Source organism: Musca vetustissima, unplaced genomic scaffold, assembly GCF_032173495.1.
Source record: "Musca vetustissima isolate MV318-11 ecotype Yass unplaced genomic scaffold, APGP_CSIRO_Mvet_v1 utg7861, whole genome shotgun sequence".
Lineage (NCBI taxonomy): Eukaryota > Metazoa > Arthropoda > Insecta > Diptera > Muscidae > Musca > Musca vetustissima.
In genome coordinates this window covers 127782-199870 of record NW_026878864.1, presented here as the reverse complement: position 1 = coordinate 199870, position 72089 = coordinate 127782, and the positions used below count along the sequence as shown (strand labels likewise).

At 34.2% G+C, this 72089-nt stretch overlaps 3 protein-coding genes across 12 annotated transcripts; all 3 read left to right on the top strand.

The window, feature by feature from the left end:
• The first annotated feature begins 24837 nt into the window (after window positions 1–24837).
• Window positions 24838–25167, top strand: LOC133323635 (signal recognition particle 9 kDa protein). The gene is made up of 2 exons (XM_061532549.1): window positions 24838–24993; window positions 25066–25167. The coding sequence occupies exons 1-2, from the start codon at window positions 24853–24855 to the stop codon at window positions 25156–25158; spliced, it is 234 nt and encodes a 77-aa protein (XP_061388533.1). The 5' UTR covers window positions 24838–24852; the 3' UTR covers window positions 25159–25167.
• A 3822-nt stretch (window positions 25168–28989) lies between these two features.
• Window positions 28990–62604, top strand: LOC133323636 (JNK-interacting protein 3). 10 transcript variants are annotated; one of them, XM_061532553.1, is made up of 17 exons: window positions 28990–29116; window positions 41020–41040; window positions 48475–48711; window positions 48769–48924; window positions 48993–49150; window positions 49214–49455; window positions 51057–51161; window positions 51532–51567; window positions 52169–52186; window positions 55283–55340; window positions 55415–55593; window positions 55674–55899; window positions 55961–57622; window positions 57718–57926; window positions 58137–58331; window positions 58493–58559; window positions 62498–62604. In XM_061532553.1, the coding sequence occupies exons 1-17, from the start codon at window positions 29018–29020 to the stop codon at window positions 62499–62501; spliced, it is 3672 nt and encodes a 1223-aa protein (XP_061388537.1). In that variant the 5' UTR covers window positions 28990–29017; the 3' UTR covers window positions 62502–62604. The 10 variants fall into 10 exon arrangements, with proteins under 10 accessions (XP_061388537.1, XP_061388534.1, XP_061388536.1 ...); XM_061532550.1 differs by lacking the exon at window positions 58493–58559 and having other exon boundaries at window positions 62498–62601; XM_061532552.1 differs by lacking the exons at window positions 41020–41040; window positions 58493–58559 and having other exon boundaries at window positions 62498–62601.
• Window positions 62605–67120: 4516 nt separating this feature from the next.
• Window positions 67121–68423, top strand: LOC133323634 (saccharopine dehydrogenase-like oxidoreductase). The gene has a single exon (XM_061532548.1). It carries the CDS (start codon window positions 67121–67123, stop codon window positions 68399–68401), a length of 1281 nt encoding a protein of 426 aa, XP_061388532.1. The 3' UTR covers window positions 68402–68423.
• Window positions 68424–72089: the final 3666 nt, after the last annotated feature.

The following is a 72089-nucleotide window of genomic DNA, read 5'->3' as shown; positions in this document are numbered from 1 at the left end:
AATTTCGTGCAAATCGACAGATATATAGGGTCTTTGGTTCACCAGTAACCTTAAATCGGACGAAACTATATATGGTAGCTATATCTAAATCTGGACCAATTTTCTCGAAACTTGACAGACATCACTCTAGGCTCAATTCAGTACGTTATGCCCAATTTCGTACAAATCGTGCAAACAGATATATAGGGTCTTTGGTGCACCATTTACCTTAAATCGGACGAAAATATATATGGAGCTATATCTAAATCTGAACCGATTTTTCCCAATTTCAATAGGGTTCGTCCTTGGACCAAACAAATGAGCTGTGTCAAAGTTCATCCAAATCGGATTATAAATGCCACCTGTACTTTGTTTACAATTTAAAACCAACAGACGGACAGATGAGCGGACGGACATGCATAAATCGACTCAGAAAGTGATTCCATGCATATTCTCAAAAGGAACTATGGGTCTATCTCGTTTCCTTTTGCCTGTTACAAACATATGCACAAAGACATAATACCCTGTACTACAGTGTGGTGAAGGGTATAAAATGGCATTAAGTTCGGTGGTACTTGTAATATCCTCTACATTTAGGTGCACACTGAAAATACTTTATGAACAATAGTTTGTAACTTTTATGTGGATGGATATGTCAAAGAATGTTCAGCGAACCAAGAACCACGGAACTACCTAATATAGTAGTTCTGGGAAGAAATTGTTTATGGAATGCTAAACAACAGTAATTTCAGTAAGAACATATAACTAGCACCTTGGACGGTACCTGTATATAGACGTTATGTAAAAAAGCAGTACAAATTTTCTTCAAAAATGGTTGGAAAATAAGTAAAATACCAGTGAGCGGAGCAGTATAGTCGGAAGGGGCCGATCATCATATAACATACACAACTACCACGGAACTCTAATTTTCTGCGTATGTTTATTCCGAGCAATATTTCGTGATATTTGCACCCTCTTACCTGATTAGAAGTCGACAGCACCTTTTCCTTAAACTGACATATTTTCCAAATATTACTAATATTCAGTACACCGATCTAATTACTTGTCCATATTCCCTTCGCCGTGGGTTGTTATCGACTCGAAAAAAAACACAAAAGATTTAGTTTTCGGTCCACTTCATGCCAAAATTAATTTCTGATCATCACCGAAAATTATATGCGTTGTCCCTGGCCATAACTGGAACCTCATGGAACATTTCAAAGCGAACAGCGCTATATTTCCGCCCTCTAGTGTGGTAATGGGTTACTAAATAATCTGAATACGAGTACATACGACATTAAAATTGGTATCAATTTAAAGGTCAACCACTCCTCTTAGATATTCTGTCAACTTATCTTTGTTCAAATTTTGCCTATTTTCACATAAAAGTCAGGGTCCACTTGAAAGATCTTTATAAAACACAGACATGCTTATTATTTGACCAGATCCCCTTCTCCATGTAAAATCTCGTGATGTTCGGGCCATAATTGCGGCCTCTGGATCGATCAGAAAAACTGGCAAAAATTGAGTATTTGGTCCATTTCATCCCCTAAATATTAATCGATCTTTACCAAAAACAATAGAGGTCTTTATTGGGCAGCCCATCCTACATGCAAAATTTCGTGAAGATTTGTCCATAACTGTGGCCTGAATCGTGTTTACAAATAATAATGGACAGACGGAGGGACACACATGTCAATATCGATTCAGCTAGTCGAGGTCTGTAAACTTAAAGGTGGGTCTAGGACATTAAACACGTTTTCTCTTTGTCTCTCTTTGCGTCAGTCATTTTTGTTGATTATTTCTCAGTTACGCTCTCAGGCACTTACTCCTTATTTAGTTATGTTCAACACTGGCCTAGGACCAATATTTCGCGGCGTTACAAACTCTATGGGCTGCACAAAGCTATAATACCCTGACAAAATAGTTGTGTTGGGTATAATAAATAGAATTAGAGGAGAAAACAATCTAGGAAGAAGTTTTTTTACTCACCAGAAAAGCGGAAGTAGATTCGGTTGGAAAGAGCATTATAGGCTGTTAAAAGTACCTGAAATTGTACAAGGCCTTAAATATATTAAAATGTTTCTATACATTCTATAAATTGCAAAACCGAAGATGGGGCGGGGCCTTTACATCGATACTATATCAAAATATGAGCCTATATTGAAATATGAGAACATGACCCGTAGTGCCAAATTACAGCCACTTTGCTTAGAAAATACGACTATGAAAATTCAAGTACCCAAAGTGGGGCGGGGTCTTTAAATGATGTCTATACCAGAACGTGATGAATATTGTATGTGGAGAAGTTTTTTAGCCTTCCAGAACTTGGAATGCCATATTATAGTCACTTCTATTAGAAAATGCGCCAAAGTCTATCGAAATACTGAAAAAATGGCGGTGCCGTTATATGGAGGCTATATTGAGGCATGAAACCACATTGAAAATTTTCTGAAGTTTTCCACTCTCTCTCTCTCTCTCTTTGTCTTCCTTTCTCTCTGACAATAAACTGTATGCAACACTTTCTCCGCCCTCTCTCTCTCTCTCTTTCTCTCACTCTCTCTATCTCTAACAAGAAACCAGTAATAATAGTTTTATGAATTTCGTTCGTAAAATGCAGAAACTGAACGATGGCAACACCTCTTTAACACTATTTTGATGATTTATTTTTATGCGAAGAAAATTTGAGTCGAATATATAATTATATAATTATCATATATACTTATTTCACTTCAAATTTTCCTACACAGCCTTTTAAATTGATTGTTTAATTTCACCACTTCGTATCGCATTCGAAATTAGTAGACGAGGTGGTAATTATTAATTATTTGATTTATTGCGGTTACTTGTTATAGTCGTTGTTGTGGTGGTGGGCAAAAAAAACAGCGAAAACAAAACAAATCAGTAGCAAATTAAAGCCTCATAAATTAGTATTGCATTGCACCCAACCAGCACAACGCTAATGGCTCAGATTAAAAGAAAATTATACAATTGACGTCGGAAGGCGACTCCAAACACACACGCACTTGCACACCAACACAAACACCACAACTTTTTAGTCGCCCACAACAATAAATGAAAATATAAGTAAAAAAAAACGAAAAACAAACAATAGTTAATGATTTGTTATTATTTATTGTTAATTGTCATATGACTGTTGTTAAACAAATACAATTTTCCAGCAATTTAGCAATTATTTAAGTTAAGTATACTTAATCAACTATGGCGACTAACAATGATCGATGTGCAAATGCAGCAGTAATGGTGGCAGTGGAAACAATAGCTACCACTGTTGCCAGGTGGGACTAATGGCATGATTCTTGAACGAGAAAAATTAATTTAAAACGCTTTTTGAAAACAAATATTCTATGGAATCATTCTCAAAAATCAAAAAAATAACAATAATAATAATAATAAAATAACATCGTGGGAATATGCAAAAACCATACTTTAAATCTAAAAACGTTAAAAATCCAAGAATTTAAAAAAAATAAATTATTAATTTCGCATTGAAATAAGTAGTTTTTTAAAATATCAAATATTTTTGAAAAAACCTTCGTCAATAAAATCAACGTTTTTTGTAAACATATTAAAAACAAGTTTCCTTGAAAAACAATGGGTCTCATGCATAAAACGTGAGCTTGAGTTCGGACTCGATTTTTTGAGCAAAAGGTGCTTGTCGTATGCATAATAAAATTTAATGTATTTACTTTTACTCACTTCTCACGTTTGATCTCCTCTTGCTCAGTTTGAACTTAGAAATTGATGTTGGATGAGATTGTTCTCATTTTCATATGCATAAAAACAAGCTTTTGCTTACTTTTGTGAGCTCTTGCTTAACTTTTGTTGAGCATGCCTCTTAGTTGACTCGCGTACACTAAAAGGAATAGTTATCAGTGATTGTGAACATAATTTATCACAGAAAATGATTTTGGAAAAATATTTCATGAATATTTTGTGGTGAAGCTTGACAATAACCCCCCAAATATTAACTAAAACATGTCAAAGATTGGTTGCGGGAGTCAAAAATCCGGGTTTTATGATGGCCAACACAATCATCAGATCTTCACCCTATAGAAAAATCTTTGGAGCATCATCGATAGCAAAATCAAAAGGGATTCACTAACAAACACACAACCTCTTCCCAAAGGTTCAGGATGCGAGGAAAGGATCAAATTTTGGATCGTATATGTTCAATGTCTCATAGGTGTGCTGCCGTAATCAAAAAATAACGGTTTTGCTGTCGGTTACTAGCAAAATTTGATTTTTTATAAAAAAGAAAAAAATCAAAATTGGGTCAATTTAGTTTTCCATAGAATCATTTTTATTTAAAAAAACTTTCACTATATTTCAAAAAAAACTTACGGTTCATTAATTCAATTTGCAATTTCAGTTGCTTTAGTTTAGCCACCAATGTATATCATTTATGGAGTCTCAGGTGAATATTTCGAGATGTTGTAAACGGAATGAAAAATTGAAGAATATAAGCCAAGTATTTGCAAATGTTTGTGTTTTAACAGACGGGTATGGATATAATTGATCTTTATCAGGAATATATGTATATATACATATCCTCTAGAGTGTCTTCGACAAATATTTCGATGTGTGGCGTATATACACCCCGTCTTATGGTACATATTATAATAATATAAACCATAATAATATAACCCGTTATTTCTATTCCTAATGCTTGCTTCATTTCATTGACACATGTTTCTATTGTTTATTTTTTCATATTTTTAATGCTTGGTAACTGCCTTTTTTCAAGTAAATATTTATTTTCTTTAATTTTTGTTATACTAAACATGTAGATATATCGTTAGTTTCTATTTTATTATTAGTATTTACTACTACTTCTAATTCACTTCCACTTGACGACATGTTTGCACTTCAATTGCAATTAGAAGTTTGATCTCAATTTGCTCAAGTATTTGCAATTGGTTTGAACTCATTTTTATGCATACGAAATTGAGCAAAAGCAGTTGCTGTTCGATCTAACTCAACTTACGAGCAATTGCTTACTTGACTCAACTCATCGCTTTTGCTCGTTTTTATGCATGAGACCCAATATATTAACAGGCTGTTTTTGTAAAATTCTAAACGAACGAATTCGAGTGACTTACGACCAAACCTTTGTTTATGTAAACAAATATTTTTTGATTCAAAACAAAAATAAATGACATATTTTTCAAAACCAAGGAGTTTGGTCGTAAGTCACTCGAATTCGTTCGTTTAGAATTTTACAAAAACACCATTAAGCGAAACACAAGTAACATTTTTTAAAAAAGAAAAAAATCACACCATTAGAGAGGGTAGTAGAAAAATAATTAGAAAATAGTTCTTCCATTTCTTGACTATTCCAGAAAACTATTTTTTAAAAAATTCGCTCCATGTCTTGGACCCTAGAGAATATTTTTAGAAAATCCAGTAATTGTAAAGGACCTCATAAAAATATTCTTTAAACGAATAATCACGTTCTGAAAAAGGCACTACAAAAGTAAATTAAAATCTACGCTTTGTGAACAAATTTATAAAAAATCCACGCCTTTTGTGAGAGTCTAGAAAAATATTAAACAAGTGAAAAAGCGTTAAGTTCGGCCGGGCCGAACTTTGGATACCCTCCACCATAGATATACTGACAGGTACTTGAATTGAAAATATAGGGAACATATAAAAAAAATGGACCTATACCGACATTTCTACAATCCGATTATGTAAACAATAATTTTTAATAGAAAATTATACCCTCAGCCTTATGGCTAATTAGTTTGTATACACTTTCACACGGTGAAAATATGCCTCAACGAAATCTTGGTTCTAGACCCCATGTTTCTTGGGACCAAATCCGTTTCAGAAAAATTTGATTTCATCCCATCTTATTATGTCTTCCAAACTTAGTTCAAGTCCAAATTTGGGGAATATCGGTCAATGCCTTCTGGTACCTCCCACACAGGGGCTACGGATAAGCCTAAATGCGGGCTATAGTTTACATATAGTTCATTATCGAACCGTACGTTCTAGTTTTTTATCTCGATATCCTTCGCAGGTGAAATCATTACAACAGAGTGTTAGAACCAAACCCAAAACGCGGAAAAATCAGATAATTATATTAATATAAAAAATGGGTTTAAATGGGGACTACGCCTAAAAGGGTAGGGAGATTTGTTTCCATATACGGTTACAATATTCCAAATTTCAGTGATTTCGGTTAAAAACGCGCTCAAGAACCTCCAAATGCCGAAATTTGGGGGTACCTTTATATGGGGGCTACCAGAAAAAAATGGACATATATTTATAATTTTTAGTGGAGATATTTGGTACCCAATAAAAACCCAATATACCAAATTTCAGCGAATTCGGTTAAAAAACACGCTCAAGAACCTCAAAATACCGAAATTTGGGGGTACCCTTATATGGGAGCTACCAGAAAAAATGGACTTATATTTATAATTTTTGTGGAGATATTTGGTACCCAATAAGAACCCAATGTACAAAATTTCAGCGAATTCGGTTGAAAAACGCGGTCAAGAACCCCAAAATACCGAAAATTGGGGGTACCCTTATATGGGGGCTACCAGAAAAAATGGACCTATATTCATAATTTTTTGTGGAGTGATTTGGAACCTATTTAGAACTCAAAGTACTAAATTACTAAACCCCCAAAATACTGAAAATTAGGAGGTACCGTTATATGGGGGCTACCAGAAAAAGTGGGCCTATATTTATACATTTTTGTGACGACATTTAGTACCCAATAAGAACCCAATGTACCAAATTTCAGCGAATTCGGTTGAAAAACGCGCTCAAGAACCCCAAAATACCGAAAGTACCCTTATATGGGAGCTATGACTAACCGTGGACCGATATATCCCATCTTCGAACTTGACCTGCCTGCAGACAAAAGACAACCCTATGCAAAATTTCAGCACCCTATCTAAATTCGTTCGGAAGATAGCGTGATTACAACAGACGGACAGACGGACGGACATGGCTAGATCGTCTTAGAATTTTACCCTGATCAAGAATATATATACTTTATATATACGGAAATGAATATTTCGGTGAGTTACAAACGGAATGACAAAATTAATATACCCTCCATACTATGGTATAAAAAACCACGACTTTTGTGAGAGTCTAAAAAAATATTTTTAAACCAGTGAGCGGAGCAGTATAGTCGGACGGGGCCGACCATACGATACCCTACACAACTACCACGGAACTCTAACCTCTTCCTTACACTGACATATTTTCCGCATATTCCCAATATTGAGTACAGCTCTTCTAATTACTTGTCCAGATTCCCTTCAACTTGGGTTGTGTTGTGATGTTCGCATTATAATTGTGGCCTATAGATCGACTCGAAAAAACATAAAAAATTAAGTTTTCTGTCCACTTCATTGCAAAATTTTTATTTGATCATCACCGAAAATTTCAGCCGATGTTCTTGACCATACCAGGATCCTCACTGAACATTTCAAAGCGGTCAGCGCTATATTTCCGCCCTCTAAATAATGTCTGAAAACATAAGCACCTGTAAATATTTATGTGTAACTCTCACATTCGAGTACATACGACAATATAATTGGTATCAATTTAAAGGTCAACCTCTCCCCTTGGATATACTATCAACTTCTCGGTTCTATGCCTTTCAGGGGTAAATATATACGCTATAGAATAAACATTTTGTAATTTTTCACACAAAAGTCAGGGTCCATTTGACCCGCTAAATATTGACCGATCTTTCTCAGCTAGTGGAGATATGACGATCGGCATATTTCAGGAAAAATTCCAACGGTGTTAGAAAGAGTACCTGTCTGGCTCTCGTATGACCTAGGATTATTGACTTCGCACAACAATTAACAAAATGGCGGAACTTTGGAAACATTTTTTATGGAAAATCGTCTATTTTTGACCACAAACTTAGTTAAAAATAATGAAGATCTTCACCGATTGGCTTTATCCTAGTTTATACGATAGCTAGGCACTCACAGAGAAACGTCCCAAAATTTGAAATCGATTGGGTTATTAGTTTTTGAGTTATCGTGCCCGCCATTCGCAAAAACACTGTTTGGAGAAAAACCCGTTTGAAGTTTGAGAAGCCATCTTGCTGTCACTTGATGCTAACACAATAAATCGACTATATCTTCAAAAATTGTTGAGATTTTCACTTGAAATTTATAGGAACATTCTTGAATTAGTGTAGGTTCGAATTAAATCGAAATACAAAATTAAATTTTTTGAAACCGAGTATGGGGGTATCCTTAAAGGTGGGTCTATGACCAATATTTCGCGGCGTTACAAACTCTTGGGTCTGCACAAAGCTATAATACCCTGACAACATAGTTGTGTAGAGTATAAAAATTCACACCTTTTGTGGAACCCTAAAAAATACATTAAAAAAAACCACGTCTTGTAAAAAACCCTATAAAAATATTTTTCTGAAATCCAGTTCATTTAATGATTATATGAAGATTGGTCCATCACTGTGGCCTGTATCGGTATCGGTATACTTAAAGGTGAGTCTAGGACCAATATTTCGCGGCATTACAAACTCTTGGGGCTGCACAAAATTCACACCTTTTGTGGAACCCTAAAAAATACATTTAAAAAAATCCACGCCTTGTAAAAGACCCTATAAAAATATTTTTCTGAAATCCAGGCCGTTTAATGAATTTCTTTTAAACTAGGTGACGTATGGGCATTGACACTACTCATACTCTCTATGGTCTATGTCCCATCCCTTTGTACAATTTCGAGATGTTAAAGCATCCATCCTTTTATTCGATGTTAAAAAATATTCCCAAATTATTATCAATATTTTTTATTTATGTAATTTAAAAAACCAACAACTATTGTCATACCCCCACTATTTTACATTAGCGCTTGACGACTATTTATCTTGTTAATGTCCAGTTATGGAATAAATTGTCTAGAAACATGGCTGTTTTCGCTTCGCAAATATTATTATTATTAGTGTTATTGGACATTAGCATTTAAATGAAATTTGACATTTTTTCGGGGGGAATTTATTAGCTTTCAATAATGCCGAACATTAGAGATATATGACAGATGGCTGTGTGAAATAAACAACAACAATAAAAACACTAATAATGCTAACATTGGCAATTGAACAATTATGAAGCATTCAATTGCTGTTTTTTCTTTAACTTTCCCACACTTCTCAAGAAGCGGGCATTAGTTGTCATAAAGATAATGGAATGAGCTAAAATAAATATTTAAATTAATCAAAAGTGTAAATAAATTTTAAATAAAAACAAGCAAAACAATAAAAATTTGACAAAACATATTTTAAAATCAATTTAGGTTACAACCATTATATATTAACGCAAGGTGTTTAGAATGTATTTGTATATCCCTGAGGCTTTATTCATATTTTTAATTTCAATAAAATTTAAATATATTTTTTTGCAACCTCATTGTGAGATGAAATTAATTTTGGAAATCAATAAAGCTGATATGACATGTGAATACAGAAAGAGGGAGAATTATTTTAATTTGTTAGCAGTGGTCGGCATATGTATTTTAGCAAACGCTGTTTGCCAAAATGTTGGTGATATATATTCATAACAAGAAATAACAAGTACACAAAATTCTCTAAATTTGTCTGGGAGAAGATACTTAAATAAATAAATTGATGGAGGCCATGTAATTGTTATCATTTGCATTTGAGGAATGAAGTACCAAATTATGGAAAATTTGGTTGGGACCTTTAAAAAAAGTCGAATATTAGTCGCACCTTTGAAATGGACGCAATATTTAACAGACCTATAAAAATAATTATCCTAAGAAGTTTTATTTACCCACCAATGGCACAGCAATGGCATATTGCGGCAGGTTCTGTTCTGGAAAACCAGTCTGCGAACCTTCGATTCGGGACCCTTTATATACCAAAACATAGGCGAAGAAGAAGTTTTTTTACCAACAAACAACATGGAATGTTGCGAATATTGCCACTTCAGTTGGAAAATGCACCTAGGACCAACATATTGAATACCTTTATATGGAGGGCATGCCATTGTAAATTTTGTACTAGTAGGCGTTTTATCAGGTTGGAAAATGCGGCTGGAAAATGGGTGGACCCACATCTTCAAATTTCTGTGAAGAAGTTGTTTTACCCACCAAGAACACAAAAATGCCAAATTACAACCACTTTGTTTGGAAAATGCTCCTAGGACCATACAAATTCCCAAAAATGGGACGGGACCTTTCCATGAACTTATATTGAACATTTATTTATAAAAATAGAATATTAAAAATTGATGGAGACCTTTATTTGGAGGCCATGCCATTGTAAATTGTCCACCAGGAGACTTTTTATCAGCCTGGAAATTCGGCTAAGACTTACAACATTTAATAAATGTGGCGGGATCTTTATGTGCTTTATGGGCTATGTGTTTTAATCTGCATGAATTCAAAATAACGATAAAAATACCTAAAACACCGACATGTATTGTACAGTTTCTACAAACATAGTATTATCATCCAATAACCCACAATACAAAGTTACAGCCAGTTTGGTAGGGTGGGGCCGTCAAAATATCAAAAATTGGTCGGGAGCCTTATATGGAAGCTAAAGTTGTTTGTCACTCATCAACAAACTGGTATGACGAATTAAAGCGCATGCTCAAGACCTTTATATGGTCTTTATCAAAGTAACTTTATAAACCAAAAGGTGAAAATGTATTTAAAATTTTCTGAGAATACGTTTTTTACTCAACAAAAAGCCGGATTCTCCGTCATTTAGGTTGGATAATGCACCTAGGACCATCAAAATTTCAAAACATGAACCTATATTGTAAATTTCCACCAAAAATGTTTTTTGTGCAGCCCCAAGAGTTTGTAACGCCGGAAAATATTGGTCCTAGACCCACCTTTAAGTATTCCGATAGTCATATCTCGACTAGCTGAGTCGATCTAGACATGTGTGTCCGTCCGTCTGTCCATTATAATTTGTAAACACGATACAGGCCACAGTTATGGACCAATCTTCACGAATTTTAGCATGTACGGTGGGTTTTGCCCAATGAACCCCTATTGCTTTTGGTAAAGATCGGTTAATATTTAGGGGATTAAATGGACCAAATACTAAATTTTTGTGGGTTTTTCTGGTCGCTTCAAATGCCGCAATTATGCCCCCAATATCGCAATTTGTATACCCTTCACCACACTGTGGTATTATGTCTTTGTGCATATGTTTGTAACAGGCAAAAGGAATCGAGATAGACCCATGGTTCCTTTTGAGAATATGCATAGAATCACTTTCTGAGTCGATTTATGCATGTCCGTCCATGTTAAATTGTAAAAAAAGTACAGGTCGCATTTATAATCCGAATTGGATGAAATTTGGCACAGCTCATTTGTTTGGCCCAAGGACGAACCCTATTGAAATTGGAAAAATCGGATCAGATTTAGATATAGCTCCCATATATATTTTCGTCCGATTTAAGGTATATGGTGTACCAAAGCCCCTATATATCTTTCGATTTGCACGAAATTTGGTATAGCCTACTGAATTAGGTCTAGAATGATGTGTGCTAAGTTTCCCGAAAATCCGTTCAGATTTAGATATAGCTACCATATATAGTTTCGGCCGATTTTAGGTAAATGGTGCATCAAAGTCCCTGAAAATGATTTGATTTGCTCGAATTTTGGCATAGCGTATTGAATTAAGTCTAGAATATATTGTGCCAAGTTTCGAGAAAATCGGTTCAGATCTAGATATAGCTCCCATATATAGTATCGCCCGATTTTGGGTAAATGGTGTACCAAAGTCCCTATATATCATTCGATTTGCACGAAATTTGGCGTGGCATACTGAATTGAACCTGGAGTGATGTCTGCCAAGTTTCGTGAAAATCGGTTCAGATTTAGATATAGCTCCCATATATAGTTTCGTCCGATTTTATGTAAATGGTGCACCAAAGTCCCTATTTATCATTCGATTTGCACGAAATGTTGCGTAGGGTACTGAATTATGTCTAGAAATATGTGTGTTAAATTTCGTGAAAATCGTTTCAGATTTAGATATAGCTCCCATATATTTGGATTTGTAAGTAAATGAAGAATTCAAGATGTGACCGAATGCAAAAAACATACTGAAATAAGTGTAACCTACCATGTGACAAGTTTCGATGAAATCGGTTTATATTTCGATATTTTGCTTTAAATTTATTTACAGATTTTTGTCCCTATGTATGAAGCAACTCTATATCTAACCAAAATTTAGTATTGGTTGCAGAATGACATGTTTAATTTCATGGTTTTTCAAAAATGCGTCGTCTGTTAGGATTCTATCTGTTGAATATACCCAAAATGGTGAAAGGTATCTTATAGTCGGCCTCGTCCGACTTTACTACTTTCCTTACTGGTTTATTCTCAAAAAATGGCGAATGCTATATAACAGGCCCTTCGGTTAGAAAATGCGGTTATAAACTTCAACATGCCGACAACAGAGTGGGACCATATCAAAAGGAGGGCTTATATAAAAATTTTCTACTTCGGTAGGAAAATGCGTGTATGACCATCATGGGCCTACATTGACCATTTTTTGTGCGAGGTAGGTTCATACCTCTCAAAACCCCAAAATGTTTACTGTGACTAAAATCTTCAAAACAAAGAAAATGAGTCCATAATTTAAGAAAGGGGCTATACCTTTGTACTCCATACCAAGCATCCTTGGAATAGCAGCAAAATATTTTATATTCAAAATATTGATTTCACTTGTTGTACAAATGCAAATCATCGCCCCCTCCTACAAAAGTATTATCAGACATATGATGTTATGCCAAGATGAGGTAATCACCATGACGAATGCTGAATTGCATACATATCAACTACATACATACACACATACCACCTAAAGGTGACAGATGCGTTCTCATCTTGACGCTTTCAAATTTATAACCAAAGAAGTTTGTCGGCTAAGGAGGAAAGAACATATTTAACACTTAATAAGTCAACAGTAAATATTTACCGAATAAAGAGAAGGCTACTACGACTACTAACTTCGCATAGAGGATGAGGTAGTCGATGATGATGACATTGGGGATAACAACGTTACCCATTACCAATTATATGAACATTGCATGACAGACAGAGTCACACACACACATTCACACCGAAGTAGAAACGGAAATACGGATTCTAGCCAATACGTCATATGTTTGCATACGTACAGTGTAGGAGCAACAGCTTGGGTGTAGGATGCGAAGCAGGAGGAGGATACGTGTTTGATGTTTAAATATGCATTTAAGACTAAATACTGAATGACCACAAAATGCGGTTTGCTATTTACCTTCTAGTAACTTCAGCCGAAAGCTGCTTAGATGAGGTGTGGATGCTGATGACTACTGAATGCTAAGAGGACAAGTGAAATGGTCGTTATGTTCGGTCGGATCGAAAGTACCAAAAATACAGCAAAGAACACAATGCATACCAAAACGAGTGCTGGTCCTAGGAGGTACGGATACCATTATTTAAAAATTTCTGAGTAGAAATTGTTTACCCACCAAGAATATGAAATGAAAAATTACAACCACCTAGGATAGAAAAAGCGCATAGGAGGCTAGGTTCAACATTTTTTTTGCCCACCAAGAAAAATGCCAAATGATAGCCATGAAAAATGATATTTCAAAGGATCTTTGCCAAAACCTGGTGTGTAAAACTACAAAAGGCACTAAATATGGTACCAGTGGTTGAAAGATTCGGAAAGATTGTATGTGACAAAAACACAAAACATCTTTGTGGCATATGTACGTTTAGGGTACTAAAATGGGTACCGTTATTGACATTCAAAATTCGGAAATTGGGGCTATGTGAAGATATTATCTTCTGAAAAAAAACAAAGTACCAGAGAACAAAAGTACAGATTGGAAAATCAGGCAAGAATCTCCAGCATACAAAAGGGTGACATATGGGATATGGGTGTTATGTTAAAACGTTGACCATTTTTGAAAAGTTTCTGAGAGGAATTGGTTTAGCCACCAAATCCGCCTAAGACCATCATAATGCTTAAAGAAAATGTTCAATATATGTCAGATTAACGCGGCATTGCTTCATTTTCGGTATTTTCAAGTCTATATTTAGCTGAAGTGGTTGTAATATGACATTCGGGGTTCTTGGAGGGTGAAGAATATATTTCCAGAAACGTTTTAACATAAGACCATTAGGTATTTTGAAGGTCTTGGACGCTATAATTTGGCATTCTGATCTACGAGGTCAGTTCGGATATTTCTTAGCCTAGCACGAGAAGCGCGGTATAAACAGAAAAAAGTTAAGTGTTTTGGAATTTCTGTTATGAACACATGTTAAAATTTGTTTCGATCTGGCAACTCCTTCATATAGAAATAGGTGTTTAAAAAAGACGCATCCGCAATTTTTTACATTGAAAGCACGCATTTCTAAATTTTCCATTGTAAAAAATTGCGGATTCATCTTTTTTGAACACCTGTTTCTATATGAAGGTGTTACCAGATCTAAACAAATTTTAACATGTGTTCATAACAGAGACGGAAGTTTCCAAAACACTTAACTTATTTCTGTTTATTCCGCGCTTTTTGTGCTATGCTAAAAACTTTCTGAACTGCCCTCGTATTAGTGGACAAAAAATTTTTCACAGCGCATTTTCGAGATTGGTTCCATGTAACGATACCATAAGTGTTACTTTCGCTATTTTTAAGGCTTTAGCGACACTTTTTCGAAGCGAAGTGGTTGTACTATATCATTCATGATTCTTGGAGTGTGAAAGATATATTTCCTAAACAAACTTCAATATAAAGCCATGTTTTTAAAGAATATATAAAGAATATGCATATAAGTTCCGCCTAATTTTTAGTACTAAGAAGTTGCTATAATATAACTTTCTGTATTGTTGGTAGATAGAAAACTCCCTCGCAGAAAATGTTCAATTTAGGTCCATGTTTTGGTATAGCACTTTTTTATTCCAATTTTTGGTATTTTAACAAAATTTTTCAACCGCAGTGCAGTTTCGTGTTTTTAGAGGTTTAACAATTTCAATATAAGTCCAGAAGCATTATATACAGGTTCCGTCCAAATATTGGCATTTTAAAGATCCTAGTCGCATTTTCAAAATTCTGGGACCAGAAGCATCTTCGCGGGAAATTTTCAATATAGTCGCATATAATGGTACACGTAATTTTCGATATTTTTAAGGTTCTACACATTATCCAGCCGAAGGGACTGAAATTTACCATTCTAGGCTGTTAGCGGACAAGAAGCTATTTTGGGGGGAAATAGGTCCCAGTACCACGTGCCACGCTATTTTTGGTATTTTAAATTTGCCGTTCTAAGCTTTTGACATTAAAAACTCAATATTTACAGAAAATGATAGGGCCACGTTTTGACACAACGGTCATAAAAAGGTCCCATCCACTTTTCGCTATGTTCAAGGGTCTAGCCGAATTTTTCTGTCTATAATGTCTTACTTGGTTTTCTCAGAGTACAAAACCCTGCTGTGTGTCCATGTTTCGAAATCTGTCATGACCGATTTTAAGTATTTTAAATGCCCATCTCATTTTGAAGGGTATAACAAAAGAATATCGTCCGAACTTAACGGCGTTTTCATTTGTCCTATTCACTAATAAATCTTCGTTAATTTCTAATAAGTCTTTTTTACCCATAATATCTTCATAACTTCCAATCACAGTCAATAATCATAATCAATTCAAAAGTATAATAACTCAAAAGTAAATAATTGACTGAGAAAAATATTAATTAAATAAATGATCGATTATATAAATATGCGGCTAAGTTCAGACACCAAAATACTAATCTCATCATCAGCTAGGCAGTGTTATCTCCACAGTCATACCTTTGGTCATTTGGGCGTCCAAAAAAAGGCCACCGACAAAGTGATGACCACCATTCCGGAAAACGAAAAGGTAACAATAATGGCGGCAATGTCTTTGTTTCTCCGCCACCACTGTAAAGCGGTTCACACTCAAAGTGATTAAAGTCATGGATGAATTATAATTGGAGTTGGTAATACTGCAACAACAACAATGACAACAACAACAATGATGCCAACAACTACTACTGCAAACAAATAAACAAACAATCAACGATATTCAATTCCATGGAAATTACCTTTCAGCCGAGTTAAAGGGGAAGGGGTTTGTGGACACATCGGATTAAATGTTAATAGAGGCGTAAGTAAAGAAACCAACAAAGTCTGTGTAATGATCAAAGTCACCGATTGACAGGTTGTGACCACAACAACAGTGGCCGATGGTAGGCAAGACTTCTTCGTCTTCTTTCGGGTGACAATGGTAAACATTTTAATGCATTATTTGCATTTTTAAATCTCATCATCGGTGTCGTCAGCAACGTCAAACATCGGTAGTCAGTCAAATAAGTAACAGAATCCGCGGTAGCTTGTACCGGTAGCTGTGGTGTGCCTCCTGTACCATTAACTCTGCACTTTATTCAATTTGTGTTCAATTTCAAACACACATACGCACACAACTAAACATATTCCGCTGCATCAAACAATTCTGAATTCAAGTATTTGTTGTTTTAAATTATTGATTGCTGTTATGGCAAAGATTGGTTGGGTTAGAGAAGTAGAAGTTAACATGGAAATTAATATACATAGGTATACAGGAGTATGTGTTCAAGTGAGGGAGAAGTAAGAACAGCTTACGAAAATACTATATAAGATAGAGTATATTTCAAAACAAATGTTTTTGCCACTTCGGTTGGAAAAATAAGTAAGGGCCATAGAAATATATAACATGAGGCGGGACACCTTTATATGGGGTCTTAGTCAAAACACGATCATATTCTGATAATTTTCCGCGAAGACGATACGTGCCCACTAAGAATATGGAATGTCAAATTTACAGTTAATTATTGTTCTTTCCCTTACTGTAAGAATTTCCCACTTTTTACTACGATAACGAATTCTCCTTTATGATATTGCAATAAAAAGTAAAATCTAGTAGATTCTTGCAGTACGGAAACAGACGATATGTTGGTAAATGAGCCTAGGATCATCAAAATACCTTAATTGGGAAGGTAACTTTACATACAAAGAACCCGAATTCCAAATGCCATATTCAATAGTTTAAGCTAAAAATCCGGAACGTGGCTGGCAGAACGTTTGTTCCACAAGTCGAGCTTAAAAAATATTTCCAAGCACGTCGGTCTTGTGCGCATCTCATCAAATTTGAAATATCATATTCCGAGATGTTGTCTTCAACTTGATCTTTCCAGCCGATTCGTTCCGATTCGGCGTGAACCCCGATTCTGCGTGAACCATCGCTGGCTCGCTTTTTGAGTGGGGAAATCCTCATCCATTCTTCCAACATGACCTAGCCAACGTAGTCGCTGCAGTTCGATCCATCTGACTATGTCGACGCCCGACAATATATGGTATAGCTTATGCTTCATTCGACGACGATATTCTCCGTCGATGCAGATCGGTCCATAGATATTCCGGAGAATTTTTATCTCTAACACTTCAAGAGCTGCCACATATGTTTGCACAAGTACCCGTGCTTCAGATCCATACAACAACACGGGTCCTATCAGCATATTGTAAAGTGTGAGTTTGGCCTGGAGAGAGGAGGTCTTGCTTTTAAGTTGCTTACTCAGATCATAGTAGTATCTGTTGGCCAACCCTATTCTCCTCCGGATTTCAACGCTGATGTTATTAGTTTTGTTTATGGCAGTATCGAGGTATATAAAATCGTTCACTACCTCGAAGCTATAGTTCCGCAGTTGGTCCGAGTCTATTGGACGTCTTGCGCGTTAATACCATCAGTTTGGTCTTTTCGCCATTTACTGCCAGTCCCACTATGATAGACTCCTCGTCAATTCGTTCAAAGGTAGATGTTATCGCTCGCAATGTTCGACCCATTAAGTCGATATCATTGGCGTAGGCAAGTAACATATGCATTTCTGCCATGTTAAACAGGTCACACGACAAAGTGTCACCTTGTCGGAATCCTCGTTCGGTATTGAAGGGCTCCGAGAGGACCTTTCAGACTTTAACTGCTAACCTTGTGCCACTTATCCTGCATAGCCGTATTATTTTTTCAGGAATGCAGAACGTATAGGGCTGTCGATTGCGGCTTCATAGTCGACGAATAGGTGGAATGTGTCGATGTGTTTTTCGTGGGTCTTTTCCAGGATTTGGATCAGAGTTAAAATCTGGTCAATATTGGATTTTCCAGGTCTGAAGCCGCGTTGACATGGTCCAATAATGGGAAGGAGGCTTATTCCTCTATAGTTGGCACATACCTTGTCTTGTCTCCTTTTTTGTGCACAGGACATAGTATGCTAACGTTCCAATCATTGGACATGAATTCCTCTAGCCAAGTAGTACTAATCAGCTGGTGCATGCTACTTACCAGCATCTGACCACCTATCTTGAATAGTTCGGCAGTCGATTGATTTCTATTCTGACCTCATCTGGGCTATGTGGTACAGTCATCTCTAATTGGTTCTGGTGTATCTTCTTCACCGCCACTATTTGATAGTGGCGACCAAGGATCCTTCCAGATTCTCAACACACTATCTGTATCTGTCAGCTACTCGTTGTTAAAATTTCCGGACTTCCTTCTGACTCCTGTACATCTCGATTTGCTCACGCTCACGTTTTTCTCTTTCTTTCTTCTTTTTTCTGAAAATACGTTTCTTCTCTCTCCTTTTCTCCCGATAACTCTCCATCGCATTACGTCTTACTACTGTCTGCAGTAGCATTACGACCCTCCTGATCGTACCATGGGTTTCTTAATAGTTGTCTTTGGTACCCATTTGTTGTTTTCGCTGCAGTTTGTAGAGAGTGGAAAATTCTTTGCCATTGTGCTTTTATATTATTATCGGGACAAGGAGTGTTTTCGTTAAGCAAGTGGGTATGTTGAGCTGAGTAGGCTTCTGCAAGCTGTTATGTTTGCAGCTTTTCGACGTCGAGTTTTCGTGTTACATTAGATCGCATCTTTGCTGCTACATTAAGACGAGTGTGAACCTTGGCAGCCACAAGGTAAACAAAACACTGGATTTCTCGTCGCTTGATCATGAGAAATCCATGTGGCCTTGTTTATATCGAGATGCTTGAATCTGGTGCTGCTAACTACCATGTTTTTTGCTGCAGCGAAGTCAATCAACCTCATGCCGTTGTCGGATGTTTCTTCATGGAGGCTGAATTTTCCGACGGTGGGACCAAAAATATTTTCCCTTTCGATTTTTGCATTAAAATCTCCTAGCAGAATTTTTTTCGCTTTTTCCGCAGTTTTCCGAGTTTGCTCGGAAAATGTTAAAGCCACTCAAAAGCCGTTGCTTGGTATCTTTCATCCCCTACGTCTCCCAAGCTGAGACCTTAAAATTCCAAAAATTGGGCGGAATCAAAGAGGGCTATCATCTGTATTGCGATCAGACAAGGTGTTTTCGACGCCTCAAAAATAAATATTCTGTAGTGATTTTTGGGGATTCCGATTAAAAATGGGTTAGTTAAGGTGTCTAGCCAAATATAGACGCAACATATGTTAGTGTGTATATTAATGAGTTAGCAATAACTTATTCATCAATCTATGTCACACATTGTTTATGAATGATTCTGAAATGTGCAATTGAGTCATCTTCGTGTTAATACGTCATTGAAATGAAACAAACCTTTTTTTAGATATTAGTTTATTTTTGTTAAAATTCAATATCCATCAAATTTACCAATCACATAATTTATAATAATTACGTTTAATATTTTGTTCTTCCAATGGAACTTCGGTATTTTCACTATTTTCCGTGTCCATATGATCCACAATTAGCTCTTTTCCTTCCTGCTCCAGAATAGGTGATGCCTATGACAAAATATAAAATAAATATTAAATTTGCATCTTTGTGAGATGTCATTCATTATATACCTCACAAGTCATTACAATTAGACCACATAATATTAATAATATTAATGACAACAGCTTCATTTTTGCTTGCAATAAGTAATCGTATTTAATTTGAAAAAATATGAATACAGCTTTGCTGCAGCCTTTTGTTCACACCAAATGTCTATTTAATACTGAATACCAATGAATGAATGATTCATAACTGCAAACTTAAGTATCGCTTATAAACCCATTGTTTCGCATTCAATGAGGATGCCTATGAGATTAGTAATATGTGAATCGTAGACAGCAAGGTAGAATTAATAAGGTAACAGAAACAGGTGTAGTGTTGGGGAAATGAACATACAAAAATGTAATTATTTAAAACGGAATATACAATTAATTTCAAATTAAATTGTTTTTTTTTTTAATACCTTGTTAAATCTTCCATAATACCTACTGGATAGGATAAATAATAATATTTCGCGATATACGTGTTAGCACGTATGTTTCAAACATGTTTAAGAGGTCACAACGTATTTTACATATTTAGACGATTTGAAAGATTGAAAACGATTGTTTTTTTTTAAGTTTTGCAATTGTCCACTGGTATTACGATATGCATTTTTTACGATATTTACTCAGTTACCGTACTGCAAGAATTTACAATTCTTTCTTACGATTACAATTTTTCCTTATAATATCGTAGATTTTTGCCGTATGGGAACTAAGAAAAATGCCAACCAATGGACAATTTCAAAACTTTGAAATAATTCTATAATTTCGACTCCAAATTGTCTGAAACGGATTTGTGCCAACGAAATGTTTCAAAATCAATAGATGCGCCATCTGTTATATTACGTACTAAACACAAACTAAAATATGTTTGGCAACACTTGTATGTTCGTTTGTTTAATACGTGATGCAATAATAGTTGTTTCTGTTTACTCGATATTTGACCACTCGATTTACTCGATATTTGATATGACCAAACACAAAAATTATTCAGTACTTTTTTTTTTAATTTGCAAAGTTCAATTTGAAATTAAGTTGTATAAAAAATACAGAAAATGGAAGAAAATTCGTAAGAAAAGCTTTGCATTACATTGAATTAGAAACTAATTATTTATACTTTTAGGAAAGACGGCAATATATTGATGCAGGAAGCTTAAATGTTCCCGGGGAACATACCAAATCAATTTTTCTTTTATTGTTCATTTTATTTTAAATATTAAATACAATACAATTAATTATGTTCGTCGACTGCTTGTTTGTTTATTTTGGCACAAATAAAAATGTTTTCTTGAATCAGCAGTTTAGTTGCTGATTCTTACTAAAAACCTTTGTTTTTGTCTCGACCAGCTGTCAATTTTTTCCATATAATATTTCACATGGTTGGCAACATTGCACTTTAATAGTTAATCAAGTCATCAGCTGCTCTAAATGAACAATCAATTTATTGCGCCAGGGTTTGTTGTTACAGGTAATATTACATTTACATAGTTCTGGAGTTCGTTTAACACTAGGTAGCCGAAGGCAGTCATTTTGACCGTTTTTCAATTTCAAGAACAAAAACAATTGTGTATATTGTTACGTTCTTGGACTTCACTTATTCCCGTGTAGACGTTGTTTTATTTCCCGATACAGTTCGTACCAAATAAAACGCGGGTTCGTTCTGATTACGATTATTACAATGATTTTATTCACACAACTTTACTTTGCACTTTACTTTACACGACGGTTTCAATTCGCGATCTGATTCACAACTGACCCACTGCCTTTCCATTTCCCCTATTTATATGAGCCTTGCTTGTAGCTACAGAAGTTTCTAGACGATCTGGTAACACCTAGATCACGAACAATCTACCAATGCAACAAACACACATACAAACTTACATTGGGTAAACAATAACAACAACACATACAAACTTACATTGAGCATACAATAACAACAACACATACAAACTTACATTGAGTAAACAATAACAAAATAGAAAATAAAAGAGGAAATGGAAGGATGTAGAAAAATCTATACAGTAGTTGTTGTTATGAAGTCATTCAAATAAACTGCGTAGTAGAAATTTACGTTACAATTCAAATTCTTAAATTAACGGAATTCATCTAAAGTAACTTAAATCTAAATTTATATTCGTAACATTGCCCCCCGCTTAAGCCTGTTCGTCCCGAATAGGCACAGTTCCCGTTCCGTAGGGGGTCAGCCGCTCCAAATGTACAACATTCATCTTCGACCTGGGACTGTCGCTCCTCTGGATGCGATAAACGACGTCATTTATTTTCGTGACAATCTTGTAGGGTCCTTCCCAGTGCGTTTGCAATTTGGGGCATAGTCCTTTCTTTTCGTTGTGGGTTGAACAATAGTACCAGTTGCCCTTCTTGAAACCCATCGGTATTTGCCGCTCGATCGTACCTTGCCTTCAAGCGGTTGCTAACCATTTTTATTCGATGTCGGACTGCATCGTGGACTTTACTAAAAGAGTTTTGACTGTCTTCATCTTGGTTCACATCGTTTGGGGTAGCACCGAATATCAAGTCGCCAGGTAGCTTTAATTCATTTCCGAACAGAACTTTGGCTGGAGTCCGGGATGTGGAATCATGAATGGCCGATCTGTAAGCTAGTAAAAACTTGGGAATATGCTCATCCCAGTCTCGTTGGCCACTGTCCACCACTTTCCGTAGATGTTCTTCCAGGGTGCGATTGAATCTTTCCACCATGCCATCTGATTGTGGATGTAGGGGCGTCGTTCTGGTTTTCTTGATTCCGTAGGAGTCACACATTTCCTTGAAGATCGCTGATTCAAAATTCCTACCTTGATCGGAATGAACCTCAGATGGAACACCATAGCGACAAATCCAATTTTTGCTGAACACATCCACAATTGTCCTGGCTTCTTGATTTGGGATAGCATAAACCTCTGGCCATTTGCTGAAGTAATCCATGACCATTGTAAATAATGTAAAAAATATTAATAAATAAGTTTAAAAAATTTTCTTTACAAAATAAAAATTCTTTCAGAATGAAGTCATTTTGACCGATTTTAGGCAATATAGGTATATTCAAAATTCCAGTCTTTCTAGTGTTAAATTCTTTAAGCTCCATTTACACAGAACGTATTTTGTAATAAATTATCATTAATTCGTAGTATAAGTTGTAGTTTCTTTGTATATATGTCAAATAAAAGACGATTTCCGTAATACACGTTCGATGTATATTTAATGTTAGACTATGCTTTATATCATAATAAAAATAGACATAATTCCAAATACAACACTGTTATTCCACCAGAAAAAAAAGCATCACTTTTCTTTATATCATAATAAAAATCGACATAATTCCAAATACAACACTGTTTTTCACAAGAAAAAATCATAACCTTTCTGAAAAATATCGAAAATACCCCTATCAAAAAATGCCGTAGCTAATAAAGCAGGGGAATCAAATTACATTTTTTGACGATTGGTAAGTTATCGTACTGCAAGAATTTAATTTTGTATGAATTTTTACTACGTAAAATCGAGACATAAGATGCGCTAAATGGACTACATATTTATTGTGTAATGGTTTCTGCATTGATTTTAAAGAATTACTTACTAATTTTGATATTCGTACATTATATCTTTGCCAGAACTTTTAGTATTACGTTAAACTGATTTTACCTTATTATTAGCTTTATACACAGGTTTCATTACCCACCCACATTCGGACTTGATTTAGGCTATGGTATAATTATTACAAGGTAAGTCACAGCTACCAACTGATTACATTTTTTTCTAAAGCTTGCTGGTCCCATAAAATCAAAATATATATTTTGAGTATGGTTGTATTCAAGGTGTATTTAATAAGGTGTATGCATCAGCTACAACAACTAACATTTTACAAAAACAACATTGATGTTATAGAAATTAAATTGTCATGTTGACAATTAGTTTTTGACAAAAATAAATAAAAACAATTATCCATTTATGTTTATTAATTTGTGTCAAGAACTTTTCTTTGAAGAATAATTAAGGAATTTGTTTTGGATTTTTGGCAATTTTAAGTTTAAGACCCGGTCACGAATTATTTTGAAATGTTTCCAACTTGTAGCCCTTGGTTCCTGGTGATATTGCTTATATTGTAAATTACAATTTTTTTTTTCGAAGAATTGCCTTCAAATTTCGCCTCCTTGGTGGACGTAAATCCCCGGCCAAAGACTAAATCAAAGAAATTGTGTTGCCCTTGTGCAATCTGTCTATAGGAGTATATCAAAGACTTTCACCTTTGGATTGATTTTTGGAATCTGCTAGGATTTATGAACAGATTTCAATACGGGATACAAAACGTAAACTTTGGATCAAATCAGCGAAAAGGTTTAAAACTGATTTAAGCCTAAGTTTGCTTTTCGTCCCTCTCTATGAACATATTTTTTTATCAAAATCCTAAATTTAAATTCAATTTTTGTAAATCGTAATTAATTGTTGAAAATGTTTTTGACAATTTACTTTACAAACAATAAAGAAAAAAGTTTAAAACCATATGATTGTCACTTACACCTTATTTAATACACCTTGGTTGTATTGTTTTGTATAATATGTCAAATAAATTAAAATATATTCAAACTTATGTATCCAACCAGATTTTTGAGTATACGCTAGCAAAGACACAAACCATTCGAAATTTTCTAGAGACCCTTTTCATTTGTTCTTTGTGCAGGAAATCTACTATCGCTTGTAAACGCAGTGTGATTTTTGAGGCTAGCAAAGACACAAACCATAAATTTTCGATTAGCCAAATAGTCAGTGTGAAAGTCGATAAATCGATTAGCCAAATAGTCGATCTACACATCCCTAAATAGAATGACAAGTACAAAAGAAAATGTCAAACTTTTTGACAAATTAAAACAACACGACGACAAAAAATCCCAGTTCTTTGATTTTAATTTCACTTTCGCAAATCCCCACACAATTTGTATTCCTGCCTCATAACATCGCGTAGAAATATTCCACACTAGCCATGGTTTTCGTTAAAAGTTGGGAAGATTTTGAAATAGCTGCCGAAAATATGTACATGGCCAATCCGGCCACTTGTCGCTATACCATGAAATATGTCCACAACAAGGGTCACATACTGTTGAAATTGACCGACAACGTCAAGGTAAGAAAACATGCAATTCGTTGGCTCTTCGATGTCCACTAACTCATGTCCCTCCCTCCCTCTCTCTTGCAGTGCATTCAATACAAAGCCGAAAATATGCCCGATCTGAAGAAAATTGAAAAGTTTTCGGGGAATTTGATGGGTCATATGGCTTCCAAAGAATAGTTCATATGGATGCAACGGGGGAAATGACAACAGTACCATACCACCAACAACAACAGCAACATCTCGTCACCATCATATACTTTAGCAAACACAAACACACCAACACATAAGAAACGAAATTGCTTTAAACACTTAGGAGTTAACTTTGTGGGATTAATTCATCACTGAACAAGGATTAATTAAGACTTGAGACACGTGCTGCCTGGAATGGACAATGGGCACAGAGTAGAAGTGTAAATATCATTTAGTTTAAATAACATTTTAGAAATGTTAGCTCTGTTTACCACCAATTCCACGGTATCACTTGTTGGAATTCATGTGTTTTTTTAATTGTTTCCATATTTTCGTTTATGGAAATGGTATATATACTACTTAGGAATAACAACAAACAGCATTTGCAAAAAAAACCCTTTTTTTAATTATTTTCGTCTAATTTAAACTCCGCCAGAGAAATGTTAATTTGTAAAACATTTCCATGAAATGAATTTGTTTTTAAGTTTTTACCAAAATAGAATAAATGAAAAATTGTTTAAATTTACAAAACGCGAAAAAGAGTGTAATGATTTGTTAATTAAAAAGAAAATATACAGGCATTGGGTTTGTAAATGATAATTAATAAATGTGAATATTGGATTTTTCTACATGTAAGAGACATATATCAAAATTTGAAAATATTATATATTAAGAAGTTTAAAATAGGGAAATACCATTACCAAAGCACGACCAACAACCTAAACCTGTATTACTAACTTTCAACCCCAAACACATGGAAGTAATATAAAGAACAATTTGTGTTTAGGGTCTATTTTCGTATACTCTTAAAACATGAACTGATTTGCTATTCATTTTTCATTTCACACGAATAAGATCGAAGCATTCGTCGCAGACTCCATATAGTATATAAAGCGTTAACCATGTTTTATATACCCTCAGCCTGGTTAATGAGGGTATATACACCTCTATACGGAAAAATGTGCCTCATCAAAATATTGTTTTTAGACCCCATGTTTCTTTGGGTCAGATCCGTTTCAGACCATTTGATATCTATTTACAAATGTCTATCTTTCCAACGTTGCACATAGTAATATTTATTTCAAACTTTGAGCAAGTTCGAACAAAGTTATCAAAATTTTGGTGAAATTTATTTTATAATATCACACGAACGGTCTATTCGATTTGAACTAAAGATGTCATAACCTAATATTGATGGGACTTCCCCACCAAGGGTCAGAATTTTGAAAACTTGTACATATAATATGAAGCGAACAGAATGTCCAATTTCATCGAAACTTTGCACATCTTAATGTGTTTATCTTACATAGATTATGTCCGAAGATGGGACCCGTCGTTCTGGTACCTCCACACAAAGGGTTAAAATTTTGAAAACTTGTGCATCTAATATGAAGCGAACGTAATATCCAATTTCATTAACAATGTGTACATCGTAATAGGTTAATATTTTCAAATGTCTACATCTTATATGAAGCGAACGGAATAACAAATATCATGGAAATTTTGCACATTTTAATATTCCCGAATGGGTCAACCCCTTCTTGTACATACCCCACAATATGCTCAAATTTATCTGAAAACTATCCGATTCGAACCAAACTTTGTACAACCTAATATAATCAGGACTGTATAATGTTGAAAGATGGGACTTGTCGGCCCACGTCTTCTACAACCTCTGAAGATGGCAGTCGTCGGTATACTCCTTTAAAATTTTTAAATTTGTTAATCGGAATTAAATGTCCGATTTGATCCAAACTTTGCAAACCTAGATCAAGTCCGAAGATGGGAAACATCCCAACAAAAATTATAAACCTTTGTGTAATTCCATAGACCTCGGCAGACCATGGACTGAGGGTATATATCTGCCGTCAATACCGACTGACACTTTTTTACTTGATGTAGTCGAAATTTTACACATTGCAGGATATCGGAGCAAGGAGGAATCACGAAGGTTTCTGTAATGATCGGGTAACGTTTAGGGGTTCTAAAATAGTACGATTTCATATTTTGGATCCATTCTAATACTCAATTAGCTTCATATGAGAATTAAGATTTGTAAGTGGGCTGGTCCCATATTAGGACAGTCACATTTTAGGCATTAATTTGTGGTAAACAATTACAGGTTAGTAGCAATATTAAATAGTATATTAATATTTATATGAAAGGCTAACCCTATGTGGAGGAAGTGCCAGAATGAGTGAGCCGTTGAGTTCTATATTTATCCATGTCCTATGTATTACGATTGTGAAAGTTAAATCAATTCTGATATGTCAAATTAAAAAATCTTAAAAATTCGAATCTTCGTGCGTCGATGGGTTCTTATAATCTGTCATTATATAAGTTGTGTAACACTATTACTAAAGTCACTTGAGGGCTTGAAAAAATATTTCGATGAAGTAAATTTTTATCATATCCATGTCTCAGATTATGAAAATAAAATAAGTTATTGTTTATCCTCCACTCTTCATACTAAATAATACGCTATACGTTTTGCCTTTCTATGATACGCAACGTCTTTGTTTAGTTTATTACAATTAAACCCAAATAAAACAGTATAGGTTTAATATTTCGGCACTCAAGTTCTAAAAAGCTAAATATTGACTTGTGGAGTTTCCATATCCAATTAGAAATTGCCGGAGCCAAACAACAACAAAAAATCGACAGTTAAAACGTCGATAATATACTTTAATATTCGATCTTGAAGTCGAACAATCGATTAGTCACAAATCGACCTAAGTTACCCTATACGCAACGACTCAGTTCTCTTTTCTTCATTCATTACACACCAAGAAAATTTTCACGTCATAATACGCGTTCGCTATCAAACAATTTTTATGCAAAATTCTTTTTTACAAAATAACCCAGAAAATATGAAATAATTCAAAATAAATGTGTTCTAAACACATAAACGAAGTGACGCGGCAGCAATGTGCAATATTGGTGTGCTGAAATATAAATTTCATAGCGTATAAATTGGCCTATGAAAACGTCTCTCTTTCGGGCAAATCTATCTAGTCATTACAAATAATTTCCTTGTTTCTTGTTTGAAGAAACGACCAACCGACCGACCTACCTACCAACAACAACACATCGACGACCAGCAGCACCAGTCAGCCAGCCAGTAAAACGATTGAAAAAAATCTATCTTTTAGACGACGACTACCTTGAATTGTTTAATAAAACACACAAAAGCATAACAACAACAAAAAAGATAAATTTTGTTATATATTTTGTCAGCAAAACAAGAAATATAAATAAATAATGAAAATGTGTTTATGAAGTTTGAAATATCAAAGAAAATTCTGCATTAATTAAAGTGTGATTTAATTTGAAAATAGAAAAAAGAGAGCAAACAAGAGAGTGAATAATGTAATAAAAAAAATTGTTTTGTCTGGTGGAAAATATCCTCTTTAATAATAAAAAAAAGTATTTTTATATATAAGCTAAAACATATGTAGTGAAAAACCTATGATTTGTTAAAGGAAGAGAGAGCAAAGGATCGGAGTAACATACAATTTATAAGGGGTTGTACAACCCCCCTCACTTGACACTTGCTTCTATGAGTGCGCGAATCCTTCGTTTGACGACATCATCATTTCACCTCTCCCCCAAAACGTCGCCTGCTTGCCCTCACACGACTCAGGCGACACAACAAATTTGACATATACCCATATATATGGTGGAGAGTGTATGTTTCTCCATGGATAATTTAAGAAGTGCATGAGAAGAGAGGGAGAGTGTGTGTGTTCTGTATTTTTATTGACTCTTCGTTGCTGGAACAAGTGAAGAATTTCGAAAGGATTTGTAAAACAGAACCGAAAAGGAAACAAGAAAAAACATTACAACCATGGATAACGACGACACGTTACTCAACAATCGTGGTCCTCAGCCTGGTGCTGAGACCGTCTATGGCACCGATGACAACAATATGGTCATGTCTGAAAAGGTAGGTTTTTAAGCACTCATTGATTTAATAATCGTTTGCTAATTTGTTTCCATGTGCATTTTAGGTATAATTTAGACGATAATATCATTACAGGATTAAATAGTTTGTCTTACACAATGTAGAATGTACTAAAACTTCCAAAAATTTCGTATGAGAAATATGATATCATTAATTGGGCTGGGCTGAGCTAAAGCAAATATCGCCATGTATTCATTTGCCATTTACTTGGACGTTCCACGTTATAAACCGAATTTATGAGTTATTTATTTAGTTTACATATTCAAAACATGATTATGTTTTGAACTTGATATCAATACATAGTTGTGGGTGTATCAACGTTTATTGAAGTAATATTGAATTGAAAACTATGAAAATGTAAACTACGAGGTTTGTTCAAAAAAGAATATCAAATTATGTATTTCGTAAGAAAGTGTATCTATGTCGTCTTCTTCATATCCCTAGTCGAAAATGTATAATGCCTGTCCAAGGTTTTTCGTTTGAATAGTCCTAATGGACAAAGTGGACTTCAAATGTTCCAATGTACGGTTTGACGTACGACCATGTGTTTTGTCGTTTACAGTGAGGATTTGTAAAATAAATTATGCACTTCCGTTAACTCGTCAATGCGATAATTTTTCACAACTTTCAACGTGGATTACAGTCATTGATGCTGAGCGTGAAGTTATAATGCAAATCAAAATACCAATTGACCGTGTAGGTTTTTGAATGATGCTGTATATACTTAGCCTAAAACAAGTTCACATGAAGATCAAGTGCCCTATGTTTATTTATATAGAAATATACTTAAACATTTTCCTATACTGACGAATACTACTTACACAAATAAGATTTACTACAGTTGTGAAGCAAGCTAACCAAAGTGAGATAATGATTGTGGTCAGGTCATATATCGCATATTTTTTCTTGAGAATGTCTAAAATTGCATACAATTATAAACCATGAAGAATTAAACACAGTGAACAGCATTATTTGCAAAAAATTGGGTTGACAAATCTCCGGGACTCCCCAGCGAGGAGGCGCATTGTTTTCCCCAACATGGATTTCGCTATATTTCTTCTAGCCTTGAGATTTCAAACAAACGTCAAAGAAGAATTATCGCTAGGCTCAAACTTTTAAATTCCGTATTCTGTAGTTCCATGCTTGACTTAGCCCCCATATAAAGGCCATGTCTAATTTTCGGATTTTGTACGTTTAAGACGCATACTTTGTCATTCCTTGCTCGGTTCCCGGAGGTCTGAAAACATTCTTGCAGACTTTTTTATACCCTTCACCACCCTGTGGGAAAGGGAATTATGGCTTTGTGCATATGTTTGTAACAGCAAAAGGAAACGAGGTGGACACATGGATCCTTTTGGGAATATGCATAGAATCCCTTTTTTAAATTGATTTATGCATGTCCGACCGTCTGCCTGTCTGGCCATGTTAAATTGTAAACAAATTACCGGTCGCATTTTTGATTCGAATTGGATGAAATTTGGCACAGCTCATTTATTTGGCCCTATTGAAATTGGGAAAATCGGTTCAGTTTTAGATATAGCTCCAATAAATAATTTCGTCCGATTTAAGGTACACCAACTTACCTATATATCTTTCGATTTGCACGGAATTTGGTATAGCGTACTAAATTAAGTCTAGAGTGAGGTGTGTAAAGTTTTGCGAAAATCAGATATAGCTCACATATATATTTTGGTCCTATTTTAGGTAAATAGTTCACCAAAGTCTATATATCTTTCGATTTGCACGAAATTTGGCATAGTGTACTTAATTAAGTCCAGAACGATGCGTGAAAATCGGTTCAGATTTAGATATAACTCCCATATATATTTTCGTCCGGTTTTAGGTAAATAGTGCACCAAAGTCTCTTTATATCCGTCGACTTGCGCGAAATTTGGCATAGCGTACTGAATTGAGTCTAGAATGATGTGTGATAAGTTTCGGAAAAAATCGGTTCAGATTTCGATATAGCTCCCACATATACATATATCTTCGTCTGATTCTACATAAATAGGTGCACAAAACTCTTAATGTTTGTCTGATTAAGACGAAATTTTGCACAGCGCATCAAATTGAGACTTGAATGACGTGATTGCGTTTTGTAGAAATTGGTGCAGAGGCAGCCATAGCTTCCATTTGTACGTGAGTATTTTCCTTCGAGGGAATATTGACTTGCAATAGTAAGGATACATATATGGGCAATATTGCCAATTTTTTAACATAGCTGAAGCGGAGGTTCACCCCTTTATAACTCGGGAACTACTTAAGTATATGAAAAAAAGTGAATAGTTTTGGGTTAATTGATCTTTCGTTGCAAACTGTTCATGATATTGACATCCAAATTTTATTTTGGTGGAAGCTGTGTCTACTTTAATGTAAAAAAATGTGTAAAAACAGGTTGAGGCGAACCAGTTTTTTTATGTTCTCTATCGATTTGTGATTAAGCCACTCATTTCACGGTCTTCGTGTCAAAGTAAAACTAGAAGCCAACAAAATGGGGACTACGCCCCATATGTATCATTTTTCAAAATTTTAGCTGCATCTACCTTTAAATGATGCTGACAGTTTGAAGCTCGATTTTGAGTATTTTTTTAATTTTACTTCTAGCTTTAATACGCAAACAGGAATTCATACAAATCGATTATAAGATTATTGTAGTCGCGAATCTGCGTAATTTGATATGTATTTTGTGTATGTAGTATGCACAGCTTCAGAGTAATACTCATCCGAAGGTGCGTATTTTGTGCGATCAAATTTCTAAAAAACCTATTTTTCGGGCCAAATTTTTAGATCTGTCAACTGAATGATATGGGTACCCGCGATCAATAAGGTTTTTTACGTTGCGGATGATATAAAATCTTCTTTGTGAAAATCCATCTACTAAAACGGCGGGAACTGGCCTTCCAAAAACACGAAATTTGGCAAAAATGTTTTTGAAAATATCGCGGATTTACTTGCGTTTTCTGTGTATCATTTCCGCTTCAATAAATGACCTCATACGGATTTTGATCTTTTTCGAAAAGAGAACTTTAAAAACTTCAGCCGAAAGAGAGATGTACGCAATTTATCTCAAAAATAGATTGTGCTGGCACATCCATGGTTCTTAATGGACCACATTGAAATGGTATAGATCGATGTATTTTTTTAGGGTGCACACCGAAATCGGATGCGCGTTAATGGCATATGGAGTTTTCGGAAATTATTCGCGTTTTACGATTTTTTGGGTACTTCAATGTAACGTGTGGCATATCTTAGCCGTCAAATGAAATTTCGCAAAATATACACGGATTGGAAGATAAACTTCAGTACTTCCTGGAAACCGCATGCGCATCAAATGATTTTGAGAATTACGCGATTTACACGCAATTTAAAATGTATATTTCATAATATTATTTTATTTTAAGATTTATTCCTATTTATAGAATTCTAATATTTATCGGAAGGGTCTTGATATAATCCGCAAGGCGTATACTTATACACAAAAAGTTATTATTATTATATATGTAAATTTTTCGGCGAAATTGGGTAAAATAGCAGAATAACCCCAACATTTTTCTTCTGAAATTTCATGTATAACATTAAAAAAATAAATATGATGACATTATTTTTTTCGAACCAAAAACAAATATTTTTCCTCAATATCTTGTTTTGCTGTCGCATTGATTTAGAAACCGCTACACGGACTTGTGTGATTTTGATATCATTTGATTCATCATGGTGTTTAGATTATGTAGATATTTTTAAATTATTTTTTAGGTGTGTGTATGTCATTAATATAATGAAAATATTGATGTAATCTTCTACATTTTTTTATGTTTCTCATATTTCGCGAAGATGTGCAACTTTATCGCGATTATTATAATATATTCATATTCCTATTTTACGGAGGAAGATATATATCAACGTTTTTGGTCAATATAATAAACGCCGTAATTTTAAGATTTTTTTCTTATACCCAAAATTAAAACCTCGATAACTTTTGCGCGCATCAACCAAAAATTTGATCGCGAACGGTTACGGAGTCAGAACATTTTTCTCTATATGTGTACCAAAAATCATTGATGTGCCACAAAAACAAAAAAGCTGATTTTTTGAAAATGGAATATCAAAAAATTGGCAATATTGCCCATATATACGTATATTGTACATATCCAAAGTGGTGGAGGGTATCATCATATAGTCGGACCAGTCCGACTTTACTACTTTCCTTACTGATTCAATATAGGTCCATGTTTGGACAAAGCCCCACATAATTTTCTAGCACTATTATCGGCATTTTGAAGGTTCTTTGAGGATGGAAACATGGTTGTAAATTTTTCGGTATTTTGGAAGTTTATTCCCCAAAGAGGTATTTTGTCATTCCGGTTTCTCGGAGGACTAAAAATATTCTTGCTGAAAAGTTTCGATATAGTTCAATTTTTGGCAAAGGTCCCATATAAAATTCTATCTCAATTATCGCTATTTTAAAGGTTTTATACGAATTTTTTGGATTTTTTGTACGTAAATCCCCACCGGAGTTACTGTAATTTGCCATTCGCATCTGAGTATCTGTAATTTTCTCAACGCCATTTACTAGGAGACAAATCACAGTGACATAGTCGCTACATACAGATCCTGACCGATTATAAAAAATAATCATTTTGTAATTTTAATATCTATATATCTGTTTTTAATAAATATTAAGAGCTCAGATCATTGATTTTTCATACATGTCACATTGTCCCCAATTTGGTATTTAATGAACATGCCTCTATCCATAATACATTTTTTATCTTTATCTTCGCATTCCAATTCTCTTCAATTTTAAAAGAGATGTATTTAAAAAAATCTATAAGTTTATGAAGAAAAAAGAACATTTAGCTAATTTGATTGTAACAAACATATGCACTAAATATTTATGAGCTGTCAAATTAGTTAGATATGTATGTGTGGATACAAAACATCCATTGAGGTCACTGCAGGCAGTAATGCCAAGTACAACGACCTTTAAGGCCGACTTAGAAACCGCAATAATGTAAGAGTATACGTTTGTTAGAGACAATTTGACGTCAGTTTCGTTTTATTATTTATTTCGATGGGTATTATTATTAATGTGTAAATTTGAAGATGATAATTGTTGGTAGAATGTGGTAGTATAAGTGTATATTATGACGCCTCAGTTTTCTCTAATGGCGTATTACTAAAAATTTGGTTTTCGAATTACGAATATTTTAAAGACCACAATTCTTGATTATTTAGTATATATTTGTTTGAACTACAAATGAGGCATTCATTGAACACCTTACGTTTTAAAATCATCAATTGAGTCTACTTTTAATTTTATCAATTGCATGCCTGTCTACTACAAACAGTTATATTTAAATTCTTAGTCATTACGTAAAAAAAGAAACAAATTGATAACAACAAAAAACTTTTCCGCAAATTTATATTGTATATTGGGTTTCCCTTCCATTTTATCATTGTTGTCATTTTTTATTTTTTGTGCATTGAAATTCTTGCAAAAACAAAAAATGTGATTCAATATCAAATTGTGGTGTTACATTCAGTAGCAGTGGCACAAAACCATGGTGCGCGATACGAACCCATCACGTTGGATTATCCGTCACTTCTTGTAGATAAATAAATTGAATTTGCTTTTGCTGTTAATGTTGAAATCCACTCAAACCCCTCATCCAAGCCAAAAAATAATCGCCAAAAGTTAATGAACTGTATCAGCAGTGTTTCGAACATGTTCTTCAATTAAAATTCTTGACGACAAGTACTCCAACTATATGGTAGGGTAAAAACAAACACACATACAAACAAACATAAAATTTTAAAGACCAAAGGGAGTAGAAGTGGGTTTTAATTAAATAAATAAGAAGGCAGATAACAAGAAATCCCCCTTTTTATTAAACTATTCACAGTTTATAATGCCATTGAAGCTAGTTGAATTTCCTTAACTTAAATTTTTCCATTTGTCATCAATTGCACTGAATTTTATAAATATTTACTGTAAATGGAGATATTTAAGAAGCCTGGGAAACTAGCTTCCATATTAATATTTATTTAAATGTTTATTAAAATAAACCAAAAATATATTATATGTCCTTAGACAAGCATACAGTATATGCATACAGTAAATAATAGACAAAGAAGTTATTGCCTAGACGACAAAAATTAGGAGGTTTTATTTCACTGAAGAATATACAGTAAAATCTGGATAATCCGAACTGTATTTGACATTAAGTATTCTATAATCCGGAGGTTTCCCTCTATTTGACTCTGAAACCCGAATTCATTATATTGTCTATTAAAATCGTCGCAATTTTTTTCTGAATATGCTTTTAATTTTAATGTTCACTTTTTGCAATGAAAAATTTAATTTTTCAATAAATTATTTAAATGATCACTAAATTAATATAAATTTAAACCACTTAAAATTTTTTGTAATCAGGAAAATTTGGCAATACGGATTGGGATTAGTTTTACTATAGTTATTCTCTTTGTAGAAGGTAAGGAGGTCCTCTTATTTTTAATCAGACCAGAATACTTTCTTCTCAATTCACAGAAGGAAAAATTGGACAAGTTTGTCTAGAAGACCATAGACAGCTAGAATAGAAGACCAGAACCGCTCATAGAGGTCTTCTTAAGAGGTAATCCCATAGAAAACCAGATTTTTTCTCATTAATAGCGCAGGCCTATCTCCCATAGAAAGCCAGAAAGCCTCTCTTACATTTTCATTAAAGTTCAAGTCCATTTTTTAGGAGTCTTCTTTTAAGAGAAAACCAGAAGGCCTTTTACCCGAAATTCTTTTCTTTGAATACTGGCAAGCATCATCAAAGAAAAAAAATTAGCCTTTCTTCCATAGATAACCAAAACGCCTTATTTTCATAGAATACCAATAGTTATCCTAAATATGCAGACCTGGAGACCTTATCATAGAATACCAACATTTTTTTTATCTTGTATTATTATATTTTTTGTTATTAGAAGGCAAAGAGGAGGAGTTTTCAGAGAAGACCAGAAAGACTTCTCATAACAGGCCTTCTTTTCTTAGATGAGCAGAAATAATTCTTCTCAAAAATAAAATAATATGTTGGGGATAAAGAAATCCATTTTTTATATGAACTATGGGACTTTATTTAACATGCTTCGGATAGTCCATTTTGTTGCCATTTTAAAGGTAACTTCATAATGCCTTGCTCATAGAAGTCCTGCTCTCTATTTGCAAAAAACTCTAGCAGTCGATTTTCACAATCCTCCCCAGATACGAATTTCTTATCATTTAAGAAATTTTGAAATGCAAGAAAAATATGGTGCCAAGTCCGGACTGTATGGCGGATGCATTAGAACTTCCTAACCAAGCTGCCGAAGTTTCTGGCAGCTTACTGTAGATGTGTGTGGCCTAGCGTTGTCCTGGCGGAACACGACACAACTCCTGTTGGCCAATTCTGGACAATTGTAAATGGTTTAAAACAATTTTATGGTCGATGTTACGAGTGGACGATGTTACGACTGCTAACATGCCGGTCAACTTCGATCATTTCTCCGATTTTATCGACATTTTCGACGACCGGCTACTTGAGCGAAGTGCATCTTTAACATTAAAAATTCCTGGACGTAATCTACGAAACCGAATTTTCTCTTTGTTCACTTCCATTTTAACACCCTGTAACTCACAACTGAATGCACCAAATAAAAAACAGCAAACTAGTTTTTTTTACTGCGAAATGTCACCCTTCCAACGAGCATAAATCTGAAATTTTTTGGTCGATACTTTACGAGAAATGGATTTCTATTTCGCAAACCTAATATATAATAAAAAAATAAGTCTTCTAGAAATTCGTCACATGAAATGCCAGGAGGTCTAGAATATTTTCTCATAGAAGACCAGATCGTCTTCTAATAAAAACCCCGAAAGAACAGACAAACAATTTTTTTAAAGACGAGAATTTATTCTCATAGATTTTTTGATTTATGTCTATCTTGCAGCAAATGAGCGATATGCTCTTCATTGGATAGAAGATTAAATGGTATTTTTTTATGGAATACCAAAATATATTCTTCTCTCATCATCCCCATATAAATACTAAAAAATATTCCCACAAAAGTCCAGAATTTAAATCAAAATTTCGAGTGCTCAGTGAAAGATTGGCGGTTTTTTGTATCCTAATGGAGATAACAAATTTTTGCTGCTTAGACATTTTAATAAGAAACTCGGGTTAATCCGAAGAGGATACTCAAGAGGATATTCTATGAAACTCTTACACTTGTTATTGTAGATTTTGACACGCCTATTGTGGAATCACAGACGCATTTTTTATACTTTTGTGTTTGGTTTTGAAAAATTATTGCAAACCTCATTGAAAACTATAAACTTATTATTTATTTGTCGAAGTTTATAAGCACTGTATATGAAAAATTATCCTTTATCCTGATATTTGGAGGCTTATGTCACATTGTGACATGTCAATGACCTTGTGTGTTGTTTCTTTTACGATTGCTATATATTTACTCATAATTGTGACGCCACTCGTAACAATTTGTTTACAAAAAAAAATGAAAACTGATTGAATGCCGCTGTAGAGGAGGCGGCTGACAAGTTATTTATGCCAAATAAATATTGATTTCTATATTAATTGTGGTCATGTTATAACTGACAATTTCTTTTTCGAATTCTCTTTGTTGCTTTGAAATCATAACACTTTTGTATAGCCTTTAGGTCGTTGGGTAGGCGTTTTATTAGAATTTCTTGCTTTCCACTACAAAAATGAGGAAAAAAAAAAAAAAGAAGAAATTAACCCAAATAGTTCGTTGTCGATAAGGCCACGAGAACTCTCCTTTTATTTTGGCCATGATTGTAAAGTACTTGTTTCCGTGTTGTGGTGATAATGGTAGGCATTTACTACGTACATATATTTATTTGGTTTAGTCAACACCACGTTTTCTTAGACAATTACGTCATTTGTGTACGTAGAAAATTACGGTTTTATATCGCATAAAAATCACTTGAACCTACAGCAAAAAATGAAACTCGTAGAAACCTGTTTACCGAGTTTGAATGTTTTCTTCTGTTTGTTTGGTAATGAAACGGAAATTAACCGTAAAGAAGAAAACAAAAATACAATTTTGTTAATTATTTGTTTTATTTAGAAATGAAGTAGTGTGATTTCATTTCTTAAAATCATATTTTTTTTTATCGAATGGATTGCCATTTTTCAACATGCAACATTAATGTTGCTGAATTTGTAGCTTCACCCAAAATATTAAGATAATGGAAATGTAATTTTTTATAAAGAATCGAATAATTAAATCTCAATCAAATTCAAATTTTAAATGACATCAATGACAATTATTATGATTGTTAAACACCCCATATCTCATTATTTATAATTTTTATTTCAATTTAATTATAATATGTTTTGCATCATCATCTGTAATTGACACCTAACATTTTTAACAACAAATTCTGAAGTTAATGACAATTTTGATTTGTGTTGAAAAGTCTCAACCAAGGTGTATTTAATAAGGTGTAAGTGACAATCATATGGTTTCAAACTTTTTTCTTTATTGTTTGTAAAGCAAATTGTCACAAACATTTTCAATATTATATTTCGATTTCAAAATTTATGATTTTTAATAAAAAAATTCAAGAAAAGTACATTCATAGAGGCGGACGGAAAGAAAACCTAGGCTTAAATCAGTTATAACACCGTTCGCCGATTGGTCCACATATTTTATGTTGTGTGGAAATCCCAGCTACTCATAAAATCGAGGAGATTATGTTAGCCTATATTGGAATCGGCTCCTCGGCGGACGTTAAATACGCCTATGGAAAGATTTTATACGGTCAACACAATTTTCGTGATTTAGTCTTTGGCCGGGGATTTATGTCTCTTCAATTTTCTTTGAGAAGGCAAGATTTGAAGCCACTCCATAGAAAAAATTGATGGTAATTCACAATATAAACAACATCGCAAGGAGCCATGGGCTGCATGTGGGAAACTTAAAATCAATCGCGACCAGGTCGTAAACTTTATTTTTCACTGACCTAAAACCGCCAATAACCCAAGAGTACACAAATTTATTAAAAATTTATTATCCTCAAAGAATAGTTCTTGACAAAAATAAATTAATAATTGTTTTTTTTTATTTTTGTCAAAAACTTATTGTCAGCATGACAATTTAATTTCTATTACAATAATGTTGTTTTTGTAAAATATTTGTTGTTGTATCTGATGCACCTTGGTCTCAACCTTTATTGTATGGGCATTTATTTCAGAACATAGGAGTTGATCAGGAAGTTTCATTGTCTGAAATACCAAATTACGACAATTTGGGTTAAACTACAATTTGGACATTCGAAAAACTTTAAAAGGGACTCAATATTTATATTGGGGATATGTATAAATATTCTTCTAAATTGAAACGGAAGAGGTCCACTGAAGTCCGAAAATGTCTAATTATAGCCTCATCGATTAAAAAGGGATATAGAAGCAGGATAATACTGAAATTTTCAGCAATGACATGACGTTGGGGAAAAAGAAATCCATTAAGCCGGTCGTTGAAAATGTCGATAAAATCAGAGAAAATATCGAAGTTGACCGGCATTGTAGCAGTCGTAACATCGCCCAGGAGCTAAAAATAGGCCATAAAACACAAAGCTGGATTCAAAAAGAAGCTTGATGTTTGGGTGCCACACCAATTAACAGAAAAAAATGGTTCGAATTTCCATTTGCAAAGTCTTGGCCAAACGGAATGAGATAGACAACGGAATGTGATAGACATGGTGACTGCAAATGAGAAATGGATTACATACGATAACCCTGTGAAGCACGTTAAATCAGGACTAACGGCCAGGAAGGTTCTGCTATGCATTTGGTGGGACTGGAATGGGGATTATTTATTGAGTTGTTTCCATATGGCCAAACGCAAAATTCTGTTCTCTACTGACAACAACTGGACCGTTTGAAGATAACAATTGACCAGAAACGAACAGAATTGCCCGACAGGAGAGGAGCCTTTTTCACCAGAACAACGCTAGGCCACACACACCTACAATGACTCGCCAGAAACTTCGAGAGCTTGGTTGGGAAGTTTTAATGAATCCGCCATACAGTCCGGACTTGGCACCAAGCGATTATCATCTTGTTCTTGCATTGCAAAATTTCTTTAATGATAAAAAATTGGTATCTAGGGAGGATTGTGAAAATCGACTACTAGATTTTTTTTTTTTTTTTTTGCAAATAGAGAGCAGGACTTCTATGAGAGAGGCGTTTGGAATTTATCTTTAAAATGGCAACAAATCATACAAAAAACGGTGCATATTTGACCCAAATTGGACATTCCGAAGCATGTTAAATAAAATCCTATAGTTCATATAAAAATAATGGATTTCGTTTTCCTCAACCTAATACTCTGAGAATTCGAACTGTCACATTCGTAATGCCGAAAGTAGGGCGGTACCTTTTAATGGGTCTTGATTCTCTTTGTCAGAGTTATGAATATATTCCCGTTTTTTTTATTTTTTCAATATAAATATATTACAGTCAAAATCTTTGTTTGATATAAAAGTATGTCATTGAATATTTGTAAACCATAACGGAATGAAATATTTTGTATTAACCCAGATATGAATCAATAAATATTGAAATGAGATCAATTAATCGATGTGTGTAAAAGTAAATTTATTTGTTATTTATTCTTCGCCTTGAATTATTATGTATTTTTATGTAGAGCGTATTAATTTATACAAATTTACAAAGCTTTTTGTTTACACTTCTACTTTCATTTAATTGTCTTACAACTGAGATTATTATTTTTTTTTTTTTTGTAATTTTCCTTTTGTAACACACTTTTTATTATCATTTTTCTGTATTGTTTCTTTTATTTTTTTTTATTTTCAGAACGAACAGGTTGTCAGCATCGTGAGTTTTCATTTTTATTTCTTGGTTGAAGGTTAAAAAAAAGATGAAATAAAAACGTATCGTATGTCAAAGATTTGTTTGTTTGTTGCTGTTTGCAAAATTTATATTTTGAACTATTTAGATGTATTTTCTTCCTTCAAACTGTTTGTAAAATTAACCTAAATTGTTGTTTGATTGTTTGTTGTTATTCGCCTTGCACTTGTATTTGTTGTTTTATGCGCATTTCAACCGCTCACACTTTTATACACTCTGTAGAAAAAGTCTGCGTTCAAAATACCGATATATACAAAACCTGTAATGTACATTTTGAAATAATTTAAAAAAAAAAACTAGTATATGAATAACTTTAGAAAAAAGTATGCGGACAAGTCGACATATGGACAATTCGGTAAAAAAAATCCTGAAATATTGTATGCATACTTTTTCTACTGAGTGTATTTTTAAGTCACCTACTTAGTATTTGTTAAAAAGTATAGACACATTAAAATCTATAAAAGGATTTTCATTTTAATTGAATTTCAATTGTTAGTAACTATCAATTGAAAATTCGAATTGTTTTGAATCTATAACATGAAAGCATAGTGTAGCATCCCTACGATGGAAAAGAAAATAAACGACTGTAGGCATTTTGTATTTCTTTCATTTGCTTCATATCAATATACCTCTCTCTCTCGGCTTGTTTCAATAGATAATTGAAATATTAATTTGCACAAACTTTGTTTCTTATCTGACTTCATCATTCACTTACCTGTCTACCTACCTCTCTACGCCTAACCTTGATCATGTTAAGACACATTTCATGTAGATTAACAAAAAAAAACTCAAACAAGCGCAACAATAAATGCATGATATGTTGCTATTGACCAAAATAAGACATGAAATTATTGTGTTATTGTTTATGTTTTGCAATTATTATTGTCCCATATATGTTTTTGTTTTTTCTTTAATAATTAAATTTTGTAAATTTAACATTGTACTTTTCAGTTTGTTTTATATTAAATATTTATTTTATTATCATATTTTAAGAGCGTACATCAAAGAAAATTAATAGTGACTTCATTTTTTAAATATTTCCTAATTATTAATATCGAAGGTGTATATATACAAATTACATAGGTTAGATTTGGGGAGGTACGGTTGTTGTAACAACCGTCCACTCGGAGACTATGTCCATTGTGATCATCCTTTGTATATATGTTTACCTATAAAGAAAAAGAAAAGATATAGTGGTAGAGTAGGTAGAAAAGATAGTGAGAAAAAAGGGGGCGGAATAGAGATTATTTTATCCAAGTCAATTTTTTGACAAAGCCTAGAATTTGGTTAGGGTCTATTTTGGAGAAGAAGACTAGATTATCAATTTCATAACTTCCAAACTGTTTATGTCTTCTGCTGATCAGCGATGGACATTTGCAGAGGATGTGCTCAATTGTTTCCAGTTCTTCTTCGTCCTCACATAGACGACAGTAATCCTCTCCACTGGAGTCCCACTTAGAAGTGAGAGATCTAATTTTGCAATGACCACGTTCTTTTACGAGAGAATTCAGGCCAGATAGATTTAGAGATTCTGCAAGCAGGTTCCATTAGCCATCTGTTACCGACTACCTCGCAATGGAACGCACGGAATCTGCCAATGAAATAGCTAATGGGGGTTTCACAGATCTCTCTATCAGAAGACTGGACGACTGTGATCCCCCTCGAGCAAGCTCGTCGGTTATCTCATTCCCTTCAATGTCGTTATGTTCTGGAACCCAACTATCAGTCGTATATCATTCAGAGCGATCTTACAATCATGAACTGCTTTCGAGTTTATAGTATGCGACTTCATCGCTTTCAGAGCCGCCTGACTATCGACATATATAGTCACCGGTCCCGTGATGTCGGCATTAAGTGCTTTTACTATCTCGGACGCTTTCTTATTGCGAGAATCTCTGCTTGAAAAACGTTATATATGAGTTGTGTATATTTAATTCCCTACAGTAGACGCCTGCGACCGTGCCTTCCTCCATCTTAGACCCGTCTGTGAAGATTGACAGACCTGGTAGAGGTAGGGAGCCACTTGTCCAGGATTCCCTACTAGGAAATTCAATTAAAGTCCCTATGGGGGGGGGGGAATATAACCACTGATATGATTATCCCCCCTAAAGAGATCATAACCTGGCGTTATGTTTAGGATGCTGGCATGACCATAGTTCAGCGATTTCAAGGCATCTGTTTCCCGGAGTCTCAGGGGACACCTGGCCGCCTGAAATTTGATCAGAACATACAATGGTTGGAGATTCAAGATTGCGTTCAAGGCTGCCTGTGGTGTACTTCTTAATGCTCCGGTGATCAGAATTGAAGCCGATCGCTGTACTAGGTTAGGTAAAAAGATTTTATGCCATCAGTTGTCTAGCTGCTGTTTTTATACTCATCCTAGGTAACTGAAAATAGAAAAAAAGAAAAAGAAAGGATAATAGAAATTGTCAGAGAAAGAAGATTGGTATTTAGTTTTTTAGCTTAAAAAGTTTAATATTTTCATGGGATCTGTTCCCAAGAGGAGTGATAGAGTACCAATTTCATATTTACCGAACAATATATGGCTTCTGTTGCTTAGCGATCAGTATATACATATATACAGACTATATGATCAATTGTTTCTAGCTCTTCCTCATCTTCACTAAGGCGACCAGATTTTGAAAATTAAAATAGATGACAAAAAGAAAAATATATATATTTTTAATAAAAATAATAGAATGTACATTTAAGGTCTGTTCCTTAACTTGCAAAAATGCACAACTTTTTACTGCGATAACATTTTTCCTTTATGGTATCGAAGAAAATAGTAAACATTTTTCGATTCTTGCAGTAGGGGAACAGACCTTTAGATTTACTTATAAATATATAAACTTAGTTAAAATATCGTTCATTACAATCGGGCCAAATTGTTGGTCCGAAGCGAATAATCTTTAGATAAAGATCTCAAGATTAATATTATTGCTAGAAGTACACCTATGCCGACTTTCCACTGATATTTTGCAACCCATAGGCCACAAGGAATAGTAAATTGAAGCCACTTTTGAAGGTATGTCTTTATATTGAGGACACATAGAAACGTAGAACCCAAGATATCCAATTAAAGCCTATTCTGTTGGAAAATGTGTCTAAAAATCCTGAAAATACAGACAAATTTTGGGCAGTTATATGTTTCTTTCCTACTAAGATTCGGACCCTTTTTTTCAAATATTTCACTGAAATTTCAGAAAATTTATTTATTAATTTCTTTTATTTTACAAAAATAGATATTGACTAAGTTAGAAATATATGACAGATAGAGGACATACATTGTATAGATGACAGCCAGTTAAAATAGATGATTGTCCTTTAAAAATAGGACGTATAGTCCCCCTATCTTCTCATAAACGTCAATAATCCACTCCTTTAATGTCCCATTTGCATGTGAGTGATCTAATCCTGCAGTGACCTGTTATGAACACTATAGTATCTAATTTTTGAAAGCTTCGTTCACTCCTTCGATAGGCTCATTAGAGCAAACACAGGCCATGATTTAACCTTCTTGATTACACTTTTGCACATATTGAATAGTTCCCTATAAATGTCCCCATCAGTACTAAATTCGGTCTTGCTGGTTTTATCATGTGGCCACTATACCAGTAATCTCTCACACTGCTTTTTAATCAACATCCTCGGCCGTTTTTTTAAAGGGTCAATATGCTGTAAATTACGTATGTTGCTAGTATGCCTATTGCATATTCAATTCTGTCATTTATATTGCCACTTCACATGAACATTAAGATCGTAATATCTACACCAAATTAAATTTTAAAGCACTCCTTCCCCTCATAGGGAATAACTCGCGGACTTCTTTGTGGTAAATTTAATGACTAATTCCAAATTTAAAATGATGGGATTTATAACTCTTTAATTAGTAATTTAACTTCACTACTTACTACTCCTGGCTTCTGTGAAGTTTAACCATATTTACATTGTAAGAAATATTTACTCGTCATTGAAACAGTAACCCCTAAAAAGAAACATTTTATTATTATTATCATTATTATTATTTATCGTACTTGTCGTTTTTCATAAAGACATCTTTAAGCCTAGAATATGTTGAGGTATACATATAATTAAGTTCCGATGGTCGTCATTACATTGTATGAGGTAATGGTATTCAGTCATATTATATGAAACCATATCCCGATTTGAATTCGCTTAGCTTATTTTGTTGTTACTGGCCCAAAATTAATATAATAACCTTAGTATTTATTAACGGCCAGTCGTCAGAGGCCTTTGTTTACCTCCTCTATACCACCTTAATAATTTGGATTTTATCATTTATAAATATATGTTATTAATTAACGAATTACATCGTATTGTAACAAAATTGTTCAATTCAAATCTAAACACTAATTACACATTTTTGTGTAAATTCGGCGTGTCATTTGCAAAATAATTTTGAAATTATTTCAACTTCTTTATTTGGTATTTTAGTTTTATTTCAATAAAAAACCCCCAACAAACTGTGTAAACTAGTTTTATAGTTGTGAACTACATTTTCATGTACGTGATATCAAGGTCAAGTGGTTGTATGCAATTGTGCTTGCCCTTCTTTCCCTCTTCGTCGTTGTAATAGTACCTTAACATTTAATGTAGATTTATAATAATAAAAAAAAACAGTAAAATAGCTACAATGTCTAATAGTGTAATAATAAAAAATACATTTGAGATGCTAGTGACGATTTTGTATATAATATGCAGAGGTGTGATGTAGTGATGCCTCAGTATTTTTCCCATGAATGCTCATAACATTTAGGCGTATTTTATTTCCATATACAATACGCGTTTGAATATGTCACAATATTAATTTAAAAACAAACGACCGGCCGCAGGTGATGATGTGGTGGTAATGGTTTTCTATTTCCAAAGGCGAGGAAAAACAGACAAAAAAATAAATAACAACGAATAAAGGGTTATTTTATTGGGACTTATATACATTTTTTTCATGTAGTGACTATAGATATCTATCGAAATAGCTATTAGAAAACCCCAATAAGAGAGGGAAACGTTTCCTTTGACACAAAATATATTTCCTACTTTACTAATTCTCAGAATTCTTTGTTCCTAATAGAAGTTCTAGAAAATGCTGAAGTCCTTCTAAAGGGTAGCACATTTTTCTTGAGACTTCTTGTATGTGAACCAAAGTTCACATACAAGAAGTTGTTTTCCTATTTATGCTGGGTACTCGAAATCTTTATGGAACTTAGGTCTTCAAATATTAAATTATTTTTGTATAACCCTTTATATTGACAGACATTCTGGCATCTCAAAATCAGTAAGCAATCGTTTTTTTTTCAACACTCAAATTCATAGAAATCGTATTTCATTCATAACGAATGTGTGATGCTTGTCAAAAAATTTGCTGATTCATTTCATTCACAAGCAAAAATGTTTTGATTTCATATGAATGTGGTTTTGTGTTTAAAACTTTGACTGATATTAGCGGCCGCTTACTTATATTGTGGTCAAAATATTTGAGTTTGTTGGAATTTCAGAAATTTATTCATTTTAGTTATTGCCTAAAGATCACCCTACCTATCGATGTGTATAGTTAGGAGCACAAATTTGCTGGTCCCAAGAATATCTGTATAGGCTCTCTTTCCTCCAATATCGATTTACTAAGAGGCTTAGATTTGGTTTTTTACTAAAACCATTATTTTCAAGCAGCTGAATAGTAAAATCAAAGCATCCACTGCAACTGCCCAATTGTCACAGGCTTGGGTACCGGCTTTGGCAATTCGACAGAGGGTGGCTGTGCCTTATCGGCCTTCTTGGAGACATTTTTACGGGCTCTCCTTCGGGCCGACTTCGACTGTCCCTACCTTCCGTCTTTGTGGATGCTGGTGTCTGAGACGTCTCAGTACTCAGTTTGCCCTTGGGGGATACTGATGGCTTATAAGTCTCAGGAAAGGAACTCCTTTCCCGTGATGGAGTCGCTGTCCCGTCCGATGAATCGGTTATAGTAGTTAACTGCTCTCCGGTACATCTTATTGGCAGCGATTTTCTTGGCATCGGCTTGTCTAGCAGTTACTGGTGGATGAGTCCCCAATCCATCATATCGACGTACCAGTATCCGCTTCGACATCCAACTGCCTGAGTAATCTCGCGACATCACTACTGCCCGTGTAGATTGTGTGCGGATCCTCAACCTCGCCTGACTAAGGCGGAAGGAGCCGGTTTCCTCTATTAAGTTGACGAGAAGATCCGACTACCTCTCCAGGATTTCGTTTAAATCGTCGAGAGTGGGGCATAAAGCAAAAGAGAGGTCCAGGGGAGTAGCTTGGGTCGTCAACACTTGAGGGGGTTCATTGAGATCTGACCATGTAAAGTTCGAGACTGAGGGTGCCAAGGCAGCAACACCAGCTTCAGTCGAAAAGTCGCATACTATTTTTTTTTTTTTTTATGGGGCTCCATAGAATGTGCTGTATGTGAGGGATTGAGCTCGACCATGCTATAGCCTCTTACCATGGCAAGGACTTGGCAGCTAAGCCTGAATAAGCTTGTTGAGGCGCCCAGGTATCAACAAGGCTCCGTTCTAATACAGTCGGGACCCTGACTGCAAACCGTAGAACGCTGATGGGCACGAGGTCGTATGACACCAAGCGTTAGGGGTCACTTTGAAACTCTCCACCTGAACCCGCTGATTGTCCGCAACTGTTTATTTGTTCTTCACAGATGCCCAATGAATAGTATTGGGAATAGTATTTATCACAAATATCTGCGGCATGCGCGAACCTCTTATATGGGCTATCAAAAGTGACCCCTAGAAGCAAGGGGTAAATAGATAAAGTAGCCGCATCTCCGATAATTTTTATTTGTTCAGTTTTAAACTGCCGATTTTCACTTCTCCTTTCTGAAGGTATCTCTGTCATGTCGATATCCAAAGGCTGCCAACGACTGTTTGTTTAACATTCAGCTGTTCGAAGTCCATAAAATAGTAGTAAATCAGAACAGTATATTTGGAATTTTACCCATATTGGTCAATCTAAAATATTATTTAGTTTCCAAAATAAAACCGATTAGCCGAGCTATCCTCCCTAGGAATGCCCTGCCCTCTTGGACATCTGTTTTTAGTTCATTGAGTGGTTCATTGAAGATGTTATACTCCATGAAATTAGTATTAGAAGCGCTAGTTCTTTTTATACTACACCAATTATATCCTTTATTATGTATCCTTATATGAAAGTATGTGTATGTGTATGTAAATGTACATATCGTGTTGAACATAATGACACACTCTATTTATTATCTAATCTCTATAACGACACACTTGATTACTGTACATATATGCACTTGGACCTAAATGTTTGCCTTCTTGTTTCTTTTTTCTCTCTCTCTCTTCGGTGTGTGGTGATATTTATCAAACACTTACCACAGGTGCAACAATTGGCCGGAAGTATTTATCAAGAGTTTGAACGCATGATAAACTGTTACGATGAAGATGTGGTAAAGAATCTAATGCCATTGTTGGTTAACGTGTTAGAATGCCTGGATGCATCATATCGGATAAATCAAGAGCAGGATGTTGAATTAGAATTGCTGAGGGAAGACAATGAACAGCTGGTGACACAATATGAACGGGAGAAAAGTGCAAGGAAGCAGGCTGAACAAAAGGTGAGCATTGCATTAATAAAGAAAAAAATTAAAAGGCTAATTCATTTTTTATTTTAGCTGCTGGAATCAGAAGATTTGGCTGAACAGGAAAACAAAGAACTGGCAAGTCGCTTGGAGTCACTAGAAAGTATAGTACGAATGTTAGAATTAAAGCATAAAAATAGTTTAGAACATGCCAGCCGTCTGGAGGAACGTGAATCCGATTTAAAAAAGGTAATTATTTATGCTAAACTTTTTTGGGGAACTATGTTTTTAATATATTTTATCATTTTGTGTTGCAGGAATACAATAAACTCCATGAACGGTATACCGAACTATTTAAAAATCATGTAGATTATATGGAACGTACCAAAATGTTAATGGGTTCAACCCATTCTCAAATGAGCTCAACATCAGAACGTCTGGAATTGAGTCGGGCAAGATTAAATCCAGTTGCAAGGTACGTACACAAATAAAATCATTAAGGGTTCTTACATATTAATTTTTACATTTTACTCTCCAGATCATCTGGTCCTGTATCATTCGGTTTCGCATCATTAGAAAATTCCGCCATGTTAGATACCGAAACAATTTGCAGTGTTGGCAGCAATTCGGATGATTCCGGACCACCATCATTACAAAATGAATTTGATAATCTACAGACGGTAGAGAGGGCGGCTGAAACCGATACATTGCAGCAACAAAATCAAGCCACCTCACCACAAAGTGATAGTAGTCCCACATTGCCAAATATACCATCTAACGGTTTGTATTCATTATTTGCTTATTTTCTTTTTTTTTTTACAACATTTAGATTCATTTAGGGTTTCTTTAAACAAAGTGCATAGTTCCATAAATGCGAAGTATTATGAAAATTTATAATACAGCCAAGAATCGAGGCAAAGAATTCATTGTAGTTAGGGGGTATTCTCTTCGATAGCTTAAAATTTAGAATTTTTTCTTTCACGCTCGAAAAGCAATCCAACAGCACTTAGAGTACTAAAAATGAACTGTATCCAGTTCCGTAATATATTGGACGAAATTAAAATTAAATTAAATTAGCCGCCAGAATTTCCCTTGTATCATACGAACGCACCACTTTATTTTCTATTTACCTCAGAACGCCGTACATTTATATAGCCTTCAACATAAGGTGAAGTGTATATTGAATTTGCCATTCATCTCGAAATACTCACCGGAGAACCCACAGAATATACCATCCTAACTATAATGTTTTAATATTGACCCAATTTTAAGGGTAGCCCCCATATTACGATATCCCCAATATTCTGTATTTTGGGATTTGGGACATGGGTTTCAACTGAATTAGCTGTAATTTGGTATTTTGTATTCTCATTGGGTGTCAAATCTCACTACCAAATATTATCAATATCGCTGCACGTTTTGGTATTGCTCCATATAACGGTATACTAGTGAAAAAGAATCTTCGACAAAATATTGAAGTCGAAGTCGTGTTTTAGATAGGTTATATGCAGGAAGAATATATCCATGTTATCCACATAAAAGTCCCATTATATAAGGGAAACCCTCTACAATAAAATGCTTACTTCGTCCTGATGTAGTAATTGATGCTATTGATAAATACCATATTAAAAAACATAGGAGAGAATCACTATTGGAATAACATATTTTTCCTTCTTCTCTAAACGACGTCAAGATACTTTCGTGAGATGACGTCCACTATGACTTGATGTGCTGCGACATTATGGAGAATCCTTTAGGTCTATGTATATAATTAAAAAATATTGTGGGGTACCGCTAACTACTACAGTAACATGTTTTTCGCGTCAGTGAACTTTATTTCCCAATATAGAACTATGCATTTTATAAGAATTTTCAGATTATTGCATTCCTTTACTAATACATATTTACATTTTAAACGAAATTTTTTTTTTAATTTCTTTTGTCATTTAATATTGCATTTGCCTCCATTATATCTTTTGTTCTTGTTCGAAAATAATCATATCTAACCATCAATCTACAATAATATTTTCCATTTCCAATACAAAATAAATTTAACCTCGATACTACTACCACTACTATTTAATATTGTGTTAACCGTATACTATCCTACTTTTTTGTTCTTATTTTACACAATTACCTAAACTACACCCACAACAAAAATTAACACGAAATAAAAACTGAATGATGTTCCTCGTCCTGAAATATTTCCTGTCATTGTGTTTTGTGGCAACATTCGCTCGCTCGCTCTCTCATAAAATGTAAATGTGTACTGTGTTTGCCAAAACAACAATATCTATATGCATTCTCTCCAACCATCCTCCAAATCGAACATTATCTTGTTGCATATTTCAAAATAAAAATCTTCATAAACACAAAAACAGTTGGTCGTACGACTACGAAAAAGGAACAACGCTCTGCCAATACCTTATACCAAGAGCTGTCCTTTCAAGATAATGAAGAGAGCGAAGATAACGAAATTGTTACAGGTATGTATCGGAAGATATATATAATTTTAATATATAACTACCCTAATTATAACTCACAAAAAGTTCAATAATAAATTTGTATATGTGGGGGCGAGGGTTTTCTTTTTATATAAAATTATGATTTGAAAATTATATCAATGTTGTTTTCTTATACATATATTTTCTTTTGTCTCTTTCTTTTTGTATATTTGTATAACTTTGTGTCAATAAAAAATACTACACTCGCAATATAAACACCCGCACAAAATATTGAAACATCATCATCAACAACAACAACAATATAAATATTCAAATATTGCATCTAACTGCCTCTCTATCTGCCTACTTCCTGTCTGAATGTGCAATGCTACCAAACAATCTATGCTAACAGGGAGCTGGGTACATCCTGGGGAATATGCTTCTTCAGGTAGGTATCAAGAATCATATTTATATGGCTTTGTGTACATTACGTGTAAATATTTAAAACACAACATAATACATATCAACTTCTGACAAGAAACAAATCAAAACAACCCAAACCAAAAATAAGAAACAAAATGACCGACACTAATACTCGACAATGAATTTTAAATTCCTAACAAAAACTACAAATTGTTCTCAAATAATAAGTATTATTATTGTTATATATTTTATTATTAACTGTTATGTATATTTTTGTGTGTTTAAAAAAGAAATAAGTTCCTCCAGTTACAAACAAAAAATAATAAAACAAACATTTTGTAAAGCAAGAAATACTCATATTTTTTTCTTTTTTCCCATATCTTGTTGTTTCACATTTTCTTTATATCAACAAAAAAATGAAAATAAAAAATATGCTGTTCTTGTTGTTTTATCCCAATAACAACAAATGTCCTAAAATTAAAAAAAAAATCAAACAAACACCAAAAACATTAACAAACACACATCCACTGTGTTTTACCATTGTCCTCCGGATTTCCATCATGTGTTTGTTGTAATATTGTCGTTACTTTACACATGCCAATAAACACAAAATTATCTTAAAAAAGCTAATGACAACTACTTTGGTAAGTTGTATTTTTTTATATATCAATATATGTATTTTTTTGTAGTGTAACAAAGTAGCCGTAATGTGGTTTGTTGTAGTTTAATTTAGTCTTTATTTTGATTTTAATGTAATATTGATTATTTGGTATTTTCATTTGAAATTCAAAACGATCTGCTTCAATCACAATTTTTATTTCTTAAGACCAGGAAATTGTCGAATACCATTCATTATGTGATGAATTGACAAACGTTAGTGGTTTAATGACGGCTAAGATCAGGATGGTTCAATCGCCTCTTATTCAAACCACACGACACATTGCATCCTTTCGGCAATTTTTTCTAATTTTTATATTAGCATATCATTTCATATCGGATAATTACTCAGAATTATACATACACTTATTTACTTTGAATTTCAAATGAAAATATTGTATTTATTGTTGTATACTTTAAAAAAACGTAGTAGGTTTTTTGTATGGTGTTGGTATTCTTTTTCTTTGTAACATTTTTTCATATTCAGATTTCTTTATTGTATTCTAATTACGAGCACCTTTTCATCGAGGATAATGTAGTGCTGTTAAGAGTATTATATTTGGAATAGGCTGATTCTAATGGGAACGTATCACCTTTCCTTTTATTGACTCTGCCATGTTATTTTCTTATAGTTGCTTTACCGGGTTTGGGAGCCCCGACACTTTAATAAAGCTTTGTATATCCTAAACCATAAGGTGGAGTTTATATAAAATTTGCCATTCCATTTTGGAACACCTCGAGATATTTACCGGAAACCCAATAAAGTAAATATATATATACATATATATTTGATCGGAAAAAAATTCTATGTCGATTTAGCCATGCCCGTCTGTAGAAATCACGATAGAGGTTGCAATATTTATGATAGAACTCTGAAATTTTGCAAAGATTTTGCTAGTACCACTAGGATGATTGGTATTGCTAATGGGATATATCGGTTTATGTTTTAGTGTAGTCCCAATATAACGTTATCCCCGAATATTCGGTATATTGGGCACGCTTTTCAACCGAATTGACTGTAATTTAGTATTTTGGGTTATCATTGTATAACACACCTCGGTAATAAAAATGATTATTATTGATTTAAATTTCAGGGTAGACCCCATATAACATTAATCCCCAATATTCGGTAGTTTGGATACGTTTATCTACTTTGTATTCTCATCGGGTGTCAATTCTCACTATCAGCAATTATTAATAGTGACTTATGTTTCAGGGTAGACCCCATATTTTGGGATTTTGGAAACGTCTATCAACCAAATTTCCTAAGGTTCCTTATCTTCCTAAGGTTGCACAATATGCAGTTGTATAACATTGAAGAAAAATATTGTAGTCTGTATGGAAAAAAGTCCGTCACTAAAAGAAACATCTGCTCTGAAAAGGAATGTTCTGGTGTGATGCCAAATGTCCGAACCATGACACGGTTGAATTTAATTCGTAAATGCAATTTCACAACAATATTCGACATAAATACAACTTATCAAGTAACGACATTTGTAAGCCACATTGCCCAATATGCCTGATGAGCCGCTTAACCAACGCCGAACGGCTTTCCTTTTCATTGCAACTCCGATCATGTAGCTCATCTTGAAAGAGAATGTAATAAAAACAAATTTGTTGTAATTTGATATTCTACATTCTCATTGGGTTTCAAATCTCTCCTATCATAATTTATTATTATATTGATCCAAGTTTCAGGGTAGCTCCCATATAACGGTACCCCCCAATATTCGGTATTTTGGGGATTTTGAACACGTTTATCAATAAAATTGGATTTTATTTTGTATTTTATATTCTTATTGCTTATCAAATCTGGCTACCAAAAATTATCAATATCGACGTCCGTTTTCGGTATTTTCGGAATTTAAGGATCCAATACCAGGAAGTCCCATTAATTTTATATATTTTGAATGCCAACCTCATTATGAAAGGTATAAAAAGTTCGACCAGGCCCAGTCGCTCGATAATGAGAAGAAAGATTTTGAAAATTTCATAAAACCATGTATTGTCGTTTCATTTTTCATGCTGTACTGATGGCAATATTTGTCGCTGCCTTGGCAAAGTATTTCTTGATCGGATATTGTAATTAGTAAAACGGTCAATTAATTCTTTGGACGTCAGCGTAAATATTTGCCTTGATGTTAGCTTAGAATGTAATAACGAAATCGATCGACTTTGAAATTGATTTTCCGGTCCCCCTATGGTCGGTCAGCAGATAAATTTTCATTTTATTTTGAATCTTCATGCACCTTTTCGTGCAAACTAAGACATTCTCTTCTCAATTGAATTCGGTGCATATAAATAAAAAACATTTAACCCTTTTAACGCGACCCTAGAACTATTTTCTGTGCACATATTTAATGCAACTATCCTAAAAAGGATATGAACAAAATTTGACACCGCTTCCTTCCTTGCATTCGAGTACATTATTTCTGAAAATTAAAAGCCCAATATCAATAAATGCAAAGGGAATATCGACGAAACATATTTTTAAATTATTCTTGGAACTATTTTTACAAGAATCAAGCATAATTTTGTTCTCAACTATGTATTGAAAAGCGTATAACTTCAGCAAATTTTGTTTAGATTTTTCTTTTGATATGTTATCCAATATATATACTAGTTGCCTATAGGCAACAGTGGTCCAAAAAGGGTTCATAATAATTGTTTTTAAACAACATTCGATTAACTTTGAAGTGGGACACCCCCTACGGTCAAAGGATTCGCTTTCAATTAGAATTTTCTTTATATATTTTGCCAGGTAAAATAGAACATTCTCTTTCCAGTTAACCCCGATCCATATTTAGATAATATATATTTTTATAACAACATTTTCTATACTATTTTCTTTAATTTGTACCTAAGTATATATTTTATATTTTCTTTATTTTGGTTATGGTTGTAAATTATGTAACATTTAAAACAAACACATTTTTCTTATTAACCCCTCATTTTTTCCTAGTAATTGATTTCATTGTTGCTAAATGTAGAACATTTCTTTGTGTAGTAGAATTCGAAAAAATAAAACAGCAACAAATTGACCGTTTAAATTTAAAATTAATTTCTATTCTATTGTTTTTCAGGCATGGGCAAAGAGGTGGAGAATCTCATCATGGAGAACAATGAGCTCTTGGCTACTAAGTATGCAAAATCATTCATATTGTTGCAACACATATTAACCTATTTCCGCTTATCTTTCATTTTTCTTCGCACAGGAACGCTCTTAACATTGTCAAAGATGATTTGATAGCCCGAGTTGATGAATTAACCGGCGAAATTGAAATCTTACGTGAAGAATTGAATGCCATGCAACAGTCAAGGAACAAATTACGTACCAAAGTCCAAGAATTGGAGGAAGAATTGAAAAAGACCAAAGAACAGGTTAAGCAACAATGTACGTAGAGAGCATCGAATACTTGACTTGCCCAATCACTTTTAAATACAATTTTTATTATTCTTTTTCCTTTGTTGCAGCCGACAATGACCAAGACGAGAATGATGTGCCCTTGGCCCAACGTAAACGTTTTACACGTGTCGAAATGGCCATGGTACTCATGGAACGTAACCAGTACAAGGAACGTTTAATGGAACTGCAAGAGGCTGTGCGTCTAACCGAAATTCTAAGGGCATCACGTACCGTAGATAATTTAGATAAGAAATCAAAGCAAAGCATTTGGAAGTATTTTAGTAATCTTTTTACGTAAGTTGTAATTATGTTTTGATGCGCAATTGCATTCTATTAACCTTCTTTCCCTTTGCAGCCCCTCTAATCGCCCACCAGAACGTGTCAGCGATGGCCAAGGGGGTGGACCTATTTTTCGTTACTCAAGCCCATCCCACTCCCATGGATCCCCCAGTCGAAATAGCGACAGTCGCCTTGCCATAACTGGCGGTCGCGATGGTCCCCTACCACACCCGGCAAGCGCTGGCCTAGCCAATGCTTTGCCCAACAAAGATTACACCGAAGAGGGTACGTCGGAACGGGCCAGAGCCAGACGTCATGAACAATATCGCCAGCTGCGAGCTCATGTCCAAAAAGAAGATGGCCGCTTACATGCATACGGCTGGAGTCTGCCAGTGAATAAAACAGAAAAGGAACCCCAAACACGACATTCTGGTGGTGTACCAGTGCCAGTCTATTGCAATCCCTTGGCCGAGGCATCGCCGCACATGAAAGTATTTTGTGCAGCTGGTGTTAATCTTAATGGTGGTTTCTTCAAAAATGGCCAGTGTATTATACCAAGTAATTCACCGTTTGCTCCTCGTTCTACCGCAAAAATTGCCGAAATAACTAGTCCCTCCGCTGAACATTCGGCTGAGGCATTAGATCGACAAATTACTCGAGCCAGCCTTGAACATTTAGAACCGGAGACACAACTGACTCCCTATGTCTGGATATGTACCAGCACGCATGCAGCCAGTACTGTAACGGTTGTCGATGCCAATCAATCGGCATCGGTGTTAGATGTGTTCCCGGTGTGTGCCTCCCATTTATTGTGCATTGCCTCTGTTCCCGGTGCCATGGAAAAAGACTATGCCTTATTGGAAAATTCCGAAGTCATAAAGGCTGGCGAAATGCTGGAGAGGCCAGGCGATGGGCCCGAAGGTCTCGGCAAAGTAGAATTTGTACGTGTTAAACCAAAATCGGATAAAAACAGTAATACCAAAGATTCGGCTGAACCTGTCCTGGAGGTGAATGCCGAAACGCCAGTCGAGGAAAAGGCTAAAGAAGCTACAGAAAAATCCAATGAACAGAACGGTACGGCGGTACCCATTGAACCCTTGGGCAATGTTAATGAAATCAAAATACGTCAACCCATACCCGGTGCTCCACAACGTCTTCGCAATGAAACAAATAATGCCGCCAGCACGAATGGCGATGCGCTCACTACGGTGAACGCCACCAGCAACAACAACAATTCATTAAGCCAACAGCTACCTTTCTCAAAACCAAATAATCCCATATTGGGAACAAAGGATCGCCAGGAGGATGCCATGAGTTCGGTTGGTCCAACCATGTGGATGGGTGCCCAGGACGGTTGGTTGTATGTGCACAGTTCTGTTGGCCGTTGGCATGAATGCTTGCATAAAGTTCACTTGCCGGATGCCGTCCTAGCGATAGTTCATGTTGAATCACGGGTCGTGGTGGCCCTTGCAAATGCACAATTAGCCGTGTTCCGTCGCCAAACAGACGGCCAATGGGATCTGAATAGTTATCATCTAGTTACGCTAGGTGACCGTAATCATTCGATACGTTGCCTCTGTGTGGCTGGCGAACGCATATGGGCCGCTCATCGCAATAAGATATTTATTGTCGATCCGATTTCATTGAATGTCATCCATTCGCTGGATGCTCATCCGCGCAAAGAGAGCCAAGTACGACAGATGGCGGCAACAGGTGCTGGTGTGTGGGTATCGATAAGGTAACAAGAAAACAATTTGAAAATGTTATTTGCTCTAGGTTTTTATATGAGAGTTTTATATTAATGTTGTTATATTTATTTTTTGTTTTCGATAGACTGGATTCCACATTACGCCTGTATAATACCTACACATTTGAACACAAACAAGATGTTGACATTGAACCGTATGTTTCAAAAATGTTGGGTACTGGAAAATTGGGTTTCTCCTTTGTACGCATAACGGCCTTAATGGTCTCGTGTAATCGCCTCTGGATAGGCACAAGTAATGGCGTTATTATTTCTGTACCTTTGTCGGAGGGTCAAGGTAAGGTATTTAGTGACTTATTAGAGGGGATAAAAACTGAGCAACAAATAGCTAATTATTTTGATAGAATTTGGTGTTGTGGGAGGGGCTCAAATACCTCTGCACTTTCATATGCAGAATTTTGTAAATTTGGCAGAATTCATCAGGGGTTTTCCTCTTAGTGGTACCAGCAATAATTAACCTATTAATATTCCCTTCTCCCTTTTGCAGGCGATCCCAGTACTCAATTGCCAACATGCTGTATGGCAAATGCTCAATTGTCCTTCCATGGACATCGGGATGCAGTTAAGTTCTTTGTGTCCGTACCATTGCGACAAAATAACAGCGCTCAATTACAATTTACTAACAAACGGCCCGATATGTTGGTAATGTGTGGCGGTGAAGGTTATATTGATTTTCGCATAAGTAAGTACCTAGCTCTAAAATCAATTTATATAAAATTGTTTGTACGTATGTAGTGGCCTATATAGAAGTAGTATTTAGCTGGAATACTTTGGTCTGGTTTCAAATATTACATTTTTGTTTCTTACAATTTAAATATATTTATTTTGTTGTTCTTATCACAGGACAAGAAAGATCTATAACTGATGCTAGTGATAATGCTGCGCATTTGATAGTTTGGAAAGTTGATTCGTAAGAAATTCTCTTATTTTTATTATTTTGTTTCTGTTTTCTGTTTATTGTTTTTTTTTTAATTCTTTGTTGTAATATTGAATGCGGCAAAAATCTAAACTAACGTTTTATTTCTTCATTTGTTTAGAACATTTAATTTATAGTTTGTTGTTTACAACTACTATTTGAACCCGTTAATCTAATTCTGAATGCAACGATGGCCTATGATCTTGAAAAACTATGGGTCTCTCACATTATAACGCCATATTAGCGCCAATATTTATGTGTCGTCTTCATTTAATTGTTGTATTATATAGAAAATGATTGGAAAAATATCAATTCGAAATAAAGCAGTATTATGTGACCTGATATTATCTGAAAATTGCAAAATCGCGAATAAAAAGGTTTATATATATTTTTTGTTTTTTTTATGTACGATGCAACATTTCAAGAAATTGGTGTTTTTCGCGTTAAAATTTTGCACTATGTTTCTATGCGTTTTTGGGTCAACACATTGGCTTTTCGGTATAATTTGCAGTTTCGTACTTTTTTTTACACTTGTTGGTTTTCTTATTATTTTACACAATTATCAATTTGGCTAAACACTCGTTGAAGGACACTTATTAAAGAGATGTTATGTTTTTATAAAAAAATAAATTATTTTGGTTTTGGTATTATTCACTAGATGTCTTAGTTCTTTCACGCTTTGGTAAACTCTTATTATTTTAAAATTTCTATTACAATCCAACTACCAAATATGCGCAGATTATATGAATATCAAAACAAAATTAAACATTTGTGTATTATAATTTAAAAGACAGTTATTTTTTACCGGACATATTTTGTACATACACATGATTCTTTATTTCTAGAGCGACGCATCCATAATACCCTTAGCCTAGAAATGTATAAAACCAACGAACACAAAATTTTGATTATTAATACCATCGAATTTTCGGAGAGTTTACTTTATTTTCTCGATATATTTTCCACGCTCAGAAATTTTTTCAGCGGAAAAAAAGCGTTTGGCTACCATATGCTACAAAAAAGTATTCGTATACATTAATTTAGGGTAACCCCGTGTCAATTTTACAACGAAAACGCTAAACAGGAATAAATTGGTTTCCATTAAATTTCTCTTTCGAGATGAGCTGCATAAGTTGCAATGAAGAGGAAAGCCAGAGAGACGCGTCTTACCCACGTCTTTAAAGCATTGTAAAACTATTCATTTTAAATCGATTTGATAACAGAGACCCGGAAATAGGGTGTAAGACGTATTACCGATTCCCAAATGAATACCCGCAAATTTACCCAATTTACCGGGTATTTACCCACTGCCCATCTCTACCAGAGCCTAATTTCGTTGAAATTTTGAGATTCGGATATCCCAGTGGCCGGAAATCATGCCGCCGTCAAAAAGAAGGACTTTTCTTTATTTAGCCGATCTCTTCTTCATTGGACAAATATACCTTCTTTCTGAGAACATGCGAATACATCACGGACAGAACACTCGGATAAATACAGGCATATGTTTGTAACAGGCAAAATGAATCGCGATAGACCCATGGTACCTTTTGAGAATATACATAGAATCACTTGCTGAGTCGATTTATGCATACCCGCCTGTCCGTCCGTCCGTCCGTCCATGAAGTACAGGTCGCATTTATGATCCGATTTGAATGAAATTTGTCACAGCTTACTTATTTGGTCCAAGGACCAAACCGATTGAAATTGGAGAAAATCGGTTCAGATTTAGATATAGCTCCCATATATATTTTCGTAAGATTTTTGGTAAATGATGCACCAAACTCCCAATACTTGTCCCATCCAATCAACATTTTGCACAGCGTACTGGCTTAAGGGGACCCCACCCATTCTCGATTTTAATTTTTCAAGATTTTCAATGGGCTGGTAAATGAATACAAATGCTTGTTAAGGTTTGTAACTTTGCACATATATAATTGAAGATTTAAAAGAGAAGAAAAATAATTTACAAATAATTTTTGTTGTTGTTTTTTGTAATTAAAGAAAAGTCCTTATTTTTGATGGCGGGGATGATAACTCCTCACTGGAACATCGGAATCCGAAAATTTAAACGGTGTTAGAAAGAGTACATGTCTGGCTCTCGTATGAACTAGGATTATTGACTTCGCTCTAAAATTAACAAAATGGTGGACCTTTGAAAAAATATTTTTGGAAAATCGCCGATTTTTTACCAAAAACCAAGTTAAAAAATAAGGAAGCTCTTCACCGATTGGCTTTATCCTAGTTCATACGAGAGCTATACACTCCCAGAGAAACGTTGCAAAATTTGGAACCGATTGGATTATTAGTTTTTGAGTTATCGTGCCCGCCATTCGCAAAAAAATGTTTAGAAAAAATGTTAGAAAGACATGTACTCTTTCTAACACCGTTGGAATTTTCGGATTCCGATGTTCCAGTGAGGAGTTATCATGCCCGCCATCAAAAATAAGGACTTTTCTTAAATTACAAAAAACAACAACAAAACAATAACAAAATTTTTTTGTAAATTATTTTTCTTCTCTTTTAAATCTTCAATTATATATGTGCAAAGTTACAAACCTTAACAAGCATTGGTATAGATTTACCAGCCCATTGAAAATCTTGAAAAAATAAAATCGAGAATGGGGGGGGGGGTTCCCTTAAAGTTTGAGAAGCCCTTCAGCCGTCACTTGATGCTGACACAATAAATCGGCTATATCTTCAAGAGTTCTTGAGATTTTCACTTGAAATTTTGTAGAGACATTCTTTAATCAGTGTAGATTCGAATTATATCAAAAAAAAATTTTGACCCCGAGAATGGAGGGGTCCCCTTAAGTCCAGTTTGATGTCCGTGAAGTTTAGTTAAAATCGTTTCAGATTTAGATATGGCTCGTCCGATTTTATGTAAATGGTCCACCCAATATTTGTCCGATCAAGACAAAATTTTGTGGAAATCGGTTTAGATTTAAATATACCCCCCATATATAGTTCCGTCCGATTTTATCTAAATGGGGCACCAATCTCCCAAAAATTGTCCGACTGAAACAAAGTCTTGCACAGCGTTCTGAGTTAAGTCCAGTTTAATGTATGTGGATTTTTTTAAATCAGTTTAGATTTAGATAGTTTCGTCCGATTTTATGTAAATGGTGCACCGAGGAGCCTACGACTGTTCCATATACACGAGATAAAATTGTGATCAGCACACTGTGCTGCAGCATACCAAATGGTATATACCACGGTTGCGAAGTTTTGTGGAAATCGGTTCGGACTTAAATATACCTCCCATATATAGTTCCGTCCGATTTTATCTAAATGGTGCACCAATCTCCAAAACAATCTCTGAAAAAAAATCTTGCACAGCATACTCAATTAAGTCCAGTTTAAAGTCTGTGGACATTTAATCCGTTTAGATTTAGATAATTTCGTCCGATTTTATGTAAATGGTGCACCAAGGAGCCTACGACTGTTCCATATACACGAGATAAAATTGTGATCAGCGCACTGTGCTTGCAGCATACCAAATGGTATATACCATGGTTGCTAAATTAGGTCCAGATGTATAGGGGAGAGGATCAACTTTAAACAGCGCTCTCGGTTTAAAATTTTTTCGACCCGCAACCAATTTTTCTTATATGCCAATCTTATTCTTTATCTGCGTAAACCATTTAGGGACTTGACAATTGGCTTGTAGTTTATGCAATGTGATTGCACTTTTTTAAATGTTTAGTTTGCAATTTTAATATGATTGTTTTAATAAAAACGTCTTAAAGATGCTACATCTGTATTTTAATCAAATTTACACACAATATGGCAAGTTGTATAAACTAAGTGTACACACAATTTTTGCATATATTAACAAATAACAGAGCTTTTTTGTTTGCACCATTTCACAATATTAACTAAAATTAAGTTATTTATTGCTTTAGTAATCTTGAATTTATTTATTTTTCTTCTAGATGACAATGATATGGAGAAGAGCATTAATTTGGAGCAGAATCAGACAATCGAAAATCGCGGTGACAAAAGTTATTTGATTGTGTGGCATGTTAGTCAACGTTAAAATGCATGCAATTGTTGTTTAAGACACTAAAGTTGTTTTTTTCTTTCTTTCATAACTAAACAAACCAACCCCCCTTCTCATCCTAATCACTAATATATTTTAATTATATAATTATTAATAATTTATGTTTTATATATATTTTGTATACAACAAATGAAAATTATTATAGATAAATTTAAATTGTATTCATACAATTAAAATGAAAACAGAAACAAAAAAACTAAATAATAGTAGAATCATACCATAACACCATCACCAAAACAAAGTAAAGTAAACATTTTAAGTAGCAAACGCATGAAGCAAAGGACTAGATAAGAAGGATAGAGCTTTTAAAAAATAATATTTTTTCTAAATATGAAAATTAAATAATTAAGGCATTCAAATTTTATTTTCGATTAAGTGTTATGTTTTGAGCTTTGTTTTTAAATATGAAATTAAAGCTTTATACATACAAGACAAACAAAAAGAAAATAATATACTTTGAAACATATTAGGAAAAGACAACAAAAGCAACAACAAACAATGGAGATAATTATTACATAAATATTTATATTTATACATACATATATTTAAATTACATATTATGTAGACAAGTGATATTGTAACCTCCCCAAAAAGATGAAGAAGAAGTAAAACCATAGAAAACAAACAACAAATAATTTATTAAATAAACCACAATTTAAATTAATAACAAAACATAAAGATACATTATTAATGAAAACATGCAGTTAGCAAGAAAATATATAAATTAATATTTTGAATCTTTCTAAACAAAAAACAACTCACTTATAACAAATCAAAATCCCAACTAATATTTCTTTTTTAACCTTCTCATATCTTTCTTTATGCATCACTATATTCCTTTGTTTTAATTAGTTTCTTTTAAAAAAGGTTATATTATTTTCTATGTTTATTTTATTTTTTTTTTAATCTAAATTTACCTCTGTATATATAATTTGAAAATCACTGTATATTATTTTCTCATTTAATTTAGTTATACGAAAACAATTAACAACAAAAAAATATATAGATTTTATTGTTTTAAAATAATTTGTTAAATTTGTTTGTAAGTTTTTATTTTAAATTAAAATCTCCCAAGAAAATCGATAAATTTCTCAATTATTAAAAGGGTTTACATTGGTTTGTTGTAGACCCCTCTGTTCGTTTCCACGACAGAGAGGTCTACGATCCTCAGCCCATTGTGTAAAAGCAATAGGGCTGCTACAACAACAACATTGGTTTGTTTGAATTTAAGACTTAATGGTGTCGCAGAGAAGTAGGAAGAGGGCCCAACTTCCTTCTATTAGACTTTTTGAGACTCTTCCGAGGATCAAAAAGATTTAGATTTGGTAAAAACTTACCAAATTGAGACGAGACGGATACGCAAAAGCATCAGATTTTATCGATGAACTTTGTGATGGAGAATAAGTCAATAGTCTTTGTCCCAGATACACTCTAATCTAACGACGCTCTAGATGATGAAATCAAACATTTCAGGGTCAAGACTGGGTGAAAATTCTTACACTAATCTTTTAAGCTGTATTGGATGTAACCTTTCGTTCGTTCCGATAGAAGTCGCCCTTATACGAGTTGATATATCGCAAATAGATCCATGTCCATTATTTCTTTTAAAGTTCCTCAAAAACTTTTTCCTTGATCAGATAGAATTACTTATTTGATATGTATTTTTATGCGTTACTCACTTAGCTTAGATATTTTGGTAAGTCAAGTGTAGTTTTCGAAAGTAATGGTTTGTTGGTTCCGATAAACGTTAAAAAAAGACTTTCCGGCTACGCTATTTATCGTTGATGATAAATTTTTATCAAAAGTGTGAAACTTCGATACCATCTTTTAACATGAGGGAATTGACTCAAAGTTCGGCTGGGATTTTTTTCTTGTGAAGATGTAAAGATTCAAAATCCTTTACTAACCCGAGAACTTATTTTTTTACTAGTCTGTATCCGTGCTCAGTCACCAAGGAACTGAAGCAATTGATGTTTGAAAGAGGATAAGGAGGTATCAATCTATTGTGAACGAGCTTGTAGAAATTGCACAAGTCAAAGTTTTTACCACGTATTATAGATCGACTAGGCTGAACATATTTGTACACATTTAGTCGCAAGGAAAACTAAACAATTTGAAAAGTATTCATTTTCTAAACATGGCTGTGGAGGGACACGAGTGATATTGAATATTATTCGGTATTGAATGTTCATAGAATTTCAATGATTCTTATAAATTAGTAATCAGTTCAAAAGATGAAAATATTTCTAGTTAAATTGTATTTTAATATCTTTTCTCTCTCTCTCTTTTTTATTTACCTTTAATTTTTTTTATCTATATAACACATTATTATGCCTTTAGGTCAAGTATTGGAAAACAAATATATATGCAATATTTTTTATAAGATCATATTTTTGTTTTGTAAATATTACAACATAAAATGTTTTTTTTTTTTTTAATAAAAATAAAACCGAAATAAGTATTGATGATAAAACAAAAGTAAAGGAAAACACACATATAAATAGTTACTTATTGTCGTAAATAAAAAAAGAATAATAATATAACGAAAAAAATATATAAATGAACGATTCGAAATAAAAATTAATTTGCCTCAGTATTGAGTTTTTTCCAGTAAATATTTTACTGATGATTGATTTTTTGTATTTGTGGTAAGTAGCTTCTGAAATTTAGATTTCTCCGTAACAATGAAAATATTTTCTATAATAAAATTATGAAATTGGGAAAAATTATTTCTGTTGGATTGTTGAGATACGTAGTTATGGAAATTTATATTAATGTGTACTTAAGTGTACAACATTTTTAAAATTCGGATTTGGGTGAACCTATAGAGTTCGAATCATTAAATTTGAAATTCGTTTTGGATCAATCAAATTTAGTAAAAAAGCTAGATTTTTATTGCAGTCAGAATTGATGCGTAGTGTTATGATATGGAGATAGTTTTGGAAATACGTACTATATGAGAACAAAAGTGCTGAATGGGACTCAAAATTAAATTATAGTCGATATTGGCGAGTAGGTTGATAAGCTCTTCTGACATATGCAGTAAATATAAACAACTGAAACTAGGTGAAATCTCCAATGCCACAATTGCGAACTGCTGCAACAGAGTGCCTCTTCATGACCCTAGCGGATAATCCACTTGAGGAGACGAAGATCTTTCCCTTACGACAATCTTTGAAAGAGGTTAGGATATCTCTAACCAGCATTTGGTGGATAAAACTACCACACTCAGGCGCGTCAGAAAGGATTTGCATAATCTAGAGTGTGGTCCAAAGATGTAATAGATCAAGAACAATGGTGGGCAAAATTTCTCTTAAAAATGTTTAATATATTTCACGGGATATTTGTTATTATTTTTAAAACATAGATAATATCCGCAATTCTTTTTATAAAAATTGCGGAAAATTTTCCAGAAAGGTTTATTTTTGTTTTAACATAAAAAATGTGGAACGTGTGGTGTGCAAGATATAATAGATCAAGAAGCCTATCGAACAAATATATATTTCACGGGAGATTGTAACTTTTAGAAGTAACCGCAACTTTTATATTGGGATAGATCCAAACAATGCTTGAACATAACTGCAACAATAACAACCAAACAGTTAAGTAATATATTTTTTCAAAGTAAATAAATAATAAGTAAAAAAATATTTTTTCAAACACAAAACAAGTTGTAAAAAAATATTCATAAAAAAAGATTTTTTTAATTACAGAAATATATACATATATATAATAAATGTATAACGAATTTATAAAAAGTGTTCTATTATTCAATTCATTTTTGAAAAATATACATATTTCGTTATCTTTCGAATTCAAAACGGAAATAAAAATCCGTTGTTTTTTTAATATAAAACACAACGCAAAGCGGCTGATAGGTGTTTAGGTAAAGCTCTACCATGACACAGTGTCGTATGGCGCGTCTGCTGGTCGATAACATTGCAAATTCTTTCCGATAGAATTTGTTTGGGCCAATAGTATGGCAAGGCTGAATGTAGTAATACTTATTTACAGTCCATATTATTATTGCCGGTAGTGCATTTCTTATTTGCATTTTTTATTATTCAAAAATAAACAATCAATTATTGGAATTGGGCGTTACCCCTAGAAGTATTGGAATCTTCGGGACTTTGTAATATTTTTGTGAAAGATGTGAGTAAATATGAAATATAATAAATATCTAATATCAAAATCAATAATGAGACTTCATTCACTTTATTTGGCAATGTATTAAGTCATCGCACATTGATTTTTTGGGGTTTGAGACAAAGGTCATTTCCGACAACCGAATGAATCCAATCTTTTAATACTTGCCAAAGTAAGAGTGTGATAGGTTGTGTTGAGTATTTCGTTGTCGTTGCTTCTATTTTGAGATAAGAATGTGAGAATAAGGTTTCATTGACATTTATTGTATTTTTTTTTACTTGTAGATAATAGAAGTACGTACGGTGGCAAAGAAGTGAACTAAAGAGTTGCTATTGAAACGGAACACATAATGGCTGCCGAACGTTTGGATGTTATTATTTTTGGCGCATCGGGATTTACCGGTAAATATACAGTATTTGAAGCTGTTTCCGTGTTGGCCGATTTAAAATGGGGTATTGCTGGCCGTAATCGCAAGAAACTGGAAGCCGTCCTCGAAGATATGGGAACCAAGGCAAATAAAAATCTCAAGAACACACCCATTATAATTGCCGATATTGACGATCAAAGTTCACTGTTGGAAATGGCCAAACGTTGTCGAGTTTTGGTAAATTGCTGCGGACCCTATCGGTTCTATGGTGAACCCGTTGTACGCGCCTGCATTGAGGCTGGTACTCATCATGTGGATGTAAGCGGCGAACCTCAGTATATGGAAACAATGCAATTGAAATACCACAGAGAAGCCCAGGAGCGCAACGTGTATGTTGTATCGGCATGTGGCTTTGATTCCATACCTGCCGATATGGGAATTGTATTTATTGAAAAGAACTTCGATGGTATTGTCAATTCGGTGGAAACCTACTTGCAAAGTTATACAAAGGGTGGTTCTAACAGTGGTGGTGGCGCTGGCATTCACTTTGGAACATGGGAAAGTGCTGTCTACGGTCTGGCTCATGCCAACGAATTGCGTGGAATCCGACAAAAATTATATTCTGAAAAAATGCCACGCTTCGAACCTGTGCTCAAGCATCGTCCGTTAATTTTCCGTTCGGAAATTGTAAATGGTGTATGTCTACCATTCCCGGGTTCTGATCGCTCGGTTGTTATGCGTTCGCAACGTTTCATATATGAACAAGAGAAGAAGAGACCAGTTCAGATGCATGCATACGTTGCATTCGGATCATATGTTACAGCATGTTTAGTGGCCCTGGCGGCTGTGTCTTTTGGCCTATTGGCAAAATTCTCATTAGGGCGCCGTCTCCTATTGAAATATCCAAGACTGTTTTCTTTCGGGTTTGTGTCGCACGAAGGTCCATCTGAAGCTGCCATGGAACGAACTTATTTTGCAATGACAATGAAAGCATTAGGTTGGCCCAAAACCGATAACAACAATCCTCCAAGTGGCGCACCAACAAAATCGTTGATGGTTAGAGTGTCGGGTCCAAATCCAGGCTATGGTGCCACATGTGTTGCCTTACTGTCTACAGCCAAAACAATTTTGAAGGAAAACGATAAAATGCCTGGCACAGGTGGAGTTTTACCACCCGGCGCTGCTTTTGCCAAAACCAGTTTGATAAGTGAATTGGAGAAGCATGACCATGGCATGAAATTTGAAATATTGGCAAACAAGTGAATTACAAAAAAAATTATTTTTTGTAAAGAACATATTTTACATGTGATTTGAATGAGGCCCGATGAATAATTAACCCGTACACGTCCCCGGGCATTGAAATACAGAAGAAAAACTAATTATTTGGATTGTGAAGTGGTGATAATTCTAGAAAATAGTGTCTTATACATTTAAAAATAAAAAAACCGCATTATTCTTTTTATATATAAGAAAAACAAAGAAATGTGAACTAATATAATATATTTAAAAATATATAGGTACTAATGCCTAACATGGAATTATGAATGAAATTTTATGATTTTATGTTTTTGACTAATAAAGACTAAAAATAACAGAGCACAATATTTCGTACGTTATTGCAATTTCAAATGTTAAAGTCAGCCGGAAAGATAAATAAACAAATTAGAAAGTATCCGTACATTTCGTCATTCAATCCGATTCACAACACATATAAATAGTAAAACATGTGTCAAGTTTGAAATTTAGGTGAAAATAATTAAATATACAAGGTGTATTTAATAAGGTGTATGCATCAGATACAACAACAAATATTTTACAAAAACAACATTGTTGTTATAGAAATTAAATTGTCATGCTGACAATAAGTTTTTGACAAGAATAAACAAAAACAATTATTAATTTATTTTTGTCAAGAACTATTCTTTGAGAAATAATTAATGAATTTGTGTATTTTTGGGTTATTAGCGGTTTTAGGTCAGTAAAAAATAAAATTTAAGACCTGGTCGCGATTATTTTTAGGTTTCCCACATGCTGTCCATGGTTCCTTGTGATGTTGTTTATATTGTGAATTACAATCTATTTTTTCTATGGAGTGGCTTCAAATCTTGCCTTCTTAAAGAAAATTGCAGAACATAAATCCCCGGTCAAAGACTAAATCGTGGAAGTTGTGTTGACCGTATAAAATCTTTCTATAGGCGTATTTAACCTCCGCCTAGGATTGTGACAAGCACCAAGGGGCCGATTCCAATATAGGCTAACATAATCTCCTCGATTTTATGAGTAGCTGGGATTTATGGACAGATTTCCACACAACATAAAATATGTGAACCAATCGGCGAACGGGGTTATAACTGATTTAATACTAGATTTCCTTTCCGTCCGCCTCTATGAATGTAGTCTTCTTGAATTTTTATTATTAGGAAAGCCTAAATTTAAAGACCATTTTTGAAATCGAAATGTTATTTGAAAATGTTTTTGACAATTTACTTTACAAACAAAAAAGAAAAAAGTTTGAAACCATATGATTGTCAGTTACACCTTATTAAATACACCTTGTAAATATACAAATGACAACATAACATGTGGACAAAAATCAAGCTTGATTTTCGTTTTTATGTTTGCTTCCACTTAAGAAATGATAACCTCTGGTTGTATAAATTGCAATACAATGTTCTCAGACAATAGACTGATGTGATCGATCGATATACGCGAACGTCACAGTCTATAAGTGGATGAAAATCTCAAACGAAAAGACGGACAACAATTCCATTGAGGAAATAAAAAAACTGGCTTCGAAAATTATACTAAAAATAAAATATATTTTAAGAGATATTGCGAAAATTTCTCCATATCTGAACCTGACTTCTAAGAATCAATTATAATACAGTTATATTGAATAGTTTTGGATTAAGGGGACCCCTCTTCGTTTGCTAAAAATCGATTTTTTTCAAATTTGGATCAATAACTTCTCAAGAATGACTCTTTCTTTCAAGTGAAATTTTCAAAAAAAAATCTGGTCTCTTCGACTTGTTGTGTAAGCGACAGGTGGTAGCAAGAGGGTTTCTCAACACTTTAAAGTGTTTTTCTCGAAACAGTGCACGACAACTCATAAACTATTATCCAATCGGTTCCAAATTTTAATACGTTTTCTGGACCTAGTACATAGCTTTCATATGAACTAGGATAAATGCAGTCGGTCAAAATCTTCCTTGTTTTTCCAACATGATTTTAGGTCCAACCTTCAAAAAACAATTTTCCAAGCTCTGCTATTTTGCTAATTTTTGAGCGAAGTCAATAAACCTAGTTCAGCAACAATCATGCCCGGCCTTAGAGAAGGAATTTTCTTTAATTACAAAGACAACCACATTTTGTTAATTTATTTTCTTCTTTTTTTGAGTCTTCAAAGACATGTATGTTAGTTACTAGAGTTATCGTGCGCGCCAGTCGGCAAGACAGACAGAAATTTGTAAATTGACTCCAAATTATCTGAAATGGGTATGGTCCAAAGAAACATGACGCACATTTTCATCGTATCAAAGTGTATATACCCTTATTAGCCATAAGGCTAAGGGTATAAAAATGGACTAAAAACGAATCCGCCGTCGTATTATGCATGTTTTCACATTTGTTGACTATTTTATGGAGGAAGTACCAGAACACTTTACATCTAAATCAGAGTGGTCGTGCGTAGTATTGCCAAAGTCTGACACACATATTTTTCACATAAAGCAACATATAAATTGTGAAATTTATTTGTCCATAGCAAGTCGAAAAAATAAAGTGTTTAATGTTTAAATAAACATATTTAAACTTACCTTAATTTATTTACAACACTTGAGTCATATTTTTAATTCAACAATCACAAATTTAAATATTTTCACATTTATTACAATTGATGGCGGAAAAAACACTCAATAACTGGAGCTAGAAAAATAAAAAGAAGAAGAATGCGTTACATATTGCAGCGTTGCATTTTGAGAAGTAAAACACAATGGAAACGTCAGCAAATGTCGTTTTTATACCCTTCACCACACTGTGGTACAGGGTATTATGTCTTTGTGCATATGTTTGTAACAGGTAAAAGGAAACGAGATAGACACATGGTTCCTTTTGAGAATATGCATAGAATCACTTTCTAAGTCGATTTATGCATGTCCGTCCGTCCGTCCGTCTGTCCGTCTGTCCGTCTGTCTGTCCATGTTAAATTGTAAACAAAGTACAGGTAGCATTTATGATCCGAATTGGATGAAATTTGGCATAGGTCACTTATTTGGCCCAAGGACGAACCCTATTGAAATTGGGAAAAATCGGTTCAGATTTAGATATAGCTCCCATATATATATTTAACCGATTTAATGTAAACGGCCCCTAAATATCTTTCGATTTGCACGAAATTTGGTACAGCCTAATCATTTAGGTCTAGAATGATGTCTGCCAAGTTTCGTGAAAATCGGTCCAGATTTAGATATAGCTCCCATATATAGTTTCGTCCGATTTCATGTAAATGGTGCCCCAAAGTCCCTATATATCTTTTGATTTCCACGAAATTTGGTATAACGTACTGAATTAAGCCTAGAGTGATGTCTGCCAAGTTTCGTGAAAATCGGTCCAGATTTAGATATAGCTCCCATATATAGTTTCTTCCGATTACATGTAAATGGTGCCCCAAAGTCCCTATATATCTTTCGATTTGCACGAAATTTGGCATAACGTACTGAATTGAGCCTAGAATGATGTCTACTAAGTTTCGAGAAAATCGGTCCAGATTTAGGTATAGCTCCCATATATAGTTTTGTCCGATTTCATGTAAATGGTGCACAAAAGTCGCTATATATCTTTTGATTTCCACGAAATTTGGTATAACGTACTGAATTAAGCCTAGAGTGATGTCTGCCAAGTTTCGTGAAAATCGGTCCAGATTTAGATATAGCTCCCATATATAGTTTCTTCC

Bases quoted from the DNA above. Each gene is read 5' to 3' on its own strand.
- LOC133323635 (XM_061532549.1), top strand. From the start codon at position 24,853: ATGGTTTTCGTTAAAAGTTGGGAAGATTTTGAAATAGCTGCCGAAAAT. The intron at 24,994-25,065 runs GTAAGAAAACAT...TCTCTCTTGCAG, and splicing joins AATTGACCGACAACGTCAAG to TGCATTCAATACAAAGCCGA.
- LOC133323634 (XM_061532548.1), top strand. From the start codon at position 67,121: ATGGCTGCCGAACGTTTGGATGTTATTATTTTTGGCGCATCGGGATTT.
- LOC133323636 (XM_061532550.1), top strand. From the start codon at position 29,018: ATGGATAACGACGACACGTTACTCAACAATCGTGGTCCTCAGCCTGGT. The intron at 51,162-51,531 runs GTATGTATCGGA...CTATGCTAACAG, and splicing joins AGATAACGAAATTGTTACAG to GGAGCTGGGTACATCCTGGG. The intron at 57,623-57,717 runs GTAACAAGAAAA...TGTTTTCGATAG, and splicing joins GGTGTGTGGGTATCGATAAG to ACTGGATTCCACATTACGCC.